This window comes from Delphinus delphis, chromosome 6, assembly GCF_949987515.2.
Source record: "Delphinus delphis chromosome 6, mDelDel1.2, whole genome shotgun sequence".
In the NCBI taxonomy this organism is placed as follows: Eukaryota; Metazoa; Chordata; class Mammalia; order Artiodactyla; family Delphinidae; genus Delphinus; species Delphinus delphis.
In genome coordinates this window covers 100,409,016-100,480,567 of record NC_082688.1, presented here as the reverse complement: position 1 = coordinate 100,480,567, position 71,552 = coordinate 100,409,016, and the positions used below count along the sequence as shown (strand labels likewise).

Genomic DNA, 71,552 nt, shown 5'->3' with positions numbered 1-71,552 from the left:
GAGCAGTCCTAGGCAGTTCAAGTCCCCAGGACCAGCCACTTGAGAAACCCACATTCTCTGCCTTAATGAAGAAGACACCAGAAGACAGGGCTCCGGTGCCTGGTTGCATCAGGACTTGCCCTTTCTTAGACTGTGCTCACAGCTGAAAGTCACTGGGTCTTGAGCCCCTTTGAGCTGGATCACGGTCACATCCCTCCTCTCATCCTGCCAGTCCTAATGTCAAGTGCAAACAGCAACACCATGAGAAGGAAGAAGTCGTCTTTGTCTCAGCCTGGCGCTTAGTGATGTATGACAGAGATGACACCTGTTCAACAAACCAGGTAAACTTTGTGCACCTCGTTCTGGCTCCCTCCTCCTCCACAGTTAGCTCAGGTGCTCTGCTCATCAGTTTGCCCATCCTGGTCACATTTCCTCAGGCCCCACTTTCCTGAGCTGTGTTTCAGGTTCAGTAGTCTTTCAAAAAATCACAGACAACTCTGGCTTTGCCCTTCTAGGATGGAGTTCCTCACTTTGCTCAGTAACTTTCTGGAAAAACAACGTATGCAAATCTTATCAATCACAGAGCATAACAGGTGCCTGGGAATATAGGCATCCTCTATAACGCAAACCAGTGTGGCTTCTTCTACAAACTGAAGTCTCCTTTTGCAAAGAAGCTAATCCACCCCTCTCACTACACACCAATTTCTCTGGCAACTAAATCCTTATTGGCATATAGTGGAGGTTTTGTCCGGTGAGCAGTCTAAGCAGTCTAGCAGTCACTCTCCTGGGTTCCTAAAATTCCCTGTGTTTTAATGCAGTGACTCTGGGAGACGTAAGCTTGAACTTAATTGCTGGGTATCAAAACCAGTCCTGGGAGCTCCAAGCTCCTGACGCACCATTTCCTCCTCTTTCTATAGCATACAGATGCTTCTGCTTATCTCCCAGCTTCATCCAGCACTCCCCACCTTTACAGAAGGAGAAGGTAGTGCCGTAGCTCAACCCAAGGGGAGGATGTTCTTACATAAAGCGTGCATTTAGTAACTAAGAAGAAATAGACTGTAATATGAGTGTCCTCTCATATTACCAACATACACCAAGAGTTTTTCTTTTTCTGGGGCGCTCACTGCAACTTGAAAAGATCCATGGATACGGCTAGATTTTTAAAATAAAGTCTAAGTCAAATTTAAATTGTTAATTTCCTGATTACTGAGAAGCCAAAGAGTATCCACTAATGAGAAAGAATCCACAGAACCCTTTTTCCAATCCATTCTTCATCCTCTGCCAGGCTCACCCTCTGTCAGCTCACCACAACTACTGATCTAGCTGTGGAAGGAAAGTAACAGGTCGGGAGGACTGATAAGCCCCCAGGCCCTGCCTCATTTGGCACGGCAAGCCAGCTCATCCTTAAGGATTCCATGACTGCACCAGCCATAGGAGTGGAACTGTTTTAAGAACTTTATAGGCCTGTGTCCCTAAGTCTTCATCCCACATCAAATCAAAAAGCTTGAATTTACTCACGTCCCACGTAAAATATAATTTCTACGTGGCTATATAAGAGCTAGAAGCAGTTAACTAACTGATATAATGTTGAATAGACATTTAATTAAATGTTCATTAATTTTGATTTTTCAGTTTTCTTTTCATATTTTGAAATCAGTACATTTCTTTTTGGTTTCCAAACATTCCCACTGTTCCCTGTAAAGCTGGTACTCCTAAGGCACTGACTCTATAGTGCTTAATGGACACAACCGTTTTGCACACGGGAACGCGGGAATGGTGTCTCTGGGCCAAATCCTTGCGACCTCCAGCTCAAGATGATTTTACACGTTTGAAAAGAGAAGAAACGCAGGGCCCTAATACCCACTGGCAGTTGGTTTCATTTATATTATTCACTCAATCTTTACAACAGTCTTTTGAGGTTTTAATTATCATCCTCACATAACAGAGGAAAAATAGAGCACAAACCATCTTAGTGACTTGTTCAAGGTCCTACTGCTAGCAAGTGGGCTTTTGAACCCAGGTCTCAGGGCCCCAAAGTCCACAGTTTTCAGCTGAGTCATGACCCCTGCAGGTACTGTGCAAGGTGCTAGAAACACAATGGTGAACCCAATCAGACTTGATCCCTTCCCTTAATGATCTAGAGACCTTACTCATACAAATGGTCTTCAACTTAGCCAATTTGCCTTGGGAAATTTTCCTTCAGGGTTGTTTCATGCATATATCTTGTATAGACCCAGCTTGCAACCTAGATTTTTGAGTAAAGGCTTCTCTGTACTGTCTCACTCCCAAGCAAAATAGCACGTGGCATATAATAAGCATATGTCAAAATAATTCATGCCTCCACTCTTGGGCGTAAGGCAAAGAAACACAAGGGAAAAGTTCCCAAACTATGAAGGATCTGCAACGCAATGATCCATTAAAAAAAATGTAAAATGCATGAGCATGCCTTGATACAGATCTGAGTTACAGATACAAAAGATTTAGTTCAAGACTCCTAGAGGAACCCAAGGTAATGCAATATCCTTTGGAAATGCTGCCATTTGAAAAAATTGTGGTACTCTAAGCAACCAGAGGCTGAGACAGATGTGGACTTCCAGTTTGAGCGGTGAGAGATGAAGTGTGTCTCGGATATTAATGAAAATCAGATGCCACCCTGTGGCAAGAAATAGAAATTCAGCAAAAAAAAAAAAAAAAAAAAAGAATTTGATTGCTCTGAGAATCAAATACTACTATAGAATTGTGTCCATAAGTAACACAGTCCATCCAAGTGGAGACAGTGTATTCATACGTTAATCCTCAAAACACTTTTTTTTCTCTAATCTATGACATCCTTGCAGACATAATTCTTAACACACACACACACACACACACACACACACACACACACACACACACACACGACATTTACAAGCCTTCTGAACACCCCCCTCCTCCACTCTAATCTACAGGGCTGGTTGTCACTTCCCTAAATCCAGTGCTGATTAACCCCTAAGGCATTGCAAACTCAGTGGGACTCCAGAAGTTTGCTAAAAACAATTAACAGTGATTGTTGCTTGAGATGGGAATGCAAAAATAGTAGGAATGCAAAATGGGACGGCCACTTTGGAAAACAGTTTGGTGGTTTCTTACAAAACTAAAATAATCTTACCATATAATTCAGTAATCACTTTTCTTTCAACCCAAAGGAGTTGAAAACTATGTCTGCACAAAAACCTGCACATAGATGTTTATAACAGCTTTATTCATAATTGTCAAAACTTGGAAGCAACCAAGATGTCCTTCAGTAAGTGAATGGACCAAAACAAAACAAAACAAAACAAAACAAAAAAACTGTGGTACAACCCGGCAATGGAATATAATTCAGTGCTAAAAAGAAATGAGCGATTGGGGCTTCCCTGGTGGCGCAGTGGTTGAGAATCTGCCTGCCAATGCAGGGGACGCGGGTTCGAGCCCTGGTCTGGGAAGATCCCACATGCCACAGAGCGACTGGGCCCGTGAGCCGCAACTACTGAGCCTACGCATCTGGAGCCTGTGCTCCGCAACAAGAGAGGCCGCGACAGTGAGAGGCCCGTGCACCGCGATGAAGAGTGGCCCCCCCTCGCCGCAACTAGAGAAAGCCCTCGCACAGAAACGAAGACCCAACACAACCAAAAATAAATAAATAATTAAAAAAAAAAAAAAAGGAATGAGCCATCAAGCCATGAAAAGACATAGAGGAAACTTAAAATGCATATTACTATGTGAAAGCCACTCTGAAAAGATGAAATATTGTATGATTCCAAATATATGACATTCTGGAAATGTTAGAACTATGGAGAGAGCAAATCGATCAATGGTTGCAGGGGTTAGGAGGAAGTAGGGATGAATAGCAGAGCACATAGGATTTTTAGAGCAGTGAAATGACCCTGCATGACACTATAATGGTGGACACATGTCATTACACGTTTGTTCAAACCCATAAAATGTACAACACCAAGAGTGAACCCCAAGGTAAACTATGATCTTTGAGTGATTATGATGTGTCAATGTAGGTTTATCAATAGTAACAAATGTACCACCCTGGTCAGGGATGTTGATAATGGAGGAGGCTATGCATGTGTAGGGTCAGAAGGTATATGGGAACTCTCTGTACCTCAATTTTACTGTGAACCAAAAACTGTTCTAAAAATTGAAGTATGTATTTTTTAAAAGTTCAGACATACAGACCCTACAATTTTTTTAAATGCCACAGAAAAACCTCATTGTGTCTTCCTATAATTATGTACAATGTGAAAATGAGGGCCTTGCTGCTATCACGTTCCCCAGACTGCAGGCTCTCAATGTGACCTATTTTGTTTCAGGCACTGGACCTAGAGTTCAACACAGACAACAGTCGTCACTCAGAATTCAGAATGACATAGGCAAATTATTTAATTACCATTGCATAGAGATGCAGCAATTAAAAACATGGTAAAGACAAGGATGTGAAATACATTTACATGCATCATTTTCCTATACTGAGTTCCTGGATTTTTATATTTTATTTGTAGAGTAGTTTAGGGAGTGAGAAGTAAATATCAGTAAAGCAAAATGATAATGAATGATTCCTTCTGGCAGGTACGCTAAAAGGCCTGTGAAGAGTCTCCTTCTCATCTCATATAAAAGCATGTAACCATACTTTAATTACAGACTTGGAGACTGGATAGAGCCTGTATTAAACAAACATAGACTATTGTAGTTGGAGTAACTATTACAGGTCATCTGACCCAACCCTTTCATTTTCCAGATGAGGAAACTAGACCAGAGAGAGTAAATGATATGTCCAAGATCACTCAAGTTTACCCCACTAGTTAGTGACCACCAGGACTAGTGTCCAAGCCTTTGGACTGCACCCATCTGATATGGTTTAATGGTTAAAATTAACCAGAGCAAATAAATTACTTCATTATATCAACAATAAAAAAATTATTCTCATATTAGTATTCACTATAAGGTAATTATACACTTTTCAAATTTGGCTTTTAGAAACTTGCTGATCTTAGAAACAAAAGAATTATAGAGGCCAAGGTTGAAATACAAGATAGCATCAATAAACAAAGATTTTCGACCTAAGTCAAATCAGCAAAAATAATCTCTTCAGAATAGGAAGCGGGATCAAATGAAGCATGACAGTAGGAATCTAAGAACATTTGCAAATGAGTGCTCTTGGCAACCCTAGCTCACTGGAACACCAAGAGGCTTAGAACCCCATGTTCCATGCTGTGTGAAGGGAGTTTTTCTATGATGAATAACAGGATCAGGGTTTGGTCCAGTATTACCATCTAGAACATCCCAGCTGTTCTTCCCAGTACAGTTATCATCTCAGTGTCATTAATCATAATCTTCTTAATGTGTAATTTACCCAGATCTCATTCGTATCATGAGTTTGAGGGGAAACATGAGAGGGAGACATACAACAGGCCCTCAGCCCCGGGCCCCTGCCTAAAGACTGTGAACTGACCATAGAGGTTAATTATTATGGACATAAAGTAATCCATAGATAAGACCACTGGAAGTGCTAGAAAATAAACAAGAACCAAACGAAGCTGCTAGCACTTGGGTCTTATCAGCTTCCAGGCTGGTGAAGTTCTTTTAGTCCTGGGCCAAGGCAGTTGAAATTTGGACACTGCTTTGAGTCCCCAGATACTTCTGTTGTCAAGGACTTTCACTACTGAAAGTGGTTTCTACCAAAAGCAATCTACAGATTCAATGCAATCCCTATTAAATTACCAATGGCATTTCTCACAGAATTAGAACAAAAAATTTTACAATTTATATGGAAACACAAAAGACCCCAAACAGCCAAAGCAATCTTGAGAAAGAAACACGGAGCTGGAGGAATCAGGTTCCCTGACTTCAGACTATACTACAAAGCTACAGTAATGAAGACAGTATGGTACTGGCACAAAAACAGAAATATAGATCAATGGAACAGGATAGAAAGCCCAGAGATAAACCCACACACCTATGGTCACGTAATACATGACAAAGGGGGCATGAATATACAATGGAGAAGAAACAGTCTCTTCAATAAGTGGTGCTGGGAAAACTGGACAGCTACATGTAAAAGAATGAAGTTAGAACACTACTTAACACCATACACAAAAATAAACTCAAAATGGATTAAAGACCTAAATGTAAGGCCAGACACTATAAAACTCTTAGAGGAAAACATAGGCAGAACACTCTTTGACATAAACCGCAGCAAGATCTTTTTTGATTCACCTCCCAGAGTAATGAAAATAAAAACAAAAATAAACAAATAGGATCTAATTAAATTTAAAAGCTTTTGCACAGCAAAGGAAACCATAAACAAAACAAAAAGACAGCCCTCAGAATGGGAGAAAATATTAGCAAATGAAGCAACTGACAAGGGCTTAATCTCCAAAATATACAAACAGCTCATGCAGCTCAATATCAAAAAAACCAAATAACCCAATCAAAAAATGGGAGGAAGATCTAAATAGACATTTCTCCAAAGAAAACATACAGATAGCCAAGAGGAACATGAAAAGATGCTCAACATTGTTAATTATTAGAGAAATGCAAATCAAAACTACAATGAGGTTATCACCTCACACCAGTCAGAATAGCCATCACCAAAAATGTCTACAAAAAATAAATGCTGGAGAGGGTGTGGAGAAAACGTAACCCTCCTACACTGTTGGTGGGAATGTAAACTGGTACAGCCACTATGGAGAACAATATGAGGTCCCTTAAAAAACTAAAAATAGACCTACCATATGACCCAGCAATCCCACTGCTAGGCATATTTCTAGAGAAAACCATAATTCGAAAGGATGCATGCACCCTGGTGTTCACTGCAGTGTTATTTACAATAACCAGGACATGGAAGCAACCTAAATGTCCATCAACAGAAGAATGGATAAAGAAGATGTGGTACATATATACAATGGAATATTACTCAACCATAAAAATGAACAAATAGTGTCATTTGCAGAGACGTGGGTGGACCTAGAGATTGTCGTTCAGAGTGAAGTAAGTCAGAAATAGAAAAACAAATATCGCCTAGTATTGCTTATATGTGAAATCTAGAAAAATGGTACAGATGAACTTATTGGCAAAGCAGAAATAAAGTCATAGATGTAGAGAACAAACGTATGGTTACCAAGGGGGGAAGGGGTGGGTGGGACGAACTGGGAGATTGGGATTGACATATCTACACTACTATATATAAAATAGATAACTAATGAGAACTTACTGTTTGGCACAGGGAACTCTACTCAATGATCTGTGGTGACCAAATGGGAAGGAAATCTAAAAAACAGTGGATATATGTATACGTATAACTGATTCACTTTGCTGTGCAGCAGAAACTAACACATTGTAAAGCAACTATACTCCAATTTATAAAAGTGGTTTCTATAAAGCAACACCCGTTAAAACTTTGTGAAGCCCAGCATTACAGAAAAAAAAATGGCATATGGGTGGTATCCATAATTATTTTCATTAAAATTTGTACATTATTTTATTCCAAACTTTACACAGATACAATCAGGCAAAGGGAGAAGATTTGCTGCAGTATTTCACTCACCTGATTGCATGAAGTTCAAAATATGAATGTTGAGATATATATTTGTCACCTGTCAACCCAGCTAGAGGCATCCTCTAAAAACATATTCTCACTACTCAGCAGAAGCCAGAATCTATATCTCACACCCACAAACAATAGGAGCAAAGGCTCCCAAGACCACTCTTCATTTATTCTTTTTTTTTTCCTTCGTTGACTATAGATTTATTGTTTTCCAAGTCCTGGCAAGTCAAATGTCTGAGTTTTAAAATGATGTATGTATGTATTTAAATTTTTATTTTGAACCAAAACAAAATTATGCAGAATAATGTAATAGACATCTATGTATTCACTGTCAAAACTGAACATATGTTAACAGTTTACCTTATTTGTTTCACACTTTTTAAAAAAGATGAAAAAAACCACAAATATTTGGAAAGACTTCCCTCATTCCTTCATTTCCATTTGCTTTTAAAAACTTAATTCTGTCTCTGAGATTATCCATGTTAATCTACATGGCTCAAATGCTTTCATTTAAACTGTTGTATAGTATCCCAGTGTATGAGTAAATCAGTTTATTATTTATTCTCCCAACAAGCTCAATTTTTTGTGTTATTATCGAGGCTGAAGTGAATATACTTGTATGTATCGCCTTATGCCCAAAGTGAGTTTCTTTAGTGTAGAATTCTAGGCGTGATATTGTTGGATTTCCAAGATGAAGATCTATACCTTTTCTGTTTGGTTTATTTCTAAATTTCATGTAGTCTTTGTTGCTAGTGAAAATATCTTTTAAAGACTGTATTTTTAGATTGGTAAAAAGGGAATAATAGGAATGTTGGAATAATAACTGATTTCTGTTTATTAATCTTGTATCTAACAACATTTCTCAACTCATTATTATTATTATTATTTTATTATTATTTTTTTTTTTGCGGTACGTGGGCCTTTCACTGTTGTGGCCTCTCCCGTTGCGGAGCACAGGCTCCGGACGCGTAGGCTCAACGGCCATGGCTCACAGACCCAGCCGCTCCACGGCATGTGGGATCTTCCCGGACCGGGGCACGAACCCACGTCCCCCGCATCGGCAGGCGGACTCTCAACCACTGCGCCACCAGGGAAGCCCTCAACTCATTATTTTAACAGTTTATCTAATAGTTCTGACTTTTCTATGTGATTTTCATCTGGAAATAATTTTTATTTCTTAGCTCTACGTATACTGTTTTCTTGTACTGGCTGGTGCAAGAAACTCTGGTACAGTGTCTAATCGGAACAGTAGTAGAAGCATTCTTGTTTTGTTCCTGACTTTATGAGAATGTTTCTTACACTTAACCATTTGGTAAGATGTTGGTTATCATTTCTTGGTATATTTCTTATATCGGGTTAAGACAGTCCTATTTTATTTTACCAAAACTTTGTATGATGAATGTTTGTTGAAACTTACCAAAAAGTTGGTAAGATTGGGGATTCTTTTGACCATATGTTACTTTTCTCCTTTAATTTAATGTGCAGGAGATAGTTAACATAGCAGACTTGAAGCTGCTATCTTTAGAAGAACCTGCTTGCAACGATGGGCTCCCGCTAAGGTGTGAGAACTTGACTGCTGAAACATTCTCTAACGGGTATAGATGTTTCACTGTGGCTAGGTTGTTTGTATATTGTGATTTATGGTGAGCACCTGATTTCTTTCTCGGAGGCTAGAATTTTGGTACTTGAGGGCAGAGAATGCCTGTGTGACCAGACCCCCAGTAAAAACCCTAATTTCTGAGTCTCAAATGGGCTTTTCCAAAAGGCTTCATTTTTCTTCCTGGAGAAAGAAGCATACTCAAGTGTGTCTCTTCCTGGGCTGGGAAGGGGAAGCGTAGGAAGCCTGTGTATTGATTTCTCCAGACCTCACCTATATCTTTTTCCCTTACTGAACCATCTAGCTGTATATTCTTACTGTGTTGTTTATAATAAATCTTAGCTGTGATTACAACTGCCTCTGAGCCCTGTGATTCCATCATCTCATCTTGGGGGACCCCTGAAACACTCAATAATGCAGTAATAATGTACACTGATAGATATTCTGTGTTAAACTGTTCTTACATTCTTGGAATAAATCCTGTTTCGGCATGATGTATTTTTTTATATCTATTTATTTATTTAAGTTTTGGCTGCATTGGGTCTTAGTTGCGTCATGCAGGATCTTTCGTTGGGGCACGCGGGATCTTCATTGCGGTGCGCAGGCTTCTCTCTAGTTGCTGCGCCCGGGCTTAGTTGCCCCGCCGCACGTGGGATCTTAGTTCCCCCACCAGCAATCAAACCTGCATCCCCTGCATTGAAAAGTGGATTCTTCCCTCCACCAGGGAAGTCCCTGGGCATGATGTATTTTTTAATTGCTTGATTCAGTTTGCTAATTTTCAGCTGAAATTTTGCATCTATATTTATAAGTGAGAACCGTCTGTAATATTCCTTTCTTTCACTTTCCTTCTCTGGTTTTTCTATCATGGTCACATTGATCTCAGCAGCTTTGTAAATCCGGCTTATAAAACCACTTGAGTTTGGACTTCCATAGTTGCACAGTGGTTAAGAATCTACCTGGCAATGCAGGGGACACGGGTTCGAGCCCTGGTCCGGGAAGATCCCACAGGCCGCAGAGCAACTAAGCCTGTGTGCACCACAACTACTGAGCCTGTGCCCTAGAGCCCGCAAGCCACAACTACTGAGCCCATGTGCCACAACTACTGAGTCTGCACGCCTAGAGCCTGTGCTCTGCAACAAGAGAAGCCACAGCAATGAGAAGCCCGCGCACCGCAAACAAGAGTAGTCCCCGCTCGCCGCAACTAGAGAAAGCCTGCGCGCAGCATCGAAGACCCAACACAGCCAAAAATAAATAAATAGATTTATTTAAAAAAACAAACAAACACTTGAGTTTGAAGAAAGGAGAAAAAAAGATGAAGAATTACTCTAACCAGTATTAAGTTTCATTATATAGCTATAGTAGTAAATAATCTTTCTCTTTTTTGTGTTTTATTCTTTGATTTATGTTTTTATATTATTGTTTTATTTTTAAATAGTTTTTTTTATTTTCAATATTCCATTATCTGAATTTCTGGTGGATATATTCCAGTTGTTTGTCATGATTATTGACTTTAGCTTTCATTGGTTTGTAATTGTAGATTGCAAACTCATCTTTGGCAAGGCTTACCTTCCTAAATTGTTTTACCTATTTTACTGCTACTTCATACTTTTAGCTGTTTGTTGTGGGAGGATTTTCAGTTTATCTTAGTCTTCCACATTGCAGAAACCGGAAATCAAACCCAACATTATTTGCTTATCTGCTGTTGATGTTAGCGGTAACTTGGCAAGGCTGCTCACCTCATCTTCTGAGAGAGCACTGCTTGTTCTGCCAGCAGTTTTTGTGGGTTCTGATCCATCTGCTTCCACGTTAGGCCAGACTTTTAAGTCATGCATCCCCTGGCAAAACATGCCATATTTTCCAAACCGTGAAACGGTTGGTCCTCCCACAGACACTGCCTTTCCTGGCCCAACACATCCCAAATAGTCAGGGCCACTTGGGCATTCCTAGGCCAGTCAGGGTATTTCACAGGCAGATTTAGCCATTCATTCCAGTTCCATCTCATACTAAATGCCTTGTAGGAGGGTCTCACTGGCAAGGCCAGAGGCTTCCCTTCTGCAAAAACTTGGCAAGTAACATAGAGGTCAGAACATGTTTTTTGGTACAGTCCTGAAAACTTCCACACTGGGTCTTCTAGAACAGCTTTATAACTCTTTTGTTCTCTCTCCCCTTCCAAACTTCCTGTGTTAAACTGCACACTGATGTCCAGGTCACAACGGTAGATGTAGTGAAACTTCTCTGCTTCCCCCGTGCCCCGCTCCACCCACTCCGGGCAAGAGAAACACCTAAGGCTGAAAGCAGGATGCTGGGCAGACTCCAGGACTGAACTCCTTCATTTATTCTTTTTAAACCACCTGTTCTCTTAAAGGAAGCCACCAAAAGCCAGGGTGACAATGACAAAGAACCCAGGTGTCCACAATGCCTCTGTCACTCTGGGTTTCACGTGGGGTCTGCTTTGTAGTAAGTGATTTCAGTAGTAAGTCCTTGATAACAGAAATTCATGAGAACTCTAAGGCAATGCCTGGACTTCAACTGCCTTCGGTCAGAGACCCAAACATCTCCAGTGTGATCTTGATTTTATAGTTTTTCTTTTCACATAGGACTTTCAGATGACAGCAGACACAGGCTGGGCTATCCTTCCTAAGGTGGCACTTGTGTCCTCTCAGCAGTGGTGCTGGTGGCTCTCCCCAGCTGTCCCACCTGCTATAGAAAGTGAAAGATCACGGCTGCCACGTGTAAATAAAAACAAGAGCAAAGGTTTTCTTAAAGAAGCCATGTCAACAGGTGTAGGGCGCGGTCAGCTAACTGCTACGCGGCAGGAAGCTGAAATAAGCTGAGTCATCCTTCCTGTGGCCACTGCGCTTGCGCTAAGTATACTAATGAGGTTTTAAAGTAGCGACCTATCCGATGCTGGCTCACAAATCGCACCATCGGCGAAAGCCAATCACAGAGCGACACATGTTCTTAATCCCTATATAAGCAGACTGCTATAGGATTGCGGTGTCTTCCTTCCATCTTTCTTCAACCAAGCTGTGCTCCAATAAAGTGTGATACGAGAAGAATCTTGCGTGTGGCGGCTCGTTATTCTGCTGGTCGGAAACGGCCCGCCGCAAACAGGAAACTAAAGTGGAATTCTAAACCGTGGATATGCCATCGCATATCCACCCCTTCACAAAAGGGGACTTACGTGTTCCCCAAAGTAAGGTTACTTTTAGGAGGAAAGGCTAGAGAAATGAGTAAGCTTGGAAGTATTCTCGAATTTTATAAATGTATCGGGGAGTCCACATTTTAAACAATGTATCTGACCCAGGACTCCTGATGAAACTTCCTTGGTTCCCACTAGAACACCAGGGTAGCTCGGATGCTCTATAAATCATTTAACTTCTTGATAGATATCCAGTTTGCTTCCAGATTTGACTTTTGTGACGGGCATTTCTGATTACTTGCCTGATTATTGTCTTAGGTGGCTATTGGAATATTCTGTCAGGTATATTAGGAACGGCGCTTGGAGGGCAAGCAGCTGAACCTGGGGGAGGTGGGGTTTAGCAAGGAATCAGAAGAGGCAAGAGTAAACGGGAGGGGAGACAAACCAGGGAGGGACAAAGAGGGCAAGAGCAAGGAGAGACAACCTGGGAATTTGTAAATGACTGTCACTGCTTTTACATCACACCTACCCAAGTCGAATGGATGACTCCTCCTCACCTCTTGGCTATCTTCACAGTTTTCTGACCACTCCAGTCTCTCCTGGTCCCCATTTCTCTCCTCACTATTAAATGTAAGCATTGCACATGGTTCTTGTCCTGCCCTGTTCATGAGATCAAGACCTCAGGGTCTCATATGTCCATTAGCTGTTCTCTTTCTCTTTACTCCCTGAATCTGGCACTGCCATATGCAGGTTAGCCTATTCTTAAAGTCAATAAGCACTGGGGAGCCCTGGAAGGTTTTGAGCAAGTGAGTAACATGGTGAGTAGCATGGTGAGGGAGTAGCAGGGTAAGGAAGTAGCAGGGTAAGGGAGTAGCACGGTAAGGGAGTAGCAGGGTAAGGGAGTAGCAGGGTAAGGGAGTAGCAGGGTAAGGGAGTAGCATGGTAAGGGAGTAGCAGGGTAAGGGAGTAGCACGGTAAGGGAGTAGCAGGGTAAGGGAGTAGCACGGTAAGGGAGTAGCAGGGTAAGGGAGTAGCAGGGTAAGGGAGTAGCAGGGTAAGGAAGTAGCAGGGTAAGGGAGTAGCAGGGTAAGGGAGTAGCACGGTAAGGGAGTAGCAGGGTAAGGGAGTAGCAGGGTAAGTGAGTAGCACAGTAAGGGAGTAATAACGTAAGGAACATGGTAAGCCTCCGGCAGGAGGGGCCAAAGTCTCTGGGGATTAGGAGAACAGTAGCTGAGATCTGGGAGATCTCCAGCCAGCACCTGAACACCTAGATCTGGAGCTCAGGAGAGAGGTGGGAGCGCCATCTCCCACATCTGGGAATCATCTTTCCAGGGGGGCCAGGTGAAGCTGTGAGGGCAGATCAGCACCAAGAGGGGTGGAGAGCCAGGAGTTCCAAAGGCAAAACCTTCTCAAGCAGCCATCCTTAGGAGGCCCGGAAAGCAACAAAGAAGGTAGTCAGGGTGTGGCCCGAAGAAGGGCGAGGAACCAACACCAAGCGAGGGGAAGGTGGGAGGTGAAGAGGAAGCTCTGGCCAAGAGCTCAGCTCACGTCGAGCATGCCCAGGGAGGAGGGGGACCGAGGGGAGCCCAACGGCTCTAGAGACGAGGCACTTCTTCCACCACCTGCTCCTCCTGCCAGCCAGGTTTTCCTGCCGACGCGGCCACTGCCCTCAGCCAGCCCATCCTCACCTTGCCCTGCAGCCGCGCCCCGCCCCAAGCTCCACTGTACACGCTCATCAGCCACGCTCACGCTGTTCCAGTGTCCCCTGCCTTCCCCTCAGTCACCTCTCTTCTGGGCAACTTCACTGTGACACAAATCGACCATCTCCCGGCCTCCTTGGTATCCCACCTCCACTCCATCCTGTTACTTCTGCCAGATGACTCTTCCGAAAGCTGAGCTCCAGTCGTGGAGTCCTCCACTCAGAGACCCTTAATGACTCCCCATTACCCACCGATTCAAGGTCACATGACGGTCAAAGCTCACCTTTGCAGCTCGGCACCGAGGTTTCTCCTACAAGGCCTTTATGGCTCAACCCAGCTGTTCTCCCGAACTCTTAGGCCATGCATGCATTCTGCCTTAGACCAGAGCCAAGCCTTCATTTCTCTGTAAGCAGTACTAGCCCCCCTCCACCCCTCCCAGGGGCCGTGTCTATCTCTTGGACAACCCTGGGCTTCTTAGATGCTTCTCGGAGGTGTCTGTTGCATTTAGGTCACTCGAGCGGGCAGAAGTGGAGTCTCTCCCCGAAGAGGTGAGAACTGGAACAGAATGGAGCGCTTGGCCCGGGAGGAAAGGGAAGCCCTTCCCTTCATGGATTTTCTGGGCTGGAATTTAAAGAGTGTGGATGGGCTGGAAAGGGCTCCTAAGTGATGAAGATGGTCTCTGTCGTAGGACGAACCAGGAGCTCCAGAACTAGAGGGGACCCCGGGTCGAAGACAAAAAGTGCGGCCAGCATCTCTTTCACTCAGTGAAACTTCAGCGAATATCACACACCAAGCCCCATGCTATGTGCCCATAGTAGTGGACAGGTAAGCTGGCTCTTCAAACAGAAAGAGCCCGGATTTATAGCACTGGCCCATTTCTGTGGTGTAAACATCCCTACCACTGCTGATTTCAAGCTACCAGCGTGACATGACCGAATTCGAAGCTGGGAAAAAATGAGCCCAGTCAGCTCCGGGGAGCTGGTGCAGGACAAGACGGCACACCAACAGTGGGGACAGAGCTGGGGATTGGATGGACTAGTAAGTGTCTCGTGGAGCCTGGTCTAAAGGTTATCAAGTTACTGTTTTACATCCACGGCCACCTCCACTACCATCTTGGTGGGTCTTGATTTGATGTCTTCTCTTATATTCTTCTATTAGACTGTATGGCCTGAAAGGGTGGGAACACCACTGACACTTGGCTCGTGTCCCCAGGGCGCCAGGCACGGTGCTCTGCTCGCGGGAGGCGCTCTGGACTTGCTGGCAGGTGGACTCCGTGGGGCAGGGAGAGAAATCTGCTGAATGGGTACATACGCACTGGATGCCCTCCAGTCCGGAGTGGAGGCAATCAACAAGCCACAAGGCAGCTTTGAGAAGCACAGTGCTGGCCTTTGGTAAAAGTGCAAAGCAGGAAGTTTACCTAAAGCCTTCTCCACTCTCTGATCAGCACCGCTGCCCACCTCCTGGCACCGCTGCCCATGGCTGGTTCTCAAGCCTGACCTCAACCCTGACTCCCCACCCTCACTAAAGTCTTTGGTGGTTATGCTGAAAGCAGGCGCTCTGACCTCCCAAACTGTGATGAGTCAAGAGCTGTCCCTGGCTTTTCAAAGGGGTCCGAGACACCCCAGCCCCATTCTCAACTCCAGAATAGGTCTAGTTCCTGGTTTAAGCTGTGCTCTTTAGGAAGTATGGGTGGATTCTGGTCCCCCTCGGGGTTTTCCGTGTAGAGGGACCCTGATTAAGCCTCCATAAAGGGATGAGAGAGGGAAAACAGGCATGAGCGTGCCAGGCACCAGGGCTGGGCATCCCAGGTGCTGGCAGCCTCTCACACTCATGATCCCACAAGGATAGAAGAGCTGCCACCCTCCCCAGCAGAGTGAGCAAAGCCATGGAGGCTCCCAGCCCTGCCCCATCATCTCTCGTGACCATCCCTGGCCACCTGCTTCCATTTTGATAAGAGGGCTGAGGGGCACTTCCCATCGAAGCCATAGATCCTGGTCCTTAATGCACCAGACTGCAGGAGGCACAAGCTCCATGAATTAGGTTCCTTTTCTCCATCCACTTCCCTCTTATTTCAACATCCCCACCAAAGAGCCCACAACACTTCAAAGATCAAGGCTTTATTTTCTGTAGCTCCAGTGTCACAACTGTAGCAGCATATCAGAAATATCCCCACACAGAAACACACATTTCTCCCCTTCTTCCAGGAACTGGTGACAATCAAGAGGCAGAAACCATGATATTTACGACAGGAATTTAAGAAAGGACACTGGCCCACCCTAGCAACATACATCGTGCGTCTCGCAGGTGGGAAGCAGCAGTACATTTGTATTGAACAGGAACAATCATCCTTAAATAAAGTTAAATAAAACCTTAATGGCATAACAACGTGTTGCCAGTGCAGCCTTGGGGGGGGGGGGAACTTTGGAGGACAGCTCTTGGAACAAGACATCAGCATTTAAAAAAAAAGAAAAGAAAAAGAAACCACACAAAAGGATGCAGGCCAGTATCTAGCGAGTTTCGATCCAAAGTTAAGAAAAAAAAGTCATGGCTTGAAGATTTATCCCATTTGGAAAAAAATCAATTTTTTAATTCTAAAAAGTAAAACTCAGATGTATGAGGGGTTGGATCACAAATCATGGTCTGGACAGAAGTCACTGTTATTGAGTATTGTACTCAAGTGGCATTGCTGGGCGGCAGATGACGCCCCAATGACACCGAAGACACCAGTGACCAAGTTTGTGCCGTGACTGACTACGTTAGGTTGGTCATCGCCAGGGCTGGGGGATGGGGAGAACATGTTCCTATTTCGTTCTTGGCCAAGTCAAAGTCACAGTCAACTGGGCTGCAGTCTGCATGGGGCAGCAAGACAAGCTTTGGAGCTCAGGGTGAGGCGGGGGGCGGTGGTTACCTCCCCCAGAATTCAAGACCACTTCTAGTTGTTTAGCGCTTCACAACTTTCAAAGCTTTTTCAGATACATCGCTCGTTCAGCCTCTGGAAGACCCAGTGGGGAAGGCAGGACAGGTGGCATCACCCCCATTTCCCAGCCGATCCCTACACACTGGGAAAGGAAAGCCAGGATCAGACCTTCCGACTCTGAAATCTGGACTCTATCTCTCCTGACCCAAAGGAGTTCTCCCTGAGAAGTGAGCCGTTTCTTTCCTCAATACCATCGAAAAACAAAATCCCATAAGAAATAAGGAATATTTTGCAGCAGTGTGGTGTATCTGAAGTGGACAAAAAGGGGTGGTTGGATAATTATTTTAGAATTCGATCTAGATTTTCTTCCATCTGCAAAATGTAACACTGACGGGGTATATGTTTAGAGATGTCAACACTTCCCCCAGCAGTTTGGTCTCCGTGGGCTTCTGGCATCCCTGAGTGGGGATGCAACTGCAACGGAGCGGGGAAGCTCGCTGCAACTGATTTCCACCGGGGGATGGGGGTGGGCTAACTCCGAGGTGGGACAGGTCAGCAGGCAGGCCCCCCAGCCCCTGCTCATCGGGGCACGTGTGGGAGCTGCCTGACATGGGTTTCTGCTGTCCTGGACCTGCAAACTACTCCCAGAGGCACAGCACACGATGTTCTGAGACGCCAAAGTCCCAGCACCACCTGAGTTCATCCCAGGAGTCACGGCATCCGAAGGAGCCCGGGTCTGAGCCTCAGTGAGAATGCAAGACATGGACTGTGCCTAAGGCGAAGGGCGAAAGGCGAAGGGCAAAGGGTCAAGGTCAGGACCAGGCCGACCAGAAGGAAAACACACACGTACTTCCTGCTCATTTTGAAAGACAGCTCTAAAGGAAACTGTGAAGCCACTGGGTCTTCCCTCGGAGAGAGGCCTGGGAAGGCCTGGCTGGAGGAAACAGGCTTGCGTTTGCTCTCAGGGATAATCTGGCTCAGATAGGCCATTTCAGGAAACAAGGCATCGTGTTCCCAGCTGGCGTGGATCAAGCAAGGCTAAAGATGGTTCGAGAGGCGTCCTGACTGAGCACGAGGGCCCGGGTCCCTTGCGCAGTGGGGCTGGGGAGCCTGGCCTGTCCCTGCGCGGTGAGAGGCTCTTAAGGTGGAAATTTGTGATGGGCAGGTGTACAGACAAATGCCGTAGATATGCTTGCTGTGTTTTGTAAAACCCCTAAAACTGCACAGGGAAACACAGGAGATCAGGAGATTTAGTCAAACACACACACAGACAAGGATACCTGAAGTGCCTGGGTTAAGACTGTTGGAGAATTAAGTCCTAGGATCAAGGTAGGATTTATCACACATGCCCGCCCAACAAGTGGCCAAGCATTGGCATTTCAAGGGCTTTTAAGTGCTGGCCCCGCGAGGCATACATTCACGTCACCCACAAGGGAAGGAAATGGTTTCAGTAAGTGTAAGACCAGCCACCCTAATTCCACTGGGGCCACTGTGCTCCAGTGTGAGCCGTGCTGCCGCCCAGTACGTGTGCGTGAGGGCGAGCACACAGCAAGAGGAAAAGCCCCAGGGCCAGATCTTTGGTCCTGGAATTTCTAGGAAAAGACCAAGGGAAAAGGCACATGAAGGTGACTGATTAAGAAAAAAAAAAAAAAGTAGCTAAAAGTATTATAGCATTATTTTGACTTGTTTTTCAACGTACCATTTTCCCCTATGAAAAGAAAATTCAAAATATAAACCTTATATTTATTATTTTACATTCAAGTGGAACTTCCATCTGGGGGGGCTCAACACAATTTTAGGCCACGTGGAGCAACGTATTACTTTGGTGCCTTTTGACTTAACCCGATGGAAGAATTCAGCTATTTTTTTTTTTAAACAGCTTTATATTCCCAGCTGTAACACTTGCTTGTACACACACACAGGCACACACGCAAATCCCAAAACTTCTACGTAGAAAAATAAAGGATAAACATTATCCATCTATGTGAGACTGTGTACTGGAACTCCTATATACATAATTTTTTTTTCCTCTTTAATGTTTTCAGTCACTCCACATTTTCTTCCCTCCTGGGTGATCTACGTACGATTCTAGGGGAGGAGATGCTATACTGAAGCAGAAAGGCTACATCGCTCTCGGGGGCGGGGGGCGGGGGGGGGGGAGGAAGAGAAAAAGCACTTTCTCGCTCCCCTGTCAGTCTTTCGACACGTTCTACCACCTGGGATGTCCCTGCGGACGGACGGCCGTCGTGTAAGCGGCTGTCCCGTCCTCTCCTCTCTCTAAGGCGTCAAAGAGCAGATCCTGCCAACACCCTGCCCCAGGAATCTTGGTGTGAGGGCAGGGGAAGGGCAGCAGTCAGGGAAAGTCTTTGCACCATCAAAGATTCTGGCATCACTTCCCACAGCCCGTTCCTTTAGTACGGAGTTCGATTCTCTAGCTTGTGCTTGGTGAGGAAGTACTTGAAGAACTCGTAGACGGACCAGGAGATGGCAGTGGACGGCATCTGGTAGATGACGCGGGCCTGCACGCCCTTGAAGTAGCCCGGCAGGCCGTTGAGCTGGTACACCGTCCGGAAGGCGTTGGCCATGCCCGACAGCCGGCCGCTGACGTTGGCCAGGTTGAGGGCCATGTTCTCCTGAGTGTTGAGGAGGGTTTTACAAACGTCCAGAGGGGTGGTAGCGGCTGCAGCCAGGGCCCCGGCCAGCCCGCCTGAGATGATGTGGGACTGCGGGTTGTAGCCCCGGTACGGGTTGATCTGCTCCTGCAGGAACTCATAGGTGATGAAGTGGATGGACTGGAAGGGAACGTTCATGGTCAGCTGCGTGGTGTAACTCCGGTAGAAGGCCCCCAAGCCCTCCGTCCCCCACACGGTCCGGATGCAGCTGAGGGCCGACCGGTGCGGAGAGTCGTACATCTGCAAGCGCTGCTTCACAACTGTGGGCGGGTCCCGGGTGGTTGGGTTTAGCCCCACCCCAGGTCGGAGTGAGATGGGAAGCCAAGCCATAAAGAGAAACAAGCAAGTTTAGACACATGGGTAACAGGGCACAGAGAGCTAGCACACACCCAGCCCCAGCCCGAGAAACCACCGAGGGCCAGCTCCAGGGCATCCCGTTTAAACACTTGCCTCCGGGATCCAGGGCCAGGAGGTGGCTGTTTCCTGACGTTTCTCCTGCCTGACTCTTGGTTGACGTGGCCCCCAAACCAGGCAGCCACTTCAGACGAGACTCCCCGAGTTGAGCCCCCAGGCCCTAGCTGCCTCGGGCTTCACACACGCTGAGAAATCTAAACCCTGCTCCTGGCTCCTCGGCCCTCTTCCGTCCCAGTACGTCTATTGGACACAGGTCCCGTCTTTTATTCTCAGTGGTCTGTACCTCTGACAGTGTTTTTAGCTTCTGGGTCTCAGTGCTCTTGGAAGAGACACTAGAATGATATCAGCCCAAGCTCAACGGCAAACTCCAGTGAGGACCCTGGCTTTATTAATACAAAAGTAACTGGCGGGTCAAAGGACATGGGCCAAATACTTAGAATTTTAATTGTCCCCACGCATTGCAAGATAAACACGTACAGTGTGCTTTACTTTTAAAGAAATAAAGTCCTTAAAACGATATAATGTCAAGGAGAGGAGGGTGGAGTTGAACCTCATTTTTCTCTCCTTCAAAAAAAGTAGAAATAAAATTCTTGCCTGGTTGACATGGACTAACTTACTGCTCATTGATATGAATTGCCTTAAACACACAGAAAAAGCAGCCCACCTCCCAATCTGACCCATACATCCCTGAAAGTCAGAACAAGTTTCCTATCTGCTAAGGCATGGGAGGCAGCTGACAGCAAATAAATTGTAACCTTAAACCAGACAAACTTATAATGCAAGATTTAAAATGCTGCACTTTTTAACCTCTGATTCTCCCTTCTGGCAAGGGACCATTTTCAGATAGAGGAGGAAAAGGGAGAGAGTCCTACATCTCACACAGAGAATAACCCAGCTGAAGGTATGCCCAGCACTGGGTCCAAAACCTCCTCACCATTCAGACCCAAGTTGGCTGAGGACGCGAGGATACTGAAAAAGCTGACAGAACTCGTCTGAACAGCTAAGAATTGCTTTATAATGCTCCCAAAATTCCAAAGGAAAAAAAAAAAGAAGGTAACGTGGGAGAAGACAGCTACAGCAAAATGGCCAAATATTAATTTATGAAGTAGAGTGATACACACATGGGGGTTCACCATACTCTTCTCCCTACATTCGCCTGTTTGGAATTTTCCATAATAATTTCAAATTTCTTTTAAAAAAGCAAATTGAACATAAGCCCTAATGAATGGCCTGACAGGTTCCTTCTAAATTCGTCTATGGTTGATAATGGTTAACGAGGGCCCAGTGGGGTGTGTGTGTGTGCACATGTGTACGCACGTGAGCACACACAGGTTTCAGAGTAGTGCAAACGCACACAAAAGAATTGGCAGGAGAGCCTGTTAAGCAGATATCCTGTCTCTACCCCCAGAGATTCTGGTTCAGTAGGTCTGGGGTGGAACCTGAGAATCACCATGTTTAACATGCTCCCAGGAGACACGGATGCTACTGGTCTGTGTAGCTCTGTTTAAGCGAACAGGAATCCCAGAGCTCAAATGCTCACGTGCCTTCTCGAGGCCTTTGAGAACACGGTACGAATTCTCCTGCTTATTCCGACTGGGGACCAGGAGTTCCCTTGCCCGACCTTCTGTCCCCACCCCCCAACTTTGCTCCGGCCCCTCTGCGCATCCCCTACTGCCACTCCCTGGGACCATGAAACATTACCTTCTGCTGGATTCATTACCGCATCGTGGAGCAGGGTGGCCATACTCCCAGCTATCCCTGCAAAACAAACTCCAGAAAATTACCCTCTGGGACCAGGGGTTCTGAGGAAGTTCCTGGAACTCTGGACCTTGCTTTCTAAGAAGCAAAACTCACTACCAACTCCACCCAGGTGAGCACTGACTCTTAAAACCCTAAAGTGATCATGGAAAATACTGGATAAAAATGAGGAAGGTAACACAGGCACCGTTACTCACATTTCAATACTGCAGAACCTCATTTTCCCTAGGAAAAGGCTAGACCTGCCAACACTGGATGCTACCAGAAAACACGCTTGGTGGCTTTTTCCACCACAGAGATTTTAATTCTCTCGCATCTCTGGCCTTTGTCTACAGATTAACCCACTCTGCCCTTACGCTGGGGGCAATGGAAGGGGATGATATCATGTATACAGCAGAGACAGGGGTGGGGGCGGGGAGAGAGAAATCTTTAAGAAAATTCCTTAATAAAATCCAGGCATTTTTTAAAGCAAATGGCCAAGGGCAAAGGGCGTCAGGGAGATCTGCATATGGCAGATTTCCAGGGTGAGTCTGCAAAGTGATGACGTGTCTCAGAAATGGCCGAGCCCATCTGAGGGTCTCCTCTGGCCTGGCTTCAAGAACCAGGAACTTCGAAAGCCAGATTCCAGCCTGGAATTTTGCATTTGGCTCCGGGTTTCCTCCCTCTGTGGGTGACACTGCCCAGTAATTAAGATAACTGCTAAAAGGTGGGAAGAATGAGGGACACAGGCTAAGGCTTCACAAATGCATATCTATCCCCCTCCCTCCCTCCCTCCCACACGCTTAGGATCATCCCCAGAAAGGTCAAAACGCGACCAAAGCACACACCACAGTGAAGCAATAACAGTGCTGGGTAGAACTTGACATAAACTGGGCTCCGTTCAAAACCGCCTTCAAGGGGCTCAGAGACCAAGGAGCTAAAAAGGCAGTTTCAGCAAAAGGAGGGCCCTGAGGCCACGAACTTGAGGACAGCATCAAGAGTGCAGATCTTGGTGACGGTCCGGACAAATGCAACTAGGGGCCGATTTTGAAAAAGCAAAACCAATGTCTGCAAACCAGCCAGGTTGGAGTCATTATTACCAGGGTTTGCTGATGGGAGGGATGCTTTCTGGTTCTGAGTAGCACAAAAAAGAGAAGGGGTAGAAAGTTGTTGCCAGTCACATCTACCTCTCTGTTGCTGAAAAATAAATTTGTTAAAGTAAGTTCTCCTTATGCCACTAGCCAGAGTCTGGCTCCAAACCCAAACAGAAACCAACAAAAGCCAAACCCACAGGAGGCGAAAATAACCACTTGGCAGGACCCAGTAAGACAAGCCTATAAAACAGTTGCCTGCGGCCAGCTCAGGCCACCCCCCACCCTCCTGGTTCCCTCAAAACAACAAAAGAAAACGATTTCAGCCCTTGCTTGCAGAGAGATGCAACAGACGGAAGAGAACGGGGGCGAAATTCCCCAATCCCCAGAAGCTTAGGTGGGAAAGGTCCTCTGCGCAGGAGCAAATCCTTTGTCAGCCATAAAACTTCTTGACCTTTTAAAGCTTAGTTAGATCTTGACGTTGTAGAGACCTGTTGGGCCAGTTTTTAAATAGTCTCAAAGAAGCTGTCCAGATAACCTTTTTTTTTTTTTTTTTTTTTGGAATCCAGCATTCAAAAGTTTTGTTTCTATTCAGGGTTGTTTGTTTTTTTGTTTCTTTTTTTCTCCCCTAGATCTGATCATTAATGGCTTTTGAATTTTTTTTTTTTTTTTAAAAAAAAGCAAAAAGGCAAAACCCACTCAACAATGAAACACCTCTGTCACTGATTCTCCCTGGGCTTCAGAGAGCGAAGGAGGGGAATGAAAAAAAGTGCGTGCGCGTGTGTGTGTGCGTGTGTTTGGGTGTGTGTGCACACACATATCTAGAGTCCTCGATTCATGAGCAAGCGTGGCGGAGATGAGGCATCAGGCTGCTGGGTCACAGGGAGGAGAACCCTGGGGAAGGGTCTGTTGAAGGAGAGACCTTTCTAACTCCAGACAAATGCTTGCAAATACCGTTGGCTAGGTGGCTGTTCCCTTGGTGGTGGAAAACGGCATTTAAAGTCCTTTTCATGTTTTCGTAGCAGGCAAAATACAGGGCGTGGGCCGGCCCCGCGCCCATCATCATCACGTTGAGGCCTCGCAAGGGCCTCCAGAAGCCTTCAGTCCGTATGATTTTCTTGAGGGCTCCGTAGACGCTTGTGTAATGGGCCTTGGGATCTGGATTCAAACTCTGCATTCGTGTCTGGGGGAGGGCGAGAGAAGAAAAGAGTGGGGTTAATGAGGCTGGTCAGGAGCGAGAGGAAGACCCAGGGAGAGAGTGAGAAAATAACAGGCCATTTTTATAGATTCACAGGATTTCTGGGTGAAGAAAACTTTTATTCTTCTCCTTTCTGGAGTAATCCCCCACCCCTACACACACACACACACACGTTCACATGGATTTCACTATGCCCAGCAAAGACGGTAAAAATGAGGGGCAGGATTTGGAGTAGGAACACCTGCCCGGCCACTGGGAAGCTGTGTGACTTCTGATGAATCCCTTAACCTCTCTGGGCCTCGGGATTTGGCACCAGAGACCAGTTTCCACGGATCGGGGTGGGGGGGATGGTTTCAGGATGATTCAAGCGCATTACATTTCTTGTGCACTTTATTTCTATTATTATTACATTGTAATATATAATGAAATAATTCTACAACTCACCGTAATGCAGAACCAGTGGGAGCCCTGAGCTTGTTTTCCTGTAACTAGACGGTCCCATCTGGGGGTGATGAGACCGCCTCAGCCCCACCTCAGATCATCAGGCATTAGATTCTCATAAGAAGCGCGCAACCTAGGTCCCTCGCATGTGCAGTTCACACATAGGGGTCGTGCTCCTATGAGAATCTAATGCCGCTGCTTATCTGACAGGAGGCGGAGCTCAGGCAGTGACGCAAGTGATGGGAAGTGGCTGTAAATACAGATGGAGCTTCACTCACTCACCTGCTGCTCACCTCCTGCTGTGTGGCCCAGGGGGTGGGGACCCCTGAAATAGAAGTATCATTATTATCCAGGAGTTCCCACTCCGGTTCTAAAGTCTTCTGTGCCCTCACTTATCTGAGACCTCTGTGTTGTGGAAGCTCCATTCAGCCCCAACCATAAATCTCCCTGGAATCCTCCATCACCCACCCCCTCATCTCCTCTAAATGCATTTTACGTTTCGTCTATACAAGTTAGCACTGAACTAGATGGTCTTGTTCTTAACTTCTTCCTAAGTATAGTCTTGCCCCCTGGAGGCAAAGACCAACTTTCCCCATCTCTGTCATCCCCATCACATTCCCCAGGCACTTGAGTAGGTGTGATGGTGAATCTTATATGCCAACAACCCGGCGAGGCCACGGTACCCATGCTGGCTCCAATTATGGCCAAACACTAGTCTACATGTTGCTGTGAATGCATTTTATAGTTGAGATTACCATTTAAAGTCAGTAGACTGTGAGTAAAGCAGATTACCCTCCGTTGTGTGGGTGTACCTCGTCTAATCAGGTGAAGGCCTGAAGAGAAAAGAAACTAATGTCCCCCAAAGAAGAAAGACTTCTGCCTCCAGTCTTTGGTTGTAACATCAACTCTTCCCTGGGTCTCCAGCTGGCCTGGCCTGAAGATTTTGGACTTGCCAGTCTCCACAATCATGTGAACCAATTTCTCTCTCTCTCTCTCTCTCTCTCACACACACACACACTCACACACACACACATATACACATTATTGGCTCTGTTTCTCTGAAGAGCCCTGACCAGTACAGTAGATAAGAAATATTTGTGGGTAACTGTACCACACTGGCTCAGTCCTGCAAAAGCAGCATTCCCTCCTCCACTCCCCTCCACCCAACACACAGAGTCTAGAGCAGAGGGTCTCCAAACTTTTGTAGGAATACCCTTTTACCTCTAAACAAAATCATAAAGAAACTAATATATAAAATAAAAGAGCTTCTCTGACTGGAAATGGGACAAAAAGTTCTGTCCCCTCCTCTCACTCCTCAAGGCAGAAATCCCCCCGACCAGGAACCCCAGGGCTCAGAGGAACAGCATGAAAACCAAATTAGTGGTGGTTTTATTTTTTGGCCCTGCGGCGCGGCACACGGAATCTTAGTTCCTTGACCAGGGATCGAACCCATGCCTCCTGAACTGGAAACGTGGAGCCTTAACCACTGGACCACCAGGGAAGTCCCAGGACACCTTTCATGCTTTAAAAAAAAAAAAAAGTAAAGACTACTTCTGACTATAAAATTGGCCTTTAAGTTCAATTTAGCTTTATTAAATACGACTTTCCCCTCTTTTCTTCTACCACAGACTGGTGAAAATGCCCCCTGACTCAGCCAGAGGAAGCCGCCAGACACCTGGGTCCCACATTCCCAGGGGGGGAATGGACAGGGTCAGTGTCCCTGTACCTTTTTGTTTAAGTGTTTTCTATTCTAACCCGTTTCAAAAGGATTTTAGGCAACTTGATAATAGAGGACACATTATAAGCAAACAAGACCAGAGGAAGAAGTGGGTGAGTGTGCCAACCAGAAGGGTCGCTGACTCATGGCTACAAAACCTGTGCTTTGTTCCTAAGGGCACTGCTGGCCAGAGAAAATAAAGTACACGAAACGCAAAGTGCTCCCTTTGGAAGAGACAAAACTGGTGCTCCAGGGACGGCAGAGGTCCTCTAGCACTAAATTCTAATGGATATTTGAAATTGCTCAAGCTTTAGAGCAAATGAAGCTTCATATTTCGCCTGGCTTTCTCTTGTCACTGCCCCCGATAAAAATCAGGAGCCTGATGCAGGAGATGGTACAACCAGGTGGCCGAGAAGGCAAGTTCTGCTCTCAGACAGAACTGATTCCATCACTTACGGTGTGACCCTGGACAAGGCAGATAACCTAAGTTTCAGCTTCCTCTTTTGAGAGAAGGAGTGAGAAAATTAAATGTCTGTTACTATCCTTACGGTTAATAACAATAAAGGATTCGTCAAGAGGCTAAGTAATATGGTTATAGTACCTGGCCTTCCAGACCGTTCTAAGCTCCATGGAGCAGGGGTTGTGTCTGTCTGAGTCACAGCACATCTCCAATGCCTATGACAGTGTCTAACTCACAGTGGGGGACCAATAAATGTTTGCTGAATGAACGGATACGCAAACACACACACGTGCAACTTAGGATACCCACGAGGGTGAAGCGGTACTATGTCCCTTATTCACCTCCCCTAAATATAAGCATGCTTTCCCGTAATGACCTGTCCCTCCCATCACCCTGTATATCTAGAGCTCTCCTTACTGATGAAAAGTTCACATCTGGCTGCATTTCTCAAGCCCAGAGTGTGAGTCTCTGAGCCACAAGAGGACCAGAGGCAGCCTGTCCCTGGGGGCCTAGCTGGGGCCTGTCACTAAGAAGTGGCCCCTGCCAGGCCCATTCCCAGAGGACAGACCCGCCTCGGGGAAGGTCTGCAGCAGCTGCCTGTGCCGCCTCCTCCTGGTTTCTGGCCTGGGGTGGCAAGACCAGCCTACGGAGGACAGCCTTCCTCGGTCCCAGCAGCCCCTCGCAAGCAGGGGTGTGGCAGTGCGAGAGAACACACAGGACTGGAGTGAGACACTGGCTCCTGGCCCTCACTGGCTCTGACAGGGTCAAGTGGCCTTGGTTGTGGCATCTCACCTCTCTGGTCCCCAGTGCCCTCAACCGTAAAGCAAAGGGGAGGATCCAAACAGCGGCTAATGATCAGAGTCACTTGGGAAATGTCTAAAAATACCTGTCTGGGCACCACCCCAACACATATTGATTTAAAACTCTTTTTTAATTGAAGTATAGTTGATTTACAATGTCATGTTAGTTTCAGGTGTACAGCAAGGTGATTCAGTTCTCTCTCTCTCTCTCTCTCTCTCTCTCTCTATATATATATATACACACACACATATATGTATAGACGTGTATATATATACATATTATTTTTCAGATTCTCTTCCCTTACAGGGAAAAGAATTTTATTTTCCTTATTACAAAATATTGGGTATAGTTCCCTGTGTTTTACAGGAGGTCCCTGTTGGTGATCTATTTTATACATGGTAATGTGCACATGTTACTCCCAAATTCCTAATTTACCCCACCTTTCCCCTTTGGTAACCATAACTTTGCTATGTCTGTGGGTTGATTACTGTCTTGTAAATAAGTTCACTGGTATCTGTTGTTAAAAATTTTTAGATTTCACATATAAGTGATATCATATGATTATTCGTCTTCCTCTGTCTGGCTTAGTTTTTTTTTTAATTCCCCAGATGACCCTGATCCTCACTCACACTTTCGGAGAACTGCTAAATAAAGGCCCCTTCTAGGGCTTCCCTGGTGGCGCAGTGGTCGAGAGTCCGCCTGCCGATGCAGGGGACACGGGTTTGTGCCCCGGTCCGGGAAGATCCCACGTGCCGCGGAGCGGCTGGGCCCGTGAGCCATGGCCGCTGAGCCTGCGCGTCCGGAGCCTGTGCTCCGCAACGGGAGAGGCCACAACAGTGAGAGGCCCGCGTACCGCAAAAAAAAAAAAAATTAAAAAAAACAAAAAATAAAGGCCCCTTCTAGGCCCCAACGCTTTCTAATGACATTCTTCACCCGGCCCCGGCAGTAATCAACACAGCTTTGGTCGCTTGAGGAGCGGTGAGGGCTGTGTGGGAGGGCGGTGTATGTGGAGAGGCGAAGGTAGGGAGTAGTGGGCGCACGGTGGCAGGGCTTTGGAGCCGGCCGAGCCGACATCGCTGGTCTGCACCATCCCCGCTCTGGGACCTCAAGCAGGTTCCTTAATCTTGGGGTATGGAAAAATCCCCCAGAAAGCTGTTGGCAGACTGTGAGGTAACCTCAGGAAACGCCTGGCTTGGAGTGCAGTCAACGATAATTGTCCCCCCTCCTACCTGCCCCCTATATATGGGAAGGCACGGCGGGCAGGGGCCGGAGGGCACGGGTGGTCTCTGCCTTACAAAGTTGCTCATGTCAGCCGGCTCACGGAGACTTACAAGGGAACTTTGGGGTTGAGTTCTCACCTCCCCCCTCTTTATAGGAGGGGTGAGGCAGTTGGAATAAATAAATTTTGAACCAAAACATATCATCCTATGGAAAAGGACAGCTGGACTTCAGTGGACTTCTCTGTTCTCGGGGAGGTGGGCTACCCAGGTGGGCAGGCCATATTCAATGACCCCCGCCCGGAACAGAAGCAAGTGGCCCATGAGCGCTGAGGACCCAGGAAGCCCCCTCTCAGCCCACGTCAACCACCACAGCCAGGCTTGGGGCCAGCACCTCCTTGGTCCTGCAGCACCTTCATTTCTCCAATCAGCCTGCAGGGGGCACCCACTCGGGGTCGGGAGCCAGGAGACGAAGAGGAAATAAACAAGGAAAGTGTGAAGTAAGAGGAGAATGATACGGACTGTCAGAAAGAGCTCAGAAAAGGGGGCAGGACTGACCCATCTGTACCATTACGTAAGGTCATGAAAGCATTCTCAGAAGGGAGCCTGAGAGAAGCTGAAGGTGGGCAGGTGAGAGCGAGGCTGCAGGGACCAGGGCTGGAGAGGAGATAATCAATAGAGTCTCTTTTTTTTCTTTTTCTGTGACACTGCCCATAAAATGTACAACTGAGGGCTGGGCATTTTCTATCTACCTGTGGACTAGAGAAGAAGAAAAAGTTAGGGGTGAGTGGGAACCACCCAAGTGTCCATCGATAGATGAATGGATAAGCAGAATGTGGTCCACCCGCACAGTGGAATATTATTCACCTTAAAAGTGAAGGAAATTCTGACTTGTGCTATGACATGGGTGAACCCTGAGGACATGATGCTAAGTGAAATAAGGCAATCACAGAAAGACACATAGTGTATGATTCCACTTATAAGAGGTCCTAGAGACCTCTAATTCATAGAGACAGAAAGTAGAATGATGGTTGCCAGGAGTTGGGGGGGAGCGGATACGGGGAGTTATTGTTTAAAGGGTAGGATTTGGAGTTTGTAAGATGTAGAGTTCTGGGACTTCCCTGGCGGTCCAGTGGTTAAGACTCTGTGCTTCCATTGCAGGGGGCACAATCCCTGGGCCTCGTCAGGGAACTAAAATCCTGCAAGCCACGCGGCCACAAAAAATTTTTTTAATTAAAAAAAAAAAGATGTAGCGTTTTGTGGATGGATGGTGGTGACGGCAGCACAACAGTATAAACATACTTAACGCCACTTAACAGGACATTTAAAAATGGTTAAGATGGTACCTTTGATGTTATGTGTATTTTGCCACAATTAAAAAAAAAAGGTGTGAGGGTGGAGAGAAGGAAAAAGAAAATGAATGAAGATGCACAGAGAAAAAGCAGAAATTAAAATCAAATAAAATAAAAAAACAAGAAAATGGAGACAGAATTTCACCAACTGCCATTCATGTCCTGAGTTTCGGTTCCTACCTAGCTGTCCAGCTCTCCTGTTTATAATAAATTCCCATTCTTTGCACTTTGATTCTCCCCTCTTGGAAATTCATAATGTACATTAATTAGCACAATAAACTCTGGGAAGTCCTTCAGGAAAGCAGACTGTTGAGCTCTGTTTCAAGGCACTTTTTCAAGGTTTGTCTTTGGCAATTGGAAGCCTCGTCTCACTGAATAATCAGTCACACCTTGCAGAACTCACTTGAGAAGACACAGCGGCAGCCAGTGGCACGGACCCTGGAAGCAGGAAGTGCAGAGATCAGCTCTAGGAGTCAGAGGGACCCCCGGAGCAGCCCCTGCAGAGCATGGGCTGCAGGGAACAGCCTGGAAGACTAGGCCTGGTGGGGGGCCGTGCGAGGGACAAATGAGCGGGACGAGCCCCGTGTGGCACGTGACGGAGCCTTTTACTCCACATCAACTCGCATAACTGCCGTTGCTCTCAAAGGGACGGGATGGAGGATAGTGCGTGGGCCCCAAGAGCAGGAGACCTGGGTCTCTGGCCTGGTTCTGCCACTCACTGCCTCACCTAAGCAATCCCCCCCCACCCCCCCTACCCCCCTCCCCCAGCTCTAGAACAGTAATTCTACAGGAGGGATCCAAATTTTAAACCAACTCCATCAAGACCGGAATGGAGGGGTCAAGCCCCTTCCTCAAATTCTCCCCTAAGAAGACAAAACAGGACAAGCCTACCTTGTAGGTCTGTACTCTCTCTTTCTTTTTTTTCTTTTTCTTTTTTTTTTTAACCGCGCCTGCAGTGGAAGCACAGAGTCTCAACCACTAGACCACCAGGGAAGTCCTGGCCTGTTCTGGCACCGAGAGGGCAGGGAGGGAGTGGAAAATGTGTGTTCCGCCCCAGGTAAGCTCGAAGGATCGTATAACAGGAGCTGCAAGGGCTGGGCAGAGAGCACATCTAGCTTATTAGCACCTGCCTTTTCTGCTGGGAAACTGGAGCCCAGAATGGAAAAGGGACTTGCCCAAGGGCACATGGATAAGCAGTCACGGATCTGGGCCCACCAGAAAGAAGAGGGCAAGCTGAGTCCGGCAGGGAGTCCTCGGACCTCCCCAGGGATCCTGCAGAGGCCAAGCCAGCCTGGCCCCAGCCGCTGCGGCGTCCCTTGGCCACTGTCCTCCCACCTGACCTGGACACGGCTGGGGATTCCCAATCTTTCTTTCCGAATTTCTCAAAAATAAAAACCAAGCAATAAGATAAAAAAAAAAACTTCCCATGACAAGTGGCACTTTCAAGACCAGAAAAAGATAGTGTGAAATCCATTCAGCCATCCATTCAAATGCATTTGCCACGATCCTCCCCTGAGGCAGGTGTGATGGGGAGGGAGACGGGGAGGGGCGTGCCTGGGGCTCCCAGTTCAGGGTATGAATGAACAAACATCACATGGGCAGCCACAGCTCCCACAGAGGGAACAAGGCTGCGCTTCAGAAGGTCGCCCAGGAATCTCGGCTCCAGACTTCCTCCCAGAGAAAGGAAATAAGGTTCAAGCACCGAGAAAGTGCTAGGAAAATGCCAAACAACGTGAGCATCTGCCGCCAGTGGCTGCTTCAGAATTAGAAGTCAGGTTGGCGAGTTGAATTCCCTCCCATCTGCCAACTGTTTCCAAGTAGCACTGACATCACTAAGTCGAACCACAGTAAAATGCCTACGCTGGATGGCAGGGCCTGCCCCCAGCCCCCTCCCTATTTTCCAAGCCCCATAGCCACGCACCCATGGGTGCAAGGCCTCCCTGGCAGCGCGTTTCCACCCGCAGCCCATCCCTGACACTGTGTGCAGCTGCACTGGGGTCTGTCTGCCGCTCACGCTACAGCGCCCGTGCACAGCCGCCCAGAGGAGAGATGGCCGCCCAAGAACCGGTTCACACGCGGTCCAGGAGGGAGGGGCTTTTTCTGGCACAGTGCTTTGGGGGGAAAGGACTGCCTTCCGGAGCAAAGCCACAGACCCCATCGAGGGCTTGGAAAGCCCTCATCGCACCTTCCAGAAGCCTCAGGAGGGACATACAACAGACGAAGAAACCCGAACCACATCAAGGGAGCCAACGCACAGTCAACCTTTCAGCGCTCCCAGTTCAAAATGGCCAGCATCTTGACTCAGACAGGACTCACGAACTCATGGTGCTCACGACAGGGGACGGACTCCTGGTGGTGCTTCCAGCGATCACGCCCTGGCCCTTTGAAAGCACGCGCGGAAATCATAAAAAATGAGGCATGAGGACAGCATCTAGCATCACCCCCGCACCACATTAACCAGGAACGGAGCAATGCAGAAAATCCTCTAGGGGAACCATGCCGTTCGCGGCACTCTGAGGCACATCAAAGTGTATTCCCAGGTTCAAAATTCCAAATCGTGTCTTTTTACATCTCCCAAGTTGGCAAAAGTATATCCATACGGAGAATATACTGTGTCTCTGATTTTTAATCAGAAGGAAAATTTAGGAGCCAGCAAGAGAAAATGAGTCCTCAAAAGCAGTCCTTGCCTCTCCCCATCCGCAAAAAAGGGGGGTCTGTTGGGAGAACGGCTGTACATTGGAGCAGGAAGACGGGTGGTGCACGGGAGGACCAGGCCTTTGCATTCTGAAAGCCCCTGTTGAGAACCCCTATATGAAAGCAGCCAAAGGGCCAGCTCTTGGAGAACCAGGCAGAAAAGGTGAACAGAAAAGAGATGAGAGGGGGGCTTCCCTGGTGGCACAGCGGTTGAGAGTCCGCCTGCCGATGCAGGGGACACGGATTCGTGCCCCGGTCCGGGAAGATCCCACATGCCGCGGAGCGGCTGGGCCCGTGAGCCATGGCCGCCAAGCCTGCCTGTCCGGACGGAGCCTGTGCTCCGCAACGGGAGAGGCCACAACAGTGAGAGGCCCGCGTATGGCAAAAAAAAAAAAAGAGAGAGAAAAGAGAAAGAGATGAGAGGGGTGAGACCACACCTCCAGCTAAATCAGGCCTGTGTCAACGTCCCTGCCTCGCCTACAGAAAGCCCCAGACCTCCCAGGGTTTTCAGGTGGCCCCGATGTTGGGGGAGGGTGGGAGGAAGTGGGTTCACACATGGGAGAGCAAACCTTCAAGCCCGCTCTGCCTTTTCACTTATTTCCCACGGGGTCCAATGTTCACAAAAGTCACATTTGCTCTTCTCATCAGACCAGCCACCGTCAGACGTTCCTGATTACCTGCTGCCTCGGTGGTGCTGGGCCTGGACTGCAAAGGATCCCTGCCATCTGTCATTCATGCTCTCCGGATGCAACCCTGAAACCTTCAGGCCCATTAAGGGTGTGCTTAGGGGGCATTGCTATTTCTAGGGACAAAAGGACTAAGTGATGACATCACTTATATGTGGAATCTAAGAAATAGTACAAGTGAATTTATTTGCAAAACAGAAACTGACTCACAGACACAGAAAACAAACTTATGGTTACCAAAGGGGAAAGGGGAAAAGAGGGATAAATAGCAGTATGGGATTAACAGATACACACTACTATATATCAAATAGATAAACAACAAGGACCCACTGTATAGCACAGGGAACTATATTCAATATCTTGTAATAACCTATATAATGGAAAAGAATCTGAAAATATATATATATATTGCTGTACACCTGAAACTAACACAATATTGTAAATCAACTATACTTCAATTTTTTTTTTTTTTTTTAAAAAGGACTAAGTGAAGAGCTTCCACGATGCAGTCAGTAGAAAACACATATTCCACCAAGACAACCCAAACCAAGTTCCTCAGCCTCCCAGGGAAAAAGCCACAGCACCAAACACCGCTTCTCCTGGGAACAGGCCACAGACCCCAGAGCATATCCAACCCAGAAAGGGTGGCAGAAAAGGGCCATTTGAGCTGCACCTGGAAAGGGGGATGGTATTTCAACTGGCAAGAAATGGAGCTGTCATTACAGTCCCTTCCACACTATTTGCCTTTTTGACTAGGTGCACGTGTGACTTTGACTGAAAAAAAAAGCAAACAGAGCATCGAAAGGAAGAGAACATTCGGGCTGAGGGGGATGTGAATGTGCTGGTGGGTCTGGGAAACGGAGGAGGTTCTGGCTGGAGGGCGTATGTGCAGGGGATGCAGCAGTAAGGTGTGCATGGAGAGGGAGGGCGGCTGAACTCCAGGAGGCTCTGTCTGAATAGGTTGCTAAGGTGTTTGGAATTTACTTTACAGTCAAGTGTTCTCTATGGTTACGCCCCGCACTTGACAAAGCAGCTACAAAGAGCAGCACGGTAAGCAAGAAGGCTGGGATCTCCTGCATCTGGGAGGAGGGACCAGGCCTGTGCAACAGAAGCCCTCCCCATGGGGTCCCATTACGGGCCAGCAGCTGGCTCCCAAGCTGCAATGTCACTGTAACAGCACAACCACGGAGTCTGCCTTCCCACCCACAGGCAGCAGCTCACAGCCTCCTCGCCTGTGGCTCCAAGGATGCCATTCCCACATTGCTTCATCATAGGAGCCAAACCTGCTCACTCCTCCCCTTCTCTAGAAAATTCTATAGCAGGAGGGAGGGATGAAAGAATCCACCTGGCTCAGGCCCCAGGTACCTAGGACACACTCAGAGTACCTAGTTGGTGGCCCGCCCAAAGGATTAAATGATCTCTGCTCTACAGGTGGGCAAATTCCCAAGATTCCAGGTAACAGGGTTGGAATTTCATGGGTGGGATTGGAGACCTCACTGGGAGACAGAGAGGGCGGGAGAGCACTGGGTGGAGGGGAAGCCTGGACCACTGGTCACTCTGACCCACCTTGCTTGGCTCCAGTAAGACGAGCCAGGGCTGGACTCCTATGTTCAAGTCCCACATCTAGCATGAAGGACTATGTGGCCTTAGGCAAACTGCCTTACTTCTCTGAGCCCCAATGCCAATATCCACAAAATAAATATAATAAATAAATAGGGCTTCCCTGGTGGTGCAGTGATTGAGAGTCCGCCTGCCGATGCAGGGGACAAGGGTTCGTGCCCCGGTCCGGGAAGATCCCACATGCCGCGGAGCGGCTGGGCCCGTGAGCCATGGCCGCTGAGCCTGCGCGTCCGGAGCCTGTGCTCCGCAACGGGAGAGGCCACAACAGCGAGAGGCCCGCATACCGCAAAATAATAATAATAATAAATATAAATATAATAAAATATTTATAATAATAATGTATTATATATAATATAATAAATAAAATAATTATAATAAAGTTAGATATCAGCTAACTATCCCCGTTTTACAAACAAGGAAACTGAGGCACAGGGGGATAAGCGACTTGCCCCAAGGTCACAGAGTACAGACAGGACCGGAAGCCACACGGTCTGGCTCCAGGACTGCACCATTAGCCTGCACCAGGCTACAGGACCTCTCATGGAAAGGTAGACTGGAAGGGTCACCTATGACTTCCAGCTTCTCCCTGGTCTCTGATGTGCCCTGCTTCTATGACTGTGCTAAGTCACGCGTACACCACCTCACGTGCCGGACCTTTTAAAGAGGGAGTAGCCCTGATGTGTCAAAGTCACCTAAATCCTTGCTGCTTAAGTCCATGCAGGTCCTGGGGAGGGGGGCGGGGGTGTCTATGTCCAGGTGGTACTTAGAGTCAGTCATGGAGACCCGTCGCCTGGAGGTCACACAGCATCACTGTTTCCCAACTCTGGCTGTCAGCCTGGACACTGGGCTCAAACAGAGCTGGGTAATAGAACCCGGTTCAATACCAACCCACCTCCGTCCTGGAAAGGAGCTCGCCCACCCAGGTGGGCAGGAAGGGCATCCTGACCCACGAACACCCCCGGCACTCTATCAGTATGCAAAAGCTGAGACTGAATACGCCAATGGTCAGGCTGCTTTCAATGAAGAATTTCACTCACCTGGCCTCCCCGGGGCCTCCCCTGACTCAGCAGCTTTGTCTATGTCACTGGCTTAAAAACACCCCACCTACAAGTAAGGAAAAGGCGTCAGAGGCAGCACTGGAGAAACACCTCACTCTCCAAAGTGTTCTGTTTTCCTGGCATCTGGGGAAACTCGCTGAAGCATTACAGAACCGCACTGAAGAGCAGGCTTAATACGAGGGTCCACGTGGAAGCGCCCAGGGAACACACGAGGTCCCCCACCCCGGAGCACCAGCGCATCTCCTGCATGCAGGAGAAGCAGAGTCCGGACAGCCCTGCTACCTACTTCAGCCCCTCCAAGCTCCAGCAACATCTGTTTTGTTTTGCATGGGGTGGAGGGGCTCCTCCCTCTGGGCTTCTGTTTGATGTCAGAGTTTTCCCACCCATCCAGCCCTCCCCCAATTCTGCTTGGCTGACGAGGAAACGGTTGGATGACTTGCCCAAGCTCCCAGAGTTAAGTCGCCACTGCACTAAGACTGGACAGCACTCCGACTCCCGGACCCCGCCCACTTGACCATCCTTCAACAGTACTTTGCTAAAAATCCCAATCATGGAATCTCAAAGAAACCTCGTTCGATCACCCACCCACCCAATGCTCAGACCGTTCCTGGGGTTTGAAGTTCATCCATTCACTCCACCATCACATACTGAGCTCCTACAACATGCCAGACGCCATTATTAGGACCTGGGGACACAAAGATGGCCCCGTCCTCAACCACGTCACCATGTTTGAGCTGTACACATTAAGTTACTAAAATTCTCTGCCCTTCGGTTCCCTCATCAGTGAAAACCCCTACCTCACGTGCTTCCTGCGATGAATAAGTGAGCAAACACGAGCACATCGACCACCTAGCACCGTAGAGGAGGTAGTAAATGTTAGCATCACCGCAACTTTTTGTAGAAGGGCTCCAGCGAGTATGATCCCTAAACTACCACCTGTGTTAATACAAATGGCTTTGAAATATCATTAAGAACTACCACCAAAACTAGCTTAATCTTGCCTAGAAGGTGAGGGTATTTTTCCCTGCTTGCTCATAAATGGCTGTTGGGCACAAAGGATCTCATTACAGGTTTGAACGGAATCATTAGACTACAGAATAGGATAGGCCATAAACCACACAACAGAGCTCAGGGTCCTGGAAGGAAGCCACCAGCCACAGGGCACTGGGGACTCCAGGCCACAATTCCTACAATCTCATAATAAAGGGACAGGAATGGAAGCCCTACTCCAATCCCTCTGACCAGAAAGAGGCTGGACAAACCTGGAGCAGCCCTCCAGTTTCCAGTGGAGTCCAGACCCACGACAGTCAGCTGAACAGGCTCTGGGGCCTCACCTGACGTAAATCCCAGCTCTGCTGCTTCCTCTCTTGCACCTTTGCTCCTTTGCACCTTCCGCGAATTACTGAATCTCTCCCAGATGCTTCCCTACCAGAAGCGTCCAGCTGCTGGTGCTTCTATTAATCCTTTTTATGGGGGTGAGGGGGAGATAAACAGCAAATTCCTAGGAAGATGTCATGTCACTTTTATTCTAATTCCTTCATAAGATGCTCATTTCCTTGGGGAGGATGCCCCCGGGATCCACCCTGGTTGGAAGCAAGGCCCCCGCAATCACTGCATATTTGGACTAGACGACCTGACTGATTGTCAGGACTGCCCAGCAGCCCTTCAGTTCGCTGACCCTCCGAACAGAAGAGAAACTGAGGCCCAGGGAGGTGAGGGATCTGCACAAAACAGCCCCTAAGGGTCTCCATCCCTCCCACCCACCCCGCTTGCACAGTCACCTTTCTCTGCTCCCCATTTCTAAATGAATGGAACCGGCTGCTCACATGATTCCTGATTATGTAACAATCAGGGGAGCTAGAGGTGGGGGAAAATCTAGTGTCAATTTACACTGGTGCAAAGGGTCCAGAGGAAAGCGCTGCAGAAAGTTCACTAAGGGCTCAGGGCAGTTCTGGAGACCTTTACCTGGTGCTTAAGTCCAGGGCTAGGGCCAGGCAGAGCCCTTAAGTGCCAAGGTTCCCTGAAACGGCTGATTGGAACCCACTCCCGTGCAGTCACCACAGTGGTAGTGAAGGCCCTCCCCAGCTCTCAGGGACCCACCACCCTCGGAACTGCAGGGAGGCAGCCAGCTGGGGCCAAACTGAGCTACAGGCCCGGGCACAGGGCGCCCTGCTTGGGGTCTGCTCCCTCTGCCGCGTTCCACCTGTGGGTGTGGGCCGGCTCTCAGGTCCCTCGGATTCTGGGGATAAATCCAAGTGTGTCTCACTTTCCCGAACGGGGGATCTGGGGGATCCCCCCCAAGACGTGCAACTAAACGTGAGCATGACAGAACAGAGAGAGCCCTGTTCCAAGCGTCACAAGACCTCAACTCCCATCCAGCCTGGCTACCAAATCCCTGAGGAACTCCTAGCAATCGGTTCGCCTAGCTGGGCATCAACATGAATTTCCACCAGCGGGTAAACCGAGAGGTGGAAGATTTCCTGCGTTTTGTTCACCCATCTACTACAATTGCAAATATTTGTCCAATGGATAAATGGAGTTAATAGATTATCTCTAAGGAGGTCCTTTTTGGCCTCTAACATTCTAAATCTATAAAACCAATAAAGAGTCTTTTAAAAAACAAAACGTGTGGGAGGGGAGTGTTTTATCTGGGGGGGGGAGGCAAATCTACATTACTAAACCTTAGGACTACCCGCAGCTTAAAAACACCTGTATTAAAAAAAAAAAAAAAAGGATTCCAGCAGAGGTTAGAACCCTTGTGTGTAGCTGGTGTGCGTGTAAAATGGTGCAGCCCCTATGGAAAACAGTATGGAAGTTCCAAAAAAAATTTTAAATAGAATCATTACACGATCCAGCAATCCCACTGCTGGGTATACATCCAAAAGAATTGAAAGCAGAGTCCCAAAGAGATATCTGTACACCCACGTTCACAGCAGCATTCGTCACAATAGCCAAGGGGTGGAAGCAACCCAAGTGTCCATCCACAGATGAATGAATAAACAAAAGGTGCCATTATCCATGCAACGGAATATTATTCAGCCTCAACAAGGACGGAAATTCTGACACATGCCACAACACGGACGAACCTTGAAGACATCAAGCTAAGTGAAATAAGCCGATCACAAAAAGACAAATACTGGGGGCTTCCCTGGTGGCTCAGTGGTTGAGAGTCCGCCTGCCGATGCAGGGGACGTGGGTTCGTGCCCTGGTCCAGGAGGATCCCACATGCCGCGGAGTGGCTGGGCCCGTAAGCCATGGCCGCTGAGCCTGCGCGTCCGGAGCCTGTGCTCCGCAACGGGAGAGGCCACAACGGTGAGAGGCCCGCGTACCGCAAAAAAAAAAAAAAAAAAAAAAAAAAAAAAAAGACAAATACTGTATGATTCCACTTACATGAGGTATCTGAGATAGTCAAATGCAAAGTGACAGAAAGTAGAATGGTGGTTGCTAGGGGACTGGGGACAATGGGGAGATGCTGTTTAATGGGGACAGAGTTTCAGTTTGCAAAGATGAGAAAAGTTCTGGAGATGGATGGTGGTGACGGTTGTATTATACAATAATGTCGATATACCACACTACTGAACTGTACTCTGAAAAAAGGGTAAGATGGCGAGTTTTATGTTATGTGTATTTTAACCACAATTCTTAAACAATCCTCAATCTAATCGACAGCTCACTCCGTATGCATTTCTGAAATCACAGTCTGAAATCCTGTCACAATCCAATGGTTCCCTGAGGTTTCTTTGCACAGCTGGGAGAACAATTTTTGTTTTTCTTGTCTGTTTTTGGCGAAGGCGACCAGAGGCTCAAATGCAGAGCATAATCGCCTGGACACAGCAACATCCCTGGCTCCAAGGCCTGCCTTGGAAGGAAGTACCTGGAAGTTCAGCCCAGGGGCTCTTGGACGGAAGGCAAAGCTTTGACGTAAGGCAGAAAGGCTTAAGATGCAGAGCTGGGATGCTCACCCTTTTCCACATGCTGGCCCCCGGCCCCAGTGATGCAGTGTGTCCCTGTCTAATACACCCTTGGCCTGTGTCAGCCCAAAAGATATCATGCCAGGAAGATATCATACCCCACCTGCTCAGGCATGGAGGTAGCTGTCAAAAACCAGCCAAACGTTTGTATGTGAGAGACTGGGTGATGATGCCGGTGTTTCCAAGGCCCTACCTTGCCATCAGAGCCAGGGAGCTGTGGGTGACAGCCCTCCTGGATCCACCCTGGACAGGCTCAGGGAGCCAGGCACCTCGCGAGTCCCGTGCACGGTTCCCAAGTCAAGTGCGGTCCTGCCAGCTTCTGCAAGACTGGCTTCCACGTCCGCCAGAGAAGCCATACCTTCTAAAGCAAGCCCCACTATGAGCCTGTTATCCACAGGAAAAAAAGCCTTTTCAAAGCTGCCCTGTCACCAGCCTTCTCTTGCTCATTCCTCTACTTATAATTATATCAGGTGATGCGTCTGCATGCCTGTCTCCCATTAAAGTCTGAGAGAAACACGAAGGAAGGGGCAGCCTCATCTGTTGTGATCTCAGCGCCCCAGCACTGTGCTTTGACACTCCATAACGATAGTCAAGGACTCAGAGGTACGCTGCATTTCATCCACAGGCGTACACAAAGCAAGCACGTTAAGCCCCAGATATACTCTCCTCCCCAAACAGCTATCTATCTGCTTACTGAGGATCTATGTCCCACAGTGTGACGCATCTCACATTTGCTGGGATCTAACACACAGGATAAGAGCCCAGGATATAAGCCCTAGGAGAGCCAGGCTCCAGAGTTCAGGGAACACTAGAGGGCTAAGCATGGGCCCTGGGTAAATGTCCCAGATGTGTCCGAAGCCAGATTTCCCACAAATGCTGCTGTCAGATCATCTCCAAAATGCTGGGTGATTTACGTGTAGGCGGGGCCAGGTCACAGCTGGAGGGGATGTTCTTCTGCTTCCTTCATATACCAGACAATAACAAAGATGACAAAACACCAGAAACACCAGGCTCGATGTTCTAAGGGTCTCAGGGGAAAGACACCAAAGGTAGCATCCTGAAGACTCGCCTCTCAGCCTCCAAAATCCACTTGCATGTATAATACGACTTTTTGCACGTACAAATTATTTCCTAAGTTTTGGGGGAGCTATTTGTAAGTTTCCCTGGATGCCTAAGAGAATGGCAGGAACCTTCAATCCTGGGTGAGATTTCATGCCGTTGAAAACCCTCATCCTGGAAACAGAGCTCAAGTGTATGATTTAAATCAAAGTCAACTGATGAGAAGGGTTTCCAGGGGGAGAGAAGAAGATGGGTGCCGGGGATGAGAGTGAGTGGCCAGACCGCAGGAGTCTCACGTTGGTAAAACTAGGTCATTCGACCAACAAATTCTCCCTACGACATAAACAAGGCGCTGCTAGGGGTGCTGGGGATGGGGGCAGGCAGCGAGTCCTTGCCTTCAAGGAGGTTAGAGCCTAGTAGGCGAGGGGAAGAGCAAACCAAAACTCATACAAATAGGGACTTCCCTGGTGGTCCAGCGGTGAAAATTCCGCGCTTCCAACGCAGGGGGCCCGGGGTTCGATCCCTGATCAGGGAACTAGATCCCGCATGCCGCAACTAAGAGCCCACATGTCGCAACTAAAGATCCTGCATGTTGCAACTAAAAAACAAAAAAAAGCTCCCGCACGCCTCAATGAAGATCCCACAAAGATCCCACGTGTTGCAACTAAAGACCCGGTGCAGCCAAATAAATAAATATATAAGTTTTTTTTTTAAGTCATACAAATAAAAACTTTCAAACTCTAAATGTCCTGAAGCAAGGGAGAAGGTGAAGGTGCTGAGACAGTAAAGGCAGGGATCCTAGTTTAGATTTGGGGCGGGGTTCTGGAAGTGACTTCGAAGCAGGGACCGGAAGCCTGGGGGGAGCCACGCAGGTGAAGCATGGGAGAAGGGGGCCACCTGGGGGCACGGGTAGTGGCAGGTGGGATGTGAACAGAGGCCCCAAGAAAGGTGTTGTCATTGCAGCCAGCTGGGTACCAGGAGCACAGCACAGAGCCCATGTGGAGCCCTGAAAAGAGGACAGTCCTTTGACCCTCCATGGGATGTTTCAGTCTCTTTGGTCCCGACCTCACAAGCCGTGGGGAGTGATGGGGTTCCCATCACCGTGCGGGGAATGGCTGCTGCAAGCCTCTCAATGTGGCAATGCTGGGTGACCGTGGCCATGCCGGGTGACCCCTCGATGACTCAGCTTCCTGGTAGTGAGCTCATGAAAGGTCCTCGGCAGGAAGGACTCAGAGAGCTATAAACAGAGCCTTCCAGAAGCATCTGCTACAAGGCTCTCCTTGCTTCTAGGGTGGGGCTGTGGCCATTCAGCATTTCTGGAATAGTGTGAATGAATCGTTTGCAGTCTTTCAGTGCTGTAGTTGGAGGTTTCAAGTAATTTAAATAAATGATCATTTCTCGGCAGGTACTCCGGGAAACAGGGGCCCCAAATGGTAGTTGGGCATCTAGCTCTTTTCCTCCTTGGGCATTCTAGCCCTGGGAGAATTCCAGAGCTGGGGGCCGTGGGCAGGGGTGGTCTTCCTAGCTTCCTCCTTCAAGCAGAAGTGCTTGCAAGTCTATATGTTACATTCCAAGTCAAAAGACAGTGCCCAGAGTTATACAGCCCATGCAAATAAGGAGTGGAAATTTTAGAACGGGAAGCTTCCTAAGAAACCATATAGTTTTAGTTCCATCTTGCCAGTCCACAGATGGAGAAACTGAGACTCAGATGAAGTGACGTGTTTTCCCAGGGTCACTCAGTTGGTGGGCTTTTGGTCATCAGGAGCTAATTGTAACTCACCCTAAAATGGAAATTAAATGTTCTGTGTGTGTATCCAGAGAAAGAATCCGTTTCGCCTTGATTCTCCTCATATCATCCCCCTGCCCTCCACGTTCAAGTTCTGGGCTGACAAAGCTTCTTCCTGTCCCTTCAACTCAGAGAGGATCAGAAATCTGTTTCCAACTTAAAAGCAACTTCTAGTAAAAGCCCAGCTTTGTAGTTAACTTTCATTTTTTAGGGTCTGAAAGAGAATTTCAGAAACTTTCTTGTGATTAGATTATCAGAAAATTCAAAAGAACCTTGGAAGAGACATTCACGGGAAGGTTAAAATGAGAATTCTTACCCCAGGTCAGGGGAAGCACCACTGTCCAGCCCAATCTCAGGAGCCTGTGGAGGGAACAGTGCTAATTCCAAGGATAAACAGAACCACCTAAAACTGTACCCACACAGACCCCATTGTGACAAACTGCAGTATTAACTCCTTCCCTACCTCCTTCTGAAACTTGAAAGACTTTTTTGGAGGCAAAGAAGGAACTAGGAGTCACTCCAACTTGTCCATGTATTCCTCATTGTTATTCTATTGTTTTTACAATGAAAAGTCATTTCTAAAGCTGATTTAAATCATCTTGCTTTATGTATTTTTTTTTTTTTTTTTTGCTGTACGCGGGCCTCTCACTCTTGTGGCCTCTCCCGTTGCGGAGCACAGGCTCCGGACGCGCAGGCTCAGCGGCCATGGCTCACGGGCCCAGCCGCTCCGCGGCACGTGGGATCTTCCCGGACCGGGGCACGAACCCGTGTCCCTTGCATCGGCAGGCGGACTCTCAACCACTGCGCCACCAGGGAAGCCCTTGCTTTATGTATTTAAAACAATTGAACTATAGTTGATTTACAACTTTGTGTTAGTTTCAGGTGTACAGCAAAGTGATTCAGATAGATACACACACACACCCACACACACACACACAATTCTTTTTCAGATTCTTTTCCATTATAGGTTATTACAAGATATTGAATATAGTTCCCTGTGCTATACAGTAGGTCCTTGTTGTTTATCTGTTTTATATACAGCAGTGTGCAGCTGTTAGTCCCAAACTCCTAATTTATCCCTCCCCCACCCCCTTTCCCCTTTGGTAACTGTAAATCTGTTTTCTTCGTCTATGAGTCTGTTTCTGTTTTGTAAATAAGTTCATTTGTGTTATTTTTTTAGATTCCACACGTAAGTGACATCATATGATATATGTCTTTCTCTGTCTGAGTTAATGATGGGGATATTCTCAGTACTCTAAGGACTAACTATAAATCTTTAGTCATTTTTGAAATAAATTTAACGCTTCACGCTTCCTGGCATAAATACACGTTCATTAATTCAATGATTGCCTGAGAAGCCAAGATTTAAGGAAAAACAATTTTTAGTGTAAAAAGACAACTCTCTAGTCTCTCTTTCATATTTTAGATTTTTAACCCTTTCACTGACAACTCCTATCCCAACGGGGCATTTTCTATGGTGTAACGTCCACCAGATCAATCCTTTGCTTCTATCCCGACTGTTTCTCCTGGAGAACAGCTCAGCATTGTCTATCGACACTGAAAAAGGCCCACACACGTCCTCCTTCAAAACACCCAGAAGATTTAGTAACAAAGACCTCCTGTGCCACGGGAATCCGCAGACACAGAAAGGGAGGGCTGGCCTTGGGGTCGGCTGGCTCTGGCCCATGTCACTGGACCAGTGTTTTGGAGAAGCAGGACTCAGATTTTAGAAGCTGTGAGATCCAGGAGCTTCTGTCTAAACCTGGACTAGTACAGGCACCAGGAGGAAAAGCCTCAAGAGTCCAGCTTCCAGCCTTTATCAGAATCACTGGAGGTTGATGGATAAGCCCCAGGAACTGAACCCTCTGCATTTATAGGAGGACCCACCGGAGAGAGAAGGGCTCAAAGGAAAGAGAGGGCAGGAGATAAATCTCCAGCTATTCAGCTGCCTTTAAAAAGTGACAAGGAGGGCTTCCCTGGTGGCGCAGTGGTTGAGAGTCCGCCTGTCAATGCAGGGGACACGGGTTCGTGCCCCGGTCCGCAGAGCGTCTAGGCCCGTGAGCCATGGCCGCTGAGCCTGCGTGTCTGGAGCCTGTGCTCCGCAACCGGAGAGGCCACAACAGTGAGAGGCCCGCGTACCGCAAAAAAAAAAAAAAAAAAAAAAGTGACAAGGAATGAGATAGGAATCTGAGTGTCAAGAACAGGGCCCTGTATGGGGCTCTAGGTCAACCTCTGTCCTTCAGAAAGCAAAGTGGTCACCGACACTGTGTGTCATGTCTCTCAGGTCACCCTACAAACAGTGACCTGGGCCGAAAAGGTTACTCAGGCAAACCCTAAACCTCGACAAGTCACGTGACTATTTAATTTTTAGCCACTTGTCTGGCTGCTGCTCCAGCTGGCGTTTGCCAGTCATGTCACCCATCAATTACGAACCAATTATGAGCAGAAATGCCTTTGACATGACAGCTTTCCTCCCTTCTTCTGGGTTTTCACCCTCCTCTGGTCCTCAGCTCTGCAGTGAAAGTTCTCATCCAGGGACGAGGCTGGGCCTCCTGGATGCCACCGGGCAGTCACTCGGAGGCGAAACAGTGAATTAAAATTTCAGAACAGGGTGGGGAGAGAAGAAGAATTTCAGAATGCGGGGCAGGTCCCACGTGGAGGCCCCAGTGTGACCCCAAACCACAAAAACTTTCTCAGCTGATTCTGTGATCAGACAGACGGCTCAGAGCAGAAGCCCAAAATCAGAGTGTCAGGGGAGGGGTACCTTGGGGACAGGCCATGACATTCTAGGGGACAGGGAATCGTACAGCCCTGTTCTAACATCTCCTTCTCCTTCAGTCTAGATACAGATATGTTGAGACATTATTTCTTCGAGGGGCCCTTTCCTGACTGCTCCTGAGGTTCGGTTTCCATGAGAAGAGGCTCATCGCCCCCTCCGGAAATGATTCATTGATAGCTCTGTCCTCCTGGCGGACGGGGGACTGCTGTGGGGTGACCTCGGAGGTGTCGAGCCCCCCAGCTCCCAGTGCCCAGCACATGTGGTCACACCCACATGCTCCCACGCCTGAATTAATTTAGTTATTCAGTGAAGTCCAGGGGATGAAGCTGCACTTTTACAAATGCCTTTTAACTCTTTCTTGGTAGAGATGTTTCTATGAATCATGCTAATGCAAGCCAACATTTAGCAAACAAGCCGTGGAAAGAGTGACTAAGGAAGGAGACTTGGTTCTATAGTCAATGACACACCCCAGGTTCGTCCTTCCATCCTCACACTCAAGTACACACACACCAGCATCCTCTTTCCTTTAGAAAGGCTTCCCGGGACTTCCCCAGCAGCCCAGTGGGTAAGACTCTGCACTCCCAGTGCAGGAGGCCTGGGTTCGATCCCTGGTCGGGGAACTAGATCCTGCATGAATGTCACAACTAAGAGTCCACATGCTGCAACTAAAAGATCCCGCATGCCGCAAGGAAGAGCCGGTGCAGCATGAATGAATGAATGAATAAATAAATAAATAAATACTTTAAAAAAAGAAAGGCTTCCCCCCGTTTCTCCACTCTGACTTCTTAGATCTGATCATCTGCCAACCACCCACTCCTTTAATCCAGGCTGGAGACAGCCCCAGGACACCCATGGGACCACCTCTATTCCAGGGGAGCAGAGTACCCCACTGCAAGCCAGAGGCAGGGCCCTGCATGTTCCCATCCCCAGCAAGCCAGCCAGCAAGCTTCCTGCGGGCTGCCAGCGCCCACTCTCCACCTCCACCCTCCACACTGGCTGTCAGGCCCAGGGCAAAGCAATGAGCAAGCAAAACCCTCCGTGTCGGCAGTGCGAGGAAAGGAGGACCAGGGACCCCGAGACAAAGGCATCTGTGTCCTACCTCCTTCCCCTCTTACTTTTCACGGTCAGTGGCCATGAACAACCAAGGCAAACAGAGATGGGAGGGACCAAGGTAGGTAAGAGCATCAACAGACACACAGAGACACACTGCAGGGTGATCAGCCACCTTCCCTGGTCCCCAGCCTCACACGCCTGCCACTCAAAGAGGCAGACTCACCTGAAGAGTGAAATGGAGCCTCTAAGGCGATAACCCCACGGAGATGAACGGGGCCCTCACTCCCTGAAGTCGGCCTTAATCACTGGCCTTAATCACCGTAGCCAGCCGTATGCGGCCCCGCTCGTCACTGGTCCTACATCATCAATTTTAAATGTATTTCTGAGCACACCCCAGAGTATAATTGGCTCTTCGTCATTACCCAGCTAAAGAGGTGGCAGCAGCCGGCCACCCTGGTCTTTATTCAACAGATGGGAGACACTGTGTGTAAGGAGAGAGGTTAAGTGCCCAAGGCCATGCAGCTGTAGCAAATCCTGCAGTGGCTGGAACCAGAGCCTGTATTTTCCATTCCAACGAGCTAACCCTACCCCTTTAACAGGATCCCAGTTTGATAATAAATACCACAACCTGGCACCTGCAGAGAGCTTTATACTTTTTAAATGGTATAAAGGTTTGTTCACTGCAAACCAGGCTGTATTTTCTTACTAGATGTATTAAGTAGACCTGAAACGGAGGCACGACAGGCATTGTTACTCTGCCCTATTTAAGATGAGGACACTGCAGCCCTAGCAGACCGAGGAACTATGAGGTAATGCTCTTCCCAACAGGTCATTTTCCGGCTGTGTTCTGGAAAGGAATCCTCAGGCCAGTCCAAATTCAAATTACTATATTGAGTCCAACGTTGACACACTGCTGAAATGAGAGCTGCAACTTGCTCGAGAGAGAGAAGCCAGACAGAGCCAAAAATATCCTATGGCAATAACCATTTGTCATCATCCGCTTGCCCTGCATACTAGAGTACTTGACCCAGGAACTCCTACCTATACGTTAGAGCCCCGTGTTCCATGCCACACTTTGATTTCCTGCTGGTGTTCCCTCAACTCCAATTCCTCCCTCCCAAGAATGCAGCTGAGGCCCCATCATCTCCTCTCAGAACCCAGCTCAAGGGCTCTGTCATCATTAACATCTGAGTCTGCACCCCAGCACCTCACTTGCTTGCTCCTACCTGATTCCTTTCCTCAACTCTGGTACAGCAGAAAGAGGCCCAAGTTTCAGGGCATGTTATTGTTCTGAAGCTCAGTTTTCTCATCTATGAAATGAGAAACTGCACATGCCTTTTCCTATCTTCAAAGGAGAGCTAAGGGCTTCCCTGGTGGTGCAGTGGTTGAGAGTCCACCTGCCGATGCGGGGGACGTGGGTTCGTGCCCTGGTCCGGGAGGATCCCACATGCCGCGGAGCGGCTGGGCCCGTGAGCCATGGCCGCTGAGGCTGTGCGTCCGGAGCCTGTGCTCCGCAACGGGAGAGGCCACAACAGTGAGAGGCCCGCGTACCGCAAAAAAAAAAAAAAAAAAAAAAAAAGGAGATCTAGGAGGATCAAGGGACAGAATATAGGTTGAAACGATACAAAAATACTGTAATATACAATTACAATAGCAACATACAAGCATAACCAGGCATTCAAGAAATAACCTTTTCAGAAATGATATTACGAGCTAATATTAAAGGAGTGCTTTCACGTCCCTGACGCTCTTCTTAACACTCTAGGTGTATCATAATTCTCATAGCAACACGCTGAGGTGAGTACTATTTTATCCCCATTTCACAGATGAGAAAAATAAGGCACAGAGAGTTTTCAGTAACTTGTCCAGGCACCAGCCTAGGGAGTCTAGCCGCAGAGCCCGTGTTGTTAACTTGAAGGGCTCTTAATCATTAAGCATATTGCCTCTGATATGATCTGTCATTAGCTGGGCCTGTCAAGGTTTACAAAAGCCGCCCTCAAACATGATCCCACCTGAGCTTCTCAACAGCCCTGTCAAGTAGGTAAACAGATGATGTTAGTCCAGGTGACTAATAGCAGTCCATGAGACAAGGAGACACTGGCCCAGAGAAATGACTCGTCCAGGTTTCAAAGCTGGCGCATGGCAGGACTGGGACTTAAATTCATGGGGCCAGCCCCAACCCCTCCTAGTTCAGTGCCCTTTCTAGGGGCTTCAACACCAGCACCAGTCTGACAGACACGCCCCCCTTCCCAGCCCCTGCCCACGGCAGCATCTCCAGGGAACAAAGGCTGTCGCTACAATGAGAGATCCATCAGGGGCTTTTGCCACCGGACCTCACGGTACCGTGGCTTTCTGAGTCTCTCGCAGGATGTGTGTGATGAATCCGGAGGCCGCTGGCCTCAGAGGACGTCCTCTCCATGACACGAAGCGGCAGTCCCTTCACCTGATCCACGGTGGCCAGACATTTCTTAAACCTGTTATGCAACTCTTGCTTCAACCAAGCTGCTGCTGGGATTTCTCTCTATTTCAACATGTTTTGTTTTCTCTTCAGAGAGAAAGCACGAATGTGAAACCAAAACACCTCTTAGTGACCAGACAACGGCCCTTCCCGGCAGTCTGGGATTACTGGGAGGGTACGGTGAGGGGATTCTCAAAGGTACCTTCTGTGAACCAATTTCAGCTTCCAGAATGACTAACAACCGCAGGGGTGAGGAAGAAGATGGGGGTGGGGGGGCACGGAGGAACAGTACAACTGAGGGCCAGTGTCTCCCAAGGGGACAGGAGCCGATGCAAGAACGCCAGGCAAAGACATCCCAGTGACACTCCCAATCTGACTCCAGACCTTCAAGATGGCAGCCTGGGCCCTGCAGACTCCACACCCCAGCCCTCATGCCCATCTGAAAGCAGATATCAAGTTGGGCCATTCATCTCCTCAAAGGGAGCCAGCCGGTCCCATCACCTAAGCTCAGGGTCTAATTATAGGGAGCAGGCCCTGGAAATAGGGGCCAGGACTTATTTTTGTTGCCCGGGGTAGGAGGGGCCTCAGTTAAGTGTGGAATGAATGAAGTGGCTGGCCAGATGAATTCCTAGCCTCATCAGGGTTTCACTGAGGCTTATGGGTTCTACCACAAGAAAGGGACAGGCAAAAGGGCTGAGAAAGTCTCTTTGTGACCAAGATACAGTAGAGATTCCAAACGCTCAGCAAAACAAAAACTAGCATTTGTTTCATAGCAGGTTTTAAAGCACTTTTTCCCCCACATCTTTTTTAAAACAACTGATTCATTCAACCAAGAGTCACGGAAAACCTTTACGTATCCCCGGTGGCTAAGTCAGGGGGGAGAAGGTCTAGGTCTTTGCATGCCATGCGAGGTAGTCCAGGTTTTATTCTGAAGGCAACGGGGACAGCTAGGGGAGTGTCAGGTGGGGGGAGACACCAATGGATGTGAACTGAGACAATGGGCTGCCCCTCTACCCCCTCAGGCCCCTTGCAGGCTCTGCAGCACCCTGGAGAACAGGCTGGACTTTCCATTCCAATCGGCTAAACTTACCCCTTTAACACGATCCTGGTTTGATAATAAATACCATGGCGTGGCACCTGCAGAGAGCTTTATGCTTTTTAAACTGTGTTCACTGCAAACCTGGCTGCACTTTCTTCCAAGATCCAGTAAGTAGATCTGAAAGGTGGGCAGGATGGGTATTGCTACTCTTCCCTATTTAAGGAGAGAAAACTGGGAGTGTGCAGGACTAGCTAGGAAGGATTTGTGGGAATTCATTCAACAAATATCAGTACTTAACTGAGCACCTACTGTGTGCCGGGTACTGCTTCTGGCAATAGGAACACACCAGAGAACGAAGGAGTAAAACATTCCTGCCCACTGGGAGCTGACATTCCAATGGAGGGAGACCATAAACAATGTAAATAACATTACAAATATGAAGAAAATAGTAAATGGTATAAATAATAAATATGAGGGAATTCCTTGGCAGTCCAGTGGTTAAGACTCTGCACTTCCATTGCAGGGGGCACAGGTTCGATCCCTGGTCAGGGAACTAAGATTCCACAGGCTGCGTGGCACGGCCAGGAAAATAGATAAATAAATAAGTACGAATTAACAGTATTGTGTGTTATAAGGTAACACATGCTGTGGAGAAAAAGCGGGGCCGGGCCATAGGGGAGTGTGGGTGAGGGGAGGGGAGGGTTTGTTCAACTGTGACTCCGTGATCAGGGATGTCTGCCCTGTAAAGGTGACAGCTGCTGAGTCCCCTGAACCAAGGTAGAAGCAGTAGGAGGGAGAAGAGAACAAATTAAGAGGGATTACAGATGCAGGAGTGGACAGGTCTTGGAAGCATACGGGGAGAAGGGGAAGGGGGGCAGAGGTGGGGGAAAAGCTGAAGACCATCCCCAGTTTTCTGAGGGAGGGGGCCCAGGCCAAAGGGCAGGCCAGAGGGGAGGGCAGGACGTCCATGATGGACACCAAGACAGCCAAATGGACATGTCTTCAAGGCAACTGTTTATCTAGCTCCTAGAGAGTCTGGACCAGAGACACAGAGATGCCATCTGCGAGTTATCAGGACCCAAGCAGAAATGGAGACGTGTCCCGAGGAAAGAAAAGAAGGTAGAGGGCAGAATTCTGAGGAAGACCAGCAGGCTGCCTGTCGTCAGAGGGGCCAGGAAAACGATGGCTGGATTTATTAGGCCAGGAGATCACTGGCACCCTAGTGCCAGCAGAGCGACGGGCACAAAAACCCAGAGAGGGCTGGGGGGTGACAAGGGGAGGAGGGAGAGACTGAATGTCAACCATCCTTCTCTAACATTTGTTATTTTAAGGGCACGTGGGCTCAAGGTGAGCTGCCTGGGGTTGGTTCGTTATTTAAGATGGGAGAAGTACGGACTGGACGTAGAAATGCTTCTAAGAAGGAACCCATGGTGGGGTGGGGCTGGGAGGGGGTATGCTAAGGATACTGGAACCGGGTTACTCATGAGACAGCTGACCACAATAACTACCCCCATGACCTTTATTGAGAACTTCAATAAGCAAGAGCTTCACGCATGTCACCCCACTTAATTCTTTCAACAACCCTGTAAGGTAGGTCTTGGGATTCACATCCACACTCTGCAGACAAGGAAACTGAGCTTAGAGAGGCCAAGTAAGGTGGCCCAGGTGGAGAGCCAGGATTCAAATGCAGGTGTATGGGGTGGTCCCTACACGTCACCCTTCCCCCGCTGATTCTCCTTACAGGAAGGAAGGACCCTCTTACCTTAAGATAGGAGGAGGGAGGGGTGGGAGACGGCAGGCTAGTTGGAAGGACTGTCACAGGAGAGCCTGACTGGGGGCCTGGTTCCTCTATAAACAGGGAGCGAGATGCCACACTGAGGCTGGGAGAAGGAGGGGTGGGGGTCCGAGAAGCAAGATGCTCTGAAGCAGCTGCTGAGGAGGACAAAAGCAGACTGACCAGAACACGGGAAAGGACAGTAGATGCCATTCTGCTTCGAAAGGGCGTGAAATCCCAAATTGCTCTCGTTCTTGCAACAAAATTATAGTGATCTTTCCTGTCTCCTAGAGATCCCGCCCCTCCCTTCTTTTCCGTCCTCCTTCAGCGGGAGGCGCTTTTCTAAAAGGTGGATTTCGGAGTGGCGTGGAGTCCAGCGAGGAGTCCTCTTGAACTTCTGTCCGGTTGTCTGTGTCATGAACACCCAGGCCGTGTGCTGATGCCCAGGGCTGGGGTCTGCTGGAGGAGTGGGGTCTGCTGGGGGCGGCAGAGGCCTGGCACACGGGGCAGCAGTGTGGTTTTCTCCCAAAGGGCTCGGCTGCCCAGCGGGTGGTGGGTTGTTAGGGATTAGGTGTGGGCAGGCCAGCGTTGGAAGAACCAAAGCCAGAGAAACTGCGGGCCCGGAAGTGGCTGCAGGGATGGGCTGAGGAAGCCAGGGATGCGCTCAGAGGAGAGAGAGAAGAGACAGGAGCCCTAGCACAGTGTCACCATGAGAAAGCTGTGGCCAGGCTATGAGACGTCTGAACACACGATTTCAGAGGCGGAAAGGTTCTGGGTCAGGACAAGGCCCCGTGGAGGTAACAGCCCTCGATCGGAGCAACGTAAAGAATGGAGGGATTTGGGTGTTCGTTGGGTGGTGGCCAAGAGGGGACAGTCTCAGGATGATGATGGGATTCAGGGTAGAGGAGCGATCTACGAGCCAGACGCCAACATTCAGAGAACGAGGGAAAGTGACTGGATCACGTCATTGATGATGACCATGATGAACCTGAGAGCTCCCACCTAGGGGACACTCACACACGGCAGGCTCTGATAAGCGCTGTAAGGACTCAACGCTCACAGCCACCTGGGACATCAGTACCATCTTGTCCTTTTTTTTTACAGCTGGGGAAACTGGGCACAGAAGTAGATGAAGCAACTTGCCCCAGGTCACACCCAAGTGGGAAGCAGGACCTAGTCCATGCAGTCAGGCTCAGGGGCCCCCGCCCCTACCCATCCTGCCATCCCAGTAGAGCAGGAGGTAAGTGGGGACAGAGAGAGAAGAGGGATGGACACTGGTGGAAGTGGATGGCGGGAGCCTCAAAGGGGAAGGAGCAGTTGATAAGGGGGGTGATGAACAGCCAGAGGGCAGCAGCCCCAAAGCATGTGGTTTGAGGCGATGGGAACCATCTTTTCTTGAGAGGCTTCAGGGAAGTGGGGGTCTCAGGAGAAGAGCACCGGCAGGAGGAAGGAAAACTCAGTGAAGATGTAAGGGAGCCTGTTACGCGGAACTTCCGTGGGTTCCGACGGGAAAACAAGGGAAGAAGGAAGCAATGGAAAGTTGGTTCAGGTGAGAAAAAGCAGGAAGAAAATTTGTGTCTGCATTTCACAGATAAGAGAACTAGACCTCAGAAAAGCTAAGTGTCCTGCCCAACCGGTTAAGTCCAAGACTGGGACCTGAATTGCCCCAAGATAGTTCTCTGAGGGTGAGAAACTGTGGCCAGAAGGAGCTTGAGGGCAGGTTTGCAGTTAAAGAGACAGTGATCGGATGCAAGCCTCCTATGAAAAATGACGGCAGCAAACATTCCAGGTGGAGGCTGGGAGGGGAGGGCAGACTTTCGGAAAAGCAGAACTCAATGAGGATTAAAAACAAAAAGAAAACTCTCTGAGAAGGAAAGTACCCCTTGGGTACCAGGGGAGATATGAAAAGAGCCAGTTCTGGGGTTCAAGAGGGACTACCAAAGGCTTCCTTGAACACAAGCAAGCCAGTTCATCCAGTGGGTCAGGGAAAGTCAGAAGGGGTCCAGAACCCAAGCCTGTAAAAGAAGAAACGTGGGACTCAAGTCTGGAGATTGGTCACCGCCCCAAAGAGCGGTGGGACAAAAGTCCTCTTCAATGAAAGGGCCACAGATGGCTAAAAGGTGCCCAACGGAAACCAGGAAACTATGGAAGGCCTACTCCACAGAGCCACGCCCTCCCTTCCACATGACACGCCCCCCCCACTTCATGTGCACACCCCCCTACCCCATGTGCACACCCCTGTATGGCTTAAACGATGTAATTGAATCCCCCCAATTAGCCCCAAGTGCCTCCCGCTGTTAAAAAGCTGAGGCCGCCTTGACTGCCAACTATAATCCTAGGGGCTCCCCTCCAAGCCCTTTGCTCTAGCCTCCCTCTCCCCCACTTCTGGGCAGAGGGGGCCCGCAGCCGGCCAGAAAGTGGCCACATGGGGGCCAAGTGCTGATCTGGGACCGCCTGAGATCCCTTTTCCCACTCCTCCAGCAGACCCCAGCCCTGGGCATCAGCACGCGGCCTGGGTGTTCATGACACAGACAACCGCACAGAAGTTCAAGAGGACTCCTCGCTGGACTCCACGCCACTCCGAAATCCACCTTTTAGAAAAGCGCCTCCCGCTGAAGGAGGACGGAAAAGAAGGGAGGGGCGGGATCTCTAGGAGACAGGAAAGATCACTATAATTTTGTTGCAAGAACGAGAGCAATTTGGGATTTCACGCCCTTTCGAAGCAGAATGGCATCTACTGGACGGTACTTGGTTTCGAAAGCACTGGAGTGGGTGGGAGGGACACTGGCAGCTGCCTTTGCCCCCTGCCCCCCACCTCCCCAGAGGACCCTAGCAGTCAGCTTGCACTGCTGGGACCAGGAAGGATGAGCAAAGTCAGAAGTGGAGGAATGCAGAGCCTCCTGGCACCTGCCTGGCTCGCTGCTGCTGCTCAGAGCTCAGCAGGGCCGGCGACAGAAACCCCCAAGGCCAAGCGAGGTTTCTAACTGGCCCGGCAGCCACCAGCTCCTAGAGAGAAGGCTGAGCCTTAACCCACTCGGCCGGCAGTCAGTGCCCTGCCATCGGGCTGCACCCTGGCGGGGAAGGAGGGCTTCCCCCAGCAGAGCTTGAGGACTGAGTTTCCCTGACAAGCAAAACAAGAGAAGGGCTGTGAAAGGGTCAGCGGAAGTTCCCTCGCTTCAAATCTTTCCTGTTTCCTTCTGCCCCGGCTTTCGCCACCGCAGGACTCAGCATGGTCTGCGAGCGGTGTGCCTAATCTGGTTGGAATTTCCTCCTCCACCCACCTGGCATTCTCCCCACAGCCCTGAGCGCTCCCGATCAGGGGTTCTCACATCCACCCCAAGTGCTGGTCTAGGCGACCACGCCACTGGCCCCTCTGGAGCACCAGGGAGAGGCTCACGGTAGAGGGGCTGCAAAGCCCCAGTTGGAAAGGAGCAAGTCGTGGCTACCCTTTGGCGAGAGCCCTACGGAGGCCCCTCGCTCGCTCCCCTGGGACCAGTACGGGGTCCCAGCAGCCTGGCCCTTTATGGATGAGTGAGTACTCATATGCCACCAGCGCGGGGACAAGTGACAGAGGAAGACACAGGAAAGAGGAGAAAAGTTGCCCAAAGTCTTCCAAATACCCACTTAATAATCACAGGCTGTTGACTGCTGGAGCTCAAGAGGCACTAGTGATTATGAGGTTCAGTGTTTTTCTGACGTTTTTGTCCATAATCCCCAGCCAGAAGTGCACTTTACACAGCCACTCAGGGAACACACACACACACACACACACACACACACCCAAGCAGAAATTCATGGAGCGACACTGCTCCTTACCGCATGCCACACGTGCCCGTGTTCTGTACTCGCACCAATCTGGCTTTTTAAAAATGTTGCTCCCAGGACTTCACTGGTGGCGCAGTGGTTAAGAATCCGCCTGCCAATGCACGGGACACTGGTTGGAGCCCTGGTCCGCGAAGATCCCACATGCCTCAGAGCAACTAAGCCCGTGCGCCACAACTACTGAGCCTGCGCTCTAGAGCCCGCGAGCCACAACTACTGAGCCCGCGAGCCACAACTACTGAAGCCCATGTGCCGCAACGACTGAAGTCCGCACGCCTAGAGCCCACGCTCCGCAACAAGAGAAGCCACCGCAACGAGAAGCCTGCGTACCGCAACGAAGAGTAGCCCCCGCTCACAGCAACTAGAGAAAGCCCACACGCAGCAACGAAGACCCAATACAGCCCCAAATTAATTAATTAATTAATTTTTAAAAAAATGTTGCTCCCACTGATGGGTCACCACCCAGTTTGAAAAATGCAGATCATTAAGGTGACATGGTGGGGGGGATGGGACTTCATGGGAAAATGTATGTAATGTTACAGTGGGAAGCATTAGCAAGGCTGACCTATTTGCACTCAATGACCCAACCTAACAGCTCGCTGGGCTCAGAAATGAAAGTGACCACCCCTGAGCACCATGGTTCACACTGCCTAGGAGAGAAAAACTGGAAAAAGCAGGTCCATCCAACACTCTCACTGAACTTTACAAGAACAGGTTAAAACTGTGTGCCTTATGAAATCAAAGAAAACTTTTTTTTTCCCTTTCAAGATACAACTTACATTGATTTGTCTTCAGGTGTAATAACTTTTTGAAATTTCAAGAATGTAAAGAGGACAAGTGGGGGCTTCGCTGGTGGCGCAGTGGTTGAGAGTCCGCCTGCCGATGCAGGGGACACGGGTTCGTGCCCTGGTCCGGGAAGATCCCACATGCCGCGGAGCGGCTGGGCCCGTGAGCCATGGCCACTGAGCCTGCGCGTCCGGAGCCTGTGCTCCGCAACGGGAGAGGCCACAACAGTGAGAGGCCTGTGTACCACAAAAAAAAAAAAAAAAAAAAAAGAGGACGAGTGTTCTGTGTTCATAGAAAGGGGGACAGGTTACAAATGGGAAATACTGAACTGGTCCACAGCCTCCGTTTTACTAGTGACAAAACTAAGACACAGAACCGTGCCTAAGGCATGAAACAAGTTAGGGGCCGGGCTTGAACCCCAGCCCAGGGCTCCTGATTCAATTACTCACAGTCTTCATCTTCCCAAATATTTAAGAAGAACACAGTGAAGGTCTCCCCAAGTAGAGCATTCCCGTGACTGAAGCATATCTCATGTTGGACACATGACAACCATGCTGGTCTTGGCACACGTTGGCACTCTGCCACAGCCTCACTGGGGTCACACAGCGGGGCTCATACCACTTAACTCTGTGCCTTTCATCCCTGCTGCAAAGTGAAAAGAGTAATCCAAGAAAGTTGTAGCCAAAAAACAAGAGGGGCTTTAAAGCCAAACCTGCATGCTCAAAACCAGAAGAACCCCTAAGGGTCGTTATTCAGAGCTAGGATTATAATCGCAGAACCAAGAAAACCTTCCTGGTTAGTTAACCCAAGCCTTCATTTTACAGTCAAGCCCCACAGAATGACTTGCCTAGGACAGGAAGACCAGCTCCTTCGATCATACATACCACGTTAACCTGGTCACAGGTGAAAACCAACCGCTACGGAAAGTAATACTAAGTACACAGTGACAAATGGATCAAAACAGACCAGCGTCCATGGGGCAGAAGGAGGGGCAGGGAGGAAACTAAACACAGATCACAACATTTAAACACGTGAGATTAATGCCTCTTCAGAGTGTCACAGGGAGCTCAAAAGGCATGACTGACTATTCCTAATCCTAAAGATAAACTAAAATGATGCCCTGAACCAAACTCACAGCAGAGACCAAGGGCCTCAGAAGTGGTACAGGTCCCTGGAACATTCATCTCCACGACCCAGTGGGTCTGGTGCCGCTCAAATAACATCTCCCTGCTCCTAACTTTCCCACACTCTGTCCAAGGCGCCTGAGACAACAACTTCAAACATGGGGAATTTTATTACATGTGAGGGATTCTTTCCTACACAAATGCCACCTGGTATCTGTCCAGGGTCTTTCCTGGAGCAGCTTCGGAAACCTAAAAGACAAGATCTCCCTGTGGCCTCTGTAACCCTGGCAGGCAAGGACCATTCCCTTAATTCCCCACTGGGATGCCGGAGGGAGAGAAGGGGTGATGGCTCAGTCCCAGCAGCACAATATAAGACTTGGGCTCACCTTACTGCCAATGCCCATGGTTTTCTCTCTGGACCCGTGTCTGTGCAGCCCCTGACTGCCAGCTCTGAGAGCTGCCCAGGGCAGGGAAAACCCTCTGCATTAGACATTCTGGCCTTCACGCCACTCACATGGGGCCAGCATCAGCAACAAGATACAGATGCTAACTGGGGAACTCTGCTGGGCCTGCCTTCCAAGATAACTGCCACCCGGAGAGGTCCCCAAATCTCCCAAAGCACACTGAGGCTGGAGTCGGAGGATACAGTGGCTCATGAGCCCGGGCAGGCTAATCTGTTCACCTCTCTGTGCCACGGTTTCTTCATCTGTTAATCCCCAGGGTTGCTGTGTGCTTTAGATGAGTTCTGCCCACAAAAGTGCGATGTGTCAGTACTAGAATTACTCCCCCTCAGCACTCTATCCCCTAGCCATTCGGTATCCTGAACAGGCTGACTGAGGTCAACTCAGGCAAAATCCGCCTGGCTAAAACTGCCTCCTTACAGAAATGCATTTAAAACTACCCGGGAAGTACCGGGCCAACTGAACCTCTATTACACAAACCGTAAGAAAGGCTGTATAGCACACGCTCTCCCTGCCTGCCCGCCTCCCTGCAACAAAATGAGAAGGCAAATGTCATTGCAAGTCTTACTGCCTCTCAGCGGCTCGACAGCCGGAGGGCGGGTGGCCGGGCCGGCCGGACCGGGGACACGTTCCTCGGCGCGAGCGTGGTTAGCGCTCCCGGCGGCGGGTCCCTCCGGGACAGCGCACGTGTGGGCAGCCTCGGCCACCCGGCACCGGCCGGCGGACGCCGCTCGCCACGGCTTGGACACCGGGAGCGCCAGCTGGAGCCGCAACGACCCGGGACCGCAAACTCTCCGATCGCGTGGCCAGACAGTGGTAAGACTGTGCAAAGCTGCACTGGCCGCCTCCCTCGGGAACCCCGCCGCCACCACCGAGGCCAGCGGCGCTCGCCACTCCTCCTCGCCGGCCGCAGCGCCGCCAGCAGCCCGGGCCGGGAACTCGGCGGGAGCGGCGGAGCGGGGCGCCGGCTGGGGCACCCTCGTGGGTGCGGGGGGTGCCCCCAGGGCCCAGGCGCACAGCGGAAGGAGCTGCGCAGCGCGCTCCTCGGCGCCCCGGCTACGCGCGCCAACTCCCGGTGAGACCCAGGAGACCCGGGGCGCCGCGGCCCCGAGGAGAGCGCGGTTTCGGAGAGCTGCATCCAGGCTGCTCCTGCGCGGGATGCAAACGCACGCGCGCGCGCTCTCCTCTCCGCTCGCTCCGTCCCTAAAGTCCCCTCGCGCCTCACCTTCACTGAGTCTACCGGGTACATGACCGAGTGCTCCAGGATCCCGGCCATCGCTCCGGCTGTCATGTGGATGGATAAGGAGACGCTGGTCGGCAGGTTCTCATAGTCCTCCGACCCGGCGTCCTTGCAGCCGCCGCCGCCGCCGCCATCTCGGCTGTCCCCATCCATCCTGCGCCCTCCAGCCTGGCTCCCTACGCCGCCGCAGCGTAGCTCCATCCGCCGGCTCCGCTGGGCGCGGGAGGCTGCAGGAGGCGGGCGGGGAGGGGGAGGGGGCGAAAAACTTCACTTCTTTAAAGTGGGAACCACCTCCCGGGTGCTGCGGCGCCTGACGCCATGGCGGGCTGGGGTGGAGCAGAGGGGCACCAATCACTGGGAAAGTAGAGGCCGGCCGCAGCCGCACCATTGGTGTGCGGGACAGTGGGGACCCGCCTCCCAGTGTGACGTCACTGCCCAGTGCAAATTTCCAAGCTACCGGATGGGGGCGAAAGGAGACGTTGGGGTGTCCCGGGAAGTTGTCTTACCTCCTGTTGGGGTGGTGCTGCCTGGTTTGGGGCAGTCGCTGGGGAGGGTCAGCCGGACCGTAGGGATTGGGCAGTGCTTGAGGCTGGAGGGAGATTCGGAGCAGCGGAAAATCTGCCCCCAGAGCCGGGGATTTTGCAAACAGTATTGCTCAGCAAGCTTTGGCATTCCTCAGGCCTGGAGGGGGGAAGTTGCTGCGAACGTCATTTATGGAGCAGTTATGGTGGCTGGAGGAGGGGAGGGGTGGAGGCACACGTGGAGGTGGAGTGGAGTTCTAGAATTGAGGACCCACTGCGCGATATGAGGGGTGCACCTCCTTTTGTGCAGCTCGAGAGCCTGTCCCGTGGAGGGAACAAAGTGAAAACTCAAGATGCTGGGCCAGGCTGCTTCGTTGAGGAGAACGGCCACTTACTCGAATTTTTCTGTCTCACTGAAAACACATAATACATAGAGCAAAACTTGTGCCTCCTTATTCTCACCAAGAGGCTAAATCCACCCTGCCCTGGACCGGGCAATAAGTAGTCACCAGGATGGAGCCCTTCTGAGTAGGCGCCTTCAGCACGTTTTCCTGGGGCTGGAGGGGCTCTGGAAGCCTGGTCTCACAGTAGGGTGCAAAGTGGCCAAGAGAGTGAAATCGTGCAGGATTGCATCTGCCTATCTTTAAAGACTCTGGTCTTCTCGATCTCAAACTCATCCCAAGCTATCTTCTTAAATAAAGTGTAACCCAGACTGTTTTATTCTAACCTAAATAATATTGTCTTTCTCCATCTGGGGGAAGGGGGAGTAATCAAAAAGTAGGGGAGTAACCTGCCTGTTTATCTAAGGCTCCCTGAAAGCATGGCATCTGCACATCTAAATGTGCATGTTCTGGGCTTAAGATTTGGCTGGAGCTGATCAACTTTTACTGCACCTTATCCAAAGAAGGCTTCTCTGGTCAGAAAAGCTGTGCCTTGAGATATGAAAAGGTGCAGGAGACCCTGAAGATGCTGCACACCCTCTTTGGCCTCACCCTGGTCCCAAGATTTGGGTCATAACAACCCAGGCAGCTCTCTGGGATTTGAGATTCAGTGATGTCAATAGAGTCTTCATAGCCAAGGGCACCATTTCCCCAATTTTGGTAGCTGCCAAAAGTTGCTCCCAAGACCGGTGCTAAGGATGGGCTAGGTAGAAACACGCTCTGTATTTAGTAATTGCTGGAGAACAATTTAGTAATTGCTTTTGCCAGAGGTGATTTTGAAGAAATGTTGGTCAAAACCTGTTGATACTCGTGTAAAAATGGATACCCTTTAACCAGTACATATTAACTCATCGTCCCACTTCAGGGAATGTGACACAACTGTCTGAATATGCATGACGCTCTTCAAAGCATTATTCATAGTAATAAATAATTGGAAACAACCAAAATGTTCAACTAGAGAACATTGGCTGAGCAAATTATGATACCTGTATTCATGAAATATTATGGGGCCATTAAAATTGTGGCTACGCAACGACATGGGAAATAATTATGATGCAATGTTATGTGAGAAAACAAAACAAAATTCTATGAACATTACATTCACAAAGATGTAAATATGCAGAGGAAAAGAGTGAAGTGGTTATTGTGATAGTGACATAGGATTAGAGGTATTTTTACTATATTTTTCAGACAAACAATGCTTGTATTGTTTCTATAATTGAAAAAATGGAAAGAATGAAAATGGATCATTCTTTTTAGGATCTAATCTCCCAACGGATGAGAAACGCCCTGAACTCTGCAATGGTGATAGTGGTGCAGAAAAGTAAGCTTGTGGATGGTTAAGAGGACTCTTGGCACTTGTGAACATGCCCATAAGTCTTCAGGTACCTAAGACTTTTTTTAAATTTCATTAAACAAACGTTAAGCCAGAAGCATTTAGAAACTCTTTGGAATATTTATTTTGAATATTCAATCTTTTTTCTCACCAATATATATGGTGGTTTGGCCCTCAGCGTCCATCTTAAACTTCTCCTTGTACTGTAGTGACCAGAAAATTTTAAAACACATTTCTCAGACTCCTTTGCAACTAGGAGTCTAGATATAATTTATATTCTGCCAGTTAGGTGAACTAGGGAGATCTGGGAAGTGGAGAGCAGATAGAGACCACCTTCCTGCTGCTTTGAAGTTATACGCTGCCTAGTGAAATCATAGGGTTAGGAGCAGTAGGGATGGGCAGTGGCTTGCCTGTTACGATAGCATTGCAGGGTCCGGACACCAAGTTCATGAATGTTGAGAGGCAGTTGTGGCAGTGGGAGTGGCAGCAGGGATGGTGGCAGCACCATAGCTTCCACAGGTGGCCTTCACCTTTGAGGATGCGGTGGAGGTTCCCTTGGGAAGCCAGTTTGGAGGTATGGGTCTGAGAATCATCTCTGGAGTCCCCGCCTAGGTTTCAGCTCTTCCTTCCCATCCAACAATATTCTGTATAGTAGCAAATGGGCATCACAATGAAGGAGGCTTCCCTAGATGTCAGAATGCAGCAGCCAGACGTGGTCTTAGATCTCTGAGGAAGGCCTGCTTGCAAGGAGGGGTGAGATCCCAGACACCATAACCCAGTGCTTTGACCACACTGCCAACAAGGAGGCAGCACTGGAAGGACCCAGGAGCAGAGCGGAGATCCTGCCCTGTGGGGTAAACCAGGAGACTCAGAATGACTTGCTGGTTCCAGCCGAGTCTTACATAAAGTTCCCGAATGTTGAAGTTCTGAAGACGTCATCATGCTGCTTTAGCCCAGCCGGGAGTCAAGCTCCGCTTAGAAACGGGAAGTTACAGAGGGTGTAGGGGGAAGAGCACTTGAGTTGGAGTCATGGGCCTGTTCAAGCCCAGATTCCACCATTTAGCAGCTATGTGGCTGTGGCCCTTTTGGTTGGCATGCTTCCTCACCCGCTTACCATGGGCACTGCCACTTAACACATGGTGAATGAAATACAGAAAAAAATAGAATAGAAGCTCGTGGTGAAGTACATACAATTTGGGGGTGTTGGGAGGAAAGAGGACAGAAAGGAGTTAAGAGTATAGAGTTAAGAGGTCCAGGCTTCCTCCAAAATCCTACCTTTTTCACAATAATTACTTAAACCCTGGCATCCACCTGCCCACCCATGCAACACACAGATATATTAACACCCTACCCAGAATTTAGCCAATGCTGTGTCTCCCCCTGGAGCCCCAGAATTCCTCTAACAGAAGGGAGGCCCGGACCATGGAGGGACTGCAGCTGGTGTGATGTCTCCTAGATCATAGTGTGCTGGGTACCAGGTGGGGTGTGCATTTTGCCTTTGTTTTTCACAATGTGAACTCCTCCACATCTGCGTTATCTTTAAGTCAAGTGTATACGTTGGAAGGGCTGCGCGGGCCTCTAGACATGCAGGGTGTCTCCCTCATTTACGCATCTGACCCTATAATCCCAGAACCTCTTGCTTTCCTAAAGACAGCACTGTGTTCCCTAAAGGCTCTATCTGTGATTCATCCTTAGGGATGAGTCCCTCCTTGAGACAGAAGAAATGGAGGCCAAAAGCTAGCCTCCCTCCAGAGCCCCCCATCAAATAAGGAAGGGATGGGGGGGTGGGCCACCAGGCACAGAGAAGGCAGAGCTGCCTCAGTTTACGGGGCTTCCTTTTATGAAAGGTGGTGACAAGAGAGGGTCCGAGCTGGTAGTTTAATCAGCGGGTTGAGAGAGGAGTGTTGCCCAGCTCTGCCTCCCAGAAGCCTGCCGGGCTCGCACTGCTGCAGACTCTGCTGCTGAGTCCCTTGTGATAGGGCTGGGCCCCCCTGCTGTGCGACAGCCACCCCCCACCCTGACTCCTGTCCTGTGGATGCGTGTGCTATCCTCCATGGCAGCTGCCCCCTGCACTTTCACAGATGAGACCCAACGATGCCAGCCATACCCTCCTCACATCAGGGTCTCTGCACTGCCGTCATTCCCACTCTCACTCAAGAACCCATCAGCTAGCAGATGTCTCAAGGCCCCAGAGGTGGACGGAATGGGTAGCAGAGGAGCCCTGAGGCCCCAGTGGAGGCCAAGCAGTGGCTGAATTGTGGGTAGGGTGTGCCACATCTGTGTGTTTGCATGGGTGACCTTGGGCCATCCGTAGCCACCCACCAAAAGAGCTTCCATCTGTCATCTTTCCCTTTCCTCACCTTTTTCCACAAATATACTCAATCCTCCATAGCCTAATAAAATCCCTCTTCCCCGTTCCACGCCTTAAGCTATTGCCCTATTTCTCTCCTCCATTCTGAAGCCCCAGAAAGAATGATCGCCCCTGGCCATCCCTCCTTACAAGGCATTCACTCCTGAAGCCTTCCCGTGGTTTCTAATTCCTGCACTTTTTTTTTAATAACATCTTTATTGGAGTATAATTGCTTTACAATGGTGTGTTAGTTTCTGCTTTATAACAAAGTGACTCAGCTATACATATACAAGTACCCCCATATCTCTTCCCTCTTGCGTCTCCCTCCCTCCCACCCTCCCTATCCCAGCCCTCTATGTGGTCACAAAGCACCGAGCTGATCTCCCTGTGCTATGCGGCTGCTTCCCACCAGCTATTTATTTTACGTTTGGTAGTGTATATATGTCCATGCCCCTCTCTCGCTTTGTCCCAGCTTATCCTTCCCCCTCCCCGTGTCCTCAAGTCCATTCTCTAGTAGGTCTGTGTCTTTATTCCCGTCTTACCCCTAGGTTCTTCACTCCCGCACTTTTCGAAAGGAGCTCTTGAAAAGGTCACCAATGATCTCACTGCCGGATCAGCCCGCCTCTCCTGGCAGGAACCTCTGAAGCCCGCCTCCTCAGGAATTCCTCCCTCACTTCCGCTCTCTTCCTGCCCTTCAGGCAGCACCGTCTGCCTCCTCGGCCTCTCCTTCCTCCTGACAGTCTGTCCTCAGAGCTCCTTTCTTCTCTTCCCTTTGGTCCTCACTTCCATTCCCACGTTCCCATTCCCAGCCCAGGCTCTGTTTTCAATCCTGACCACTCCTCTGCACTCCAGCCCCATATGTTCTCGTGCCTCTCAGCTCCATGTGAAGCTCAGATGGTAGATCAGTGTTCTAGGGCTGCTGTCACAAAACACCACAAACGGGCAGCTTGAAACAACAGCAGTATATTCTCTCATGGCCCTGGAGGCTAGAAGTTCAAGATCAAGGTGTTGGCAGGGCCATGCCCGCTCCAAAGGCTCTAAGGGAGGATCCTTCCTTGCCCCTTCCTAGCTTCTGGCGGCTCCCCTGCAATCCTCGACGTTCCTTGGCACCTGTCATTGGATTACACCAGGATGACTTCATTTTAGCTTGATTATATTTGCACAGATATTTCTAAAAAGGGCACAGGTTCCGAGCAGACATGAATATTGGAGGAAAACTGTTGAGCTCAAGACGGGGGTGGGTGGTGGTGGTGAGAGGCTAGAGCTGCAGGCTGTCGGGGGAGAAGCCCGGGTTCCAGTCCTGACTCATATCCTTTGCCCGCGTCCCTTTATCTTCAAAAGGAAGAGTTGGACCCAGTGTTGTGCCTTCCAGCTCTATCTGTCCAATCTAAAACTGAATTCATAATCTTTCCTCCTAGTTGACAACTCCTTCTCAGGCTACTTTTTCCTGTATCTTACGTCTGTTTTACCAGGCAACCGACTGGCAAGTTTACAGTCATTCCTGGCTTCTCTCTTCTTCTCTCAGATCCTGTCAGCCATGGGGAGATTCAGGCTTCTGAGAGAGTGTCACTTATAGCTACGGCGACTGTGTAATTTATCTTCCAAACTGGGATGCTTTTTGAGAGTGACAAGGGACACTGGTGAGAATTACACCAGGACAGAGGTAGAAACTGAGACCGTCCTGGGGAAACAAGGATATGGTCGTCCTACTTATAGCCTACCCTTGCCTTCCATGCCCCACCTGTCACAGGTACTCATTTCTCAGCTCAGATGGTTCCCCTTCCAGGAAGTCTTCTCTGACCCTCAGGAAGTGAGCTGAACCCTGTCACTCTTTCACGCCTCCTTCCTGGCTCTCCCAACCTTCTATTTATTATTATAGTTATGTTGCCTCAAGTTCTTTGAGGATGTAAATTGAGTAAATGATCAATATTTATTACAGTAGTAAGAGTTTCCTTCAAAGGAGCTCCATATTCCTATATAATAACATTAAAATGCTACAGACATTCATGAGCTCCAGGAAATTAAACCATGTTGCACCATAGCTCCTGAGGCTCTGAGCACAGACGGTGGAGAAGAGAGATAAAAGGGACATTTTCTTTTCTTCCAAAGTATTGATACATGTCACAAACGCTAAAACAGGGTGCTACTTTTCTTGGGAGCATGGAGTTGCAAAGCCTGAGAAGTGGAAGAGACCTAGAATATGATATAGTCTATAATTCCATCTCACAGGTGACCAAAGAGGTCCAAGAGGTAAAGTAACTTGTCCACAGACACAGAAGTGGATAGTGGAAGAACTGGGATAAAAACCCAGGTGTTCCATTCAGTACTTTTTCAATTCACCCACCTTTGAAATAACCCTAGAAGCTGATAAGACTCCTTTATTGCGGTCATTAGTCTTATCTCAGACGCCTTCTCTGTAAAAACCAATAGTCATCGATGCTCGCTCTGGCCGGGTTCCCCTGACATAGCACATTAGCACACGCCCGCATTTGCCAGATTCCGCAGGTGAGTTTCACCCTGAGCCTTACCATCATTGAGAACGTGTTGATCACAATCCTCTAGGCAGCAATAGCTGCCATATTTCCAACCATTCAATAGATTGCTGAGCATAGAAGATGCGCTCTTTAGGAGAATGGAGATGATATTCCCCCTGCCTGGAATGTCCAGTGCCCGCTCTTCCCATGGATAGATTCTTTTTTTTTTTTTAACATCTTTATTGGAGTATAATTGCTTTAAAATGGTGTGTTCGTTTCTGCTTTATAACAAAGTGAATCGCTATACGTATACATATATCCCCATATCCCCTCTCTCTTGCGTCTCCCCACCACGCTCCCTATCCCACCCCTCTAGGTGGTCACACAGCACCGAGCTGATCTCCCTGTGCTATGTGGCTGCTTCCCACTAGCTATCTATTTTACATTTGGTAGTATTTGTAAGTCCATGGATAGATTCTTGTCTTTCAAGTACCAGCTTTAATGTCACTTCCTCAGAGAGAACAAATTAAACCAGTACCACAATCACTTTTTAAAAAAATGTATAGCACTCATTACTTTCTTAATTTATCTTTGTTTGTTTTTTTGTTTTTTTTTTCTTCCTCTTGCACTCTCTCTCTCTCTGTGTGTGTGTGTGTGTGTGTGTGTGTTTCTGACTATCACACAGAGTAAGTTTCAAGGAAACAGACATTGGGTGTCACATCTTCACAGCTCTGTCCCTGTGCCTAGAACCGTGCCTGGCACAGAGTAGGCTACGAACGAATAAATGCAAATGAATAAATAAAATGTGCCCTCCTCCAGGAAGCCTTCCCTGACCCAGACAGCCCACACACATCTTTCTCCACTGAACTTCTCTAGGATGTGTGTACTACCTCACCCACATGACATTTACCATTTACTTCCTTGTACTGTAGTTTGTTTCAGAACATACCTTGGTCCCCCATCTAGACCCTAAGCCCTGGAGAGCCGAATCTCTGGTTTATGCTCCTTTGTAGGCCCAGAACCTAGCACAGATTCCTGCACATAAAAGGAGAGCAACAGGCATGTGTTTAATCGATTGAGGAGGAAGCAGAGCATAGCAGAAAAGATGAACTTTGAACTCAGATGTCCTGACTTGCCACTCACTATCTAGCTGTGTGTCCTTTGAAAAATTACTTAGCATCTCTGAGTCTAGTTTCTCAATTATAAAACGGGCACATTAATTCCTACATTACAGGATTAAAAAAGAAAATATATATATAGCACTCTATCTATGTATATGTATTTATGTATTCAGAAATGTCATTTCCCCGTTAGTGTTTGACAAATGTTTTTAGCTCTTACAGTAGCCACGGACGTTTTTCATAGCACGCTGATGTTCACCAAAGATTTTCTGTCTCTTAATCAGCAGTTGATTCTGCTTTTTAAGTGTTCTTTTTATTTTTCAAAAATGCAAGTCTGTAACATTTTTATCAAAATGTTTTGATAAATGCAAGTATATAAAATCAGGACATGAACACTACTTGCTACAGTTAACAGATTTCCTTTCCATATTATCATAAAAAGGACCAATTCACATTCTCACCATTTGCTTCACATTCACAAAAGTCACTTCAAGAGCTATAGCCATCTCTCAAAACTGATCAGTTTGGTGCAAGTAAAGCATGTTTCTTTTAAAAGGCTGTGCACTTGCCCAGGTGTGAGGTTATTGCAATGTAGCACATTTATACAGGTGGAAATACAGAGAGGCTGCTCTGTCCTTTAATCACCTGTCCTATGACAGCAGAGTCCTAACTTAATCTCCATGTCTCTTCATTCCCAGAAGTTTGGTGGCCAAGTCATACTAAATAGTGGCAACTTGTAGAACTCTGGAAAGTTTTCGCGCACTTTCTCATATCTTATCTCATTTGATGCTTAGGGCTGTTATTACAGAGTTAGATGGAGAAATGCAGGCCATGTTGTATTATTTTATGGTTGGATTGATTTGTAAGCTGTACTACCCAAGGAGGTTGCTTAATGGGGCCAATACCAGCAAGGGAGGTGTCACACAGTACCCTGTCCTTGACCAAGTTCAATTCAACTATTTTTTTTAATCAACTACTGGAAAGAGTCATGGAATGCAAACTTATCAACCTCTTGGAAGACGCAATACTAGGAGTAGCTTTACAGAAGGCTAAAAGTCAAAGTTGTTTTTTTAAATCTCTAAAAACATATTGATAAAATTGTGCCCTTAAATCCTGAACCTTACGGACAAGCAAGGCAGGACAGGCCCTCTTGAACTGGTAAGACTTCGCATGATGCTGTAGTTGCCCATCAGCTTGGGACAAGCTCCAGCTCCCAGGACGTTTTTCCTGGCTCTCTTCACTTGGACGGCCACTGTTTGTCCTTCCAGTCCCCAGTTAGATGCCACTTCCTCTGGGAAGCATCCTGACTTCACGGGTTTGCTTCTAGTTGTTCAAGTCAAAACCCCTGGATTCATCCCAAAATGCTAATTGTCGCTCTCATAGAACATATGATCTATCAAGAATCATGCCAGCTCTGCCTCTAATAGACAGTAGAGTTGTAGGTATTAATGTACAATCTAATTTTTATTATTTATGTGTATTTATTATGTTTTTGTCCATCTCCCACCAGTAGAATGTAAGCTCCCCAGGAGAGAGATCTTCGTCTTGTTCACAGCTACTTCCCAGAATCAACAATAGTACCTAACGCTGGTAGGAACCCAGTAAGTATTTATTTTTGCTTTTTAAAAACAATTTTTATTTATTTATTTTTTGCGGTACGCGAGCCTCTCACTGCTGTGGCCTCTCCCGTTACGGAGCACAGGCTCCGGACGCGCGGGCTCAGCGGCCATGGCTCACGGGCCCAGCCGCTCCGCGACATGTGGGATCTTTCCGGACCGGGGCACGAACCCGTGTCCTCTGCATCGGCAGGCGGACTCTCAACCACTGCGCCACCAGGGAAGCCCGTCAATTTATTTTATTGATGTATAGTTGATTTACAATGCTGTAACTCAACAATGCTGTGTTAGTTCCTGGTGTACGGCAAAGTGGTTGTCATGCATATATACAATAGTTTGCGTCTGCTAATCCCAAACTCCCAATCCATCCCTCCCCCACTCTCCCTCCCCCTTGGCAACCACCAGTCTGTTCTCTATGTCTGTGAGTCTGTCTCTGTTTCGTAAATAAGTTCATTTGTGTCATGTTTTAGATTCCACATGTAAGTGATATCATACCGTATTTGTCTTTCTCTTTCTGACTTACCTCACTTAGTATGATAATCTCTAGGTGCATCCACGTTGCTGCAAATGGCGTTATCTCATTCTTTTTCTATGGCTGAGTAGTATTCCGTTGTACATATGTACTACGTCTTCTTTATCCATTCCTCTGTCAATGGACATTTAGGTTGCTTCCATGTCTGGGCTATTGTAAATAGTGCTGCTATGAACAGAGGGGTGCACGTATCTTTCCAAATTATAGTTTTGTCCAGATAAATGCCCAGGAATGGGATTGCTGGATCATATGGAAACTCTATTTTTAGTTGTTTGAGGAAGCTCCGTACTGTTCTCCATAGTGGCTGCACCAATTCGAATTTATTTTTAATGAATGACTGAGTGAATAAGTGAGGGTAAGTTAGGTGTCTCCCTGCTGTGCCCCCATCTCACCCTGCAATCCTCTCCTCATAAGACTTTATACACTGTAGTGTAATTGGGGTTTCTTTCTACTTAAAAACATATCTTTTAATTACATGTTTGCCCATGAATAAATTCTGGTTGTCATGTAATGGTTTGCTTGTCCAACCATTTCGCTAGACTGGGAACCACAAAGAGCCCATAGCTGGTCTTCCTGGCTGCCTGCCTGCCCCCAGCACCTGGCACAGTGCCCTGTGCAGAGAAATAGCACATTTGTTGATTGCCACGCCTTCTTCTCATGTTTGATGGGCACTAATTTATGTAACCTCCACAGCCATCCAATGAGGCAGGTTCTACCATTATTATTATTTTATAGATAAGGAAACAAGGCCCTGAGAAGTTGAGGCCCAATGGCACACAGTAAGGGATGGATCTCAGATTCTGACCTAGGAGGTCTGGCCCCCGAGCTCAAGCCCTAAACTGCTAACTGAATTGCCTCACCTTTCGAGGCACCCAATATAACGTGTTCAATAGAGGCATCAGTGAAATATGGCTGCCCCCCAAAAAAGGCAATGCATTCTTAGGCTGTGTGAGTAGGGAGGTTAGTTCCAGGGTCCAGTACAAATCAGCTCAGTTTAGGATGATTCCTTCTGAACAGGAGATCAGCAAGTTGAAGTGGGTCTAAAGATTTAAACCACAATGGCAAAGGGTCTGGAAATTATGAAATACTGCTTAGCCTTTGAGGAGTTGGTGGTCCACATCCAGGGATTCTATGCTACAGCACAAAGATTGCACCAAGGAGGAAACCTAGAGTGTTGGTGACTTCTATGAGGTCATGCTGAGCTAGCATCTGGGCCCAGGTCTTCCACTAACTCCATGCTGACTCCGCACTCTTCCTCCTCCACCGTGGGGCATCAAATGCCCCCCATGGGCATTCCTGTTAGGTCCCAGAAGGTGCTAAGCTGTCCTCAGGAAGGCACATCCTCAAACAGCTTCTGAGGATGTTAAGAAGGCCAGGATGTCCTATGAGAGGCATAAAGCCTGAACCAACATTAGCTGTATCATTACTATCCTTTCAGGGTCAAGTTCCCTGATTAACAAGCGGGTCACCACGTTAATTCCATCATGATTTCCCATGTCGCACACAACCTCTGCGTGTCCTCACTTAAAAGGTTATTGAAAATGATGGTTTGAGAACACAACCTCTTCCATAGACTCAACACCCGTTTTAATTTTATGAACATTGCACTTTGTGTTCGAGGTGGTCTTTAAATGCTTTGAAGCAGAGTCTAGACCACACTGCCCAATAGAAATACAACGCACGCCACAAATGTAATTTTAAATTTTCTGGTTGCCACATTAAAAATGTTGAAAGAAACGGGGAA

The 71,552-nt window shown here is 48.4% G+C and overlaps 1 protein-coding gene across 3 annotated transcripts; it reads right to left on the bottom strand.

The window, feature by feature from the left end:
• Positions 1-16,110: 16,110 nt before the first annotated feature.
• Positions 16,111-59,697, bottom strand: SLC25A37 (solute carrier family 25 member 37). Of its 3 annotated transcripts, XM_060015182.1 has the most exons (5): positions 59,404-59,502; positions 36,046-36,112; positions 23,777-24,005; positions 21,696-21,752; positions 16,111-19,840 (listed from the first exon to the last, which is right to left on the bottom strand). In XM_060015182.1, exons 3-5 carry the CDS (start codon positions 23,997-23,999, stop codon positions 19,320-19,322), a joined length of 801 nt encoding a protein of 266 aa, XP_059871165.1. In that variant the 5' UTR covers positions 24,000-24,005; positions 36,046-36,112; positions 59,404-59,502; the 3' UTR covers positions 16,111-19,319. The 3 variants fall into 3 exon arrangements, with proteins under 3 accessions (XP_059871165.1, XP_059871163.1, XP_059871166.1); XM_060015180.1 differs by lacking the exon at positions 36,046-36,112 and having other exon boundaries at positions 59,404-59,697; XM_060015183.2 differs by lacking the exons at positions 23,777-24,005; positions 36,046-36,112; positions 59,404-59,502 and adding an exon at positions 23,277-23,695.
• Positions 59,698-71,552: the final 11,855 nt, after the last annotated feature.

Excerpts from the sequence above, each read along its gene's own strand:
- SLC25A37 (XM_060015180.1), bottom strand. The coding sequence starts at position 59,619 with ATGGAGCTACGCTGCGGCGGCGTAGGGAGCCAGGCTGGAGGGCGCAGG. Across the intron at positions 24,006-59,403 it reads ACCCGGTAGACTCAGTGAAG|ACACGAATGCAGAGTTTGAA; the intron begins GTGAGGCGCGAG and ends GCCCTCCCCCAG. Across the intron at positions 21,753-23,776 it reads GAACAGCCACCTAGCCAACG|GGATAGCTGGGAGTATGGCC; the intron begins GTATTTGCAAGC and ends TTTGTTTTGCAG.